Genomic DNA, 71,910 nt, shown 5'->3' on the forward strand with positions numbered 1-71,910 from the left:
GGGTCATTTCAAAGTGCCCTGCCCCACTGCTTATCTATCCATATAGGGTCAGTTTCAGCTACGTGGCCCCAAACGGGCGCCTGACATTGTGGCACGTCTCCTTCCTGTGCCCATGGGTGGTGTACATGATTCTGACATTTAATTGCTAAAGTCTTAGTTTCTTCACCATGGCTAAAGCAGCTGTATACCAGCAAAGGATGCTACTTTTCTCAGTAGGGCCCCCTACAGCTGAGGACCACATGCCCTCCCCTCAGAGGTGTGGGATATTCGGGTTTGGGGTTGTGACAAGTGAGAGAAGAGGTGTTACTGGCACCAAGGGAGTAGAGGCCAGGGAGGCCAAACATCCTACAGCCCGCAGGTGACTCTAACCCAGAGAAAGAATGACCCAGCCCAAATGTCCGCCATGTCAAGATTGAGAATCCTTGGTATAGAGAAAGGCAAAATGGATGTTGGGGCAGTTAGCAAAGTCCTATATGCGATCCCCCTGCAGCAAGTGTCTGTGAAAATCTACAGTAAGTCAGTGCTGCTTAGGAGATCGTTCTGCTCGTTCTGTGAGTTGTCACTCAAGTATACATCAAATACAGGTACCTGCTTTGTGCAAAGTACTGTGGTTATTGAGGACAGGGAGATGCAACACTGTGGGTTCATCCTTCAGGATTTGCAGGCGGGTGGGGAGGGTGATCGGGCAGTGATAAGGAGGATGTTTGTGAAATGAAGTTGGAACAGCAGAGTGTCTGCTTGGTGAGTCAGCGTAACACAGACAGTGGACAGTTGAACGAAGAGTGACTGGGAATATGTCAGGCTGCAAAGGTCTGAGAAAGGCATCCCAAGCAAGGGCGAAGGGTTGTTACCCCGTGTCAGGATAGAAATACTGTGTGTAAAAATGTGGCAGAATAAGAGGGCTTCCCTATAGGACTAGCAAGTGTCTTGATGTTTTAGAAAACAATTTACGAAGCTGAAAATGTAGCAAGTGCTTCACTGTTCAGGACACCAAGTGCCACAAAGCACCCTAATTCAGTTCTTATGCAGCGGGAAGCCTTTGCAATATTCTGAGCGCATGGGCATAGCTCCGCACGGCTCTTTCTAGCAGTTATTAGCACTAATGTGAATGAAGATTTGGAGGGATTTAAATAAGAAACGGGGAGACCTGTAAAGAGACTAATGCAATATCTAAGTGAGAAAAAAAATGTATATATATATAACAAAGTCCTTTTTCTTGTGAAGTCATAGGCTTCATAACTTGTGATTCTTCAAGTTTCAGATGAGTTCCTGAATGAAGTTTTCTAGAATATAATCTGCGTATATAAATATGCACATCTCTAGTCCATAATAAGATACTTTCTCCAAATATCACCCACATATTGTGACAATAAAACCGTCCAAACTTGCACGCTGCTTCAAACTTTATTATCTGTAATGATGTCTCTTCTGCTTATTAATATTTATGAGTTGGCTTCTCTTGGTGGATTTTCAGAGCATTGTCTCTTCCACACAGCACATAAAAACCTGATCTCGCCAGATGACCTTTCAGAGTAAATTTTTATTCTTATGATAATGTAACGCATTCTTATTTCTATCGTACATTTAATTCTAGAATAATATAATCTCTCAAAGTTACCATTTGTGCTACAGAAGTCTTTAAAAAATGTCATATGAAATTTCTTTTCTTGTTTTTCAAAGTCATACTGTTGTTTTCTATTATGGAACACAATTACATACACAAAGACATTGTCCCCAGAGATGGTTTTACTTAATGAGAACTACAGTGTTTATTTATGTTAACTGAGCTTTCCAGATAGATATCTGACCCACTCAATTTGTACATCAGTGATTTTAGTCCTAGTGAGGTATTATAATGCAAACTAGGTTTTAAGCTAGAATTTTTAATAAAAATAGGAATAATCATATGATACCACGAAATAAGCATATTTTGGATGGAGACAGCCTGGCTATCACTAAGTAATTTACATTTTAACAGTAAGAAAATTCTTATCAAATATGAATTAATCCCCCCAAACTTATAGGGTTGGATTTTGGGGCTTTTTTTAATGCCTACAATAGGCATAAATTAAGTATTCAACTCAGTATTTATCAGGATAATATATTAGGAGGCTTTAGAATGCTTTATTTTATTAATATTATTTTGTGTGTGTGGTGCTGGGGAGTGAACCGAGGGTCTTGTATGTGCAAGGCAAGAGCTCTACCACTGAGCCCCAGCCCCAGCCCTAGAGGGCTTTATCTCTATACACATCATCTTGTTAGTACTCTCAAGAGCCCCTAGGGGTGGGTGTCAGGTTCCAATTCCCTAGGCTGGGAAATGGGCTCAGAAAGGCTGCATGACCTGCCTAAGGTCATTCGTCTAACCAGCAGGGGGCCAGGCACTGAAACACCAAGATCTGCTGTTTGCCCAGCTTTCTTAGGAATACCTAGTATGCCTACCTAAAATGTGGTATCTGCCCTTCAGCTAAGAGATGAAGTGTATGCAGGAGCTAGTGATGTCAATTGCTTTTTAGCAAATAATAAAATCAGTAAAGACAGTGAAGTCAGAGAAAGAAGCTATTCTTACTAAGTGACGAGTTGTAGCTACTTAGTAGTATCATATTAAAGCATACTACATGTAATAAAATGTACTCTGCTTATTTTCTGTTCTTTAAATATTATATGGCCAGGGACCATGGTACACACCTGTAATAACAACTATTTAGGAAGATGAAGCAGGAGAATCACAAGTTTAAGGACAGCCTGGGTAACATAGCAAGACCCCATCTCAAAAATAAACAAACAACATGATCTATCTATCTATCATCTATCTATCTATCTGTCTATCTATCTATCTACCTATCTATCTAATCTTTCTCCTTTGCAATATGCACGAAACAATAATAACTCAATTTTCCAAAGAGGCAGAGTTCAAATACTGTCCTTCAAAGAAAGGTTGGAAATGTAAATACACAAGTGACAGAATATATATAAGAAAGATCAGTGCACTAGGTACCATGGTGAACACACATAATCCCAGCACTCAGGAGGCTGAGGCAGGAGGATGGTTGCAGGTTGGAGGTCAGCCTGGGCTACATAGTAAACTGAAGGCCATCCTGAACTATACAGTGAAACTGCATCAAAAGAAAAAAAAGATAAATGCTTCAGGTAAAGTATAGAATTTTTACCATCTTTAATTTTTCTTTTGCATGGACAGTTTGAGCCTCAGTTCTAGAAAGAAGTCTTCAAATGAAGAGGAGGCATTAAAGGATATGAAAGTTGATGTCTCCATAGCGCCAGGGCAGAGACCATTGTTCTTGGCCTGTGTTCCTCGAGGCAAGTCCTTTGACTTGCTCAGTTATGTGTTTATTTTCATATCTATCTCTTCCATTAATCTGCTAACTGCTGGAGAGTTTTGTATTCCCAGTACTGCCTGCAGCAGAGCAGGTGTACATATACTGGTGAAACGTGTTGAGAGGAACCTGGAACTTGACAAACTCCATTAAAATCTAAGCCCCAGGATGACCTAACTTGCCAGGGTAATTTTTAGCCACTAGGAATAATGAGAAGTATGCTATTTATTAAATGTTTTGTATTACAAGTAGATTTTTGAGTTGTTGGTTTGATGGCAACTTTTTTTCCCCTTAGAGCCAAGGGCATGGGAATTAATAACCCACTGGGTAGACTTAGTGGCTGAAATGTTTTGTAACACCAGAGAAATGTGCGCATTGCTTTAGCCTTATCTCTTACCCCAGCTCCTCTCGAACTATGTCATCTTAGTCACAAGAAACTAGCAAAACACAACTGCTTAACCTAACTGACATTGCTTACCTTATCCTCAGCAGGAGGCTAATTACTAGTGATACAGAGGTGAATAAGAAACATCTATGGAGCTGTCTCTGTGGACCAGGTAGCATAACAGTCACTGGGGATGGACTGCTTGGCTCCTGTTCTCATAAAAGTTATGTAGTATTCCATACTCCAGGGAGAAGGAGGGATATGAATTGTGATAGGTGTGATAGAAATGAATGTGGGGAAAGAAAGCAACTAACTAGCCCAGTGCACACCTATAATCCTGTCTGCTCAGGAGGCTGAGGCGTTCGAAGCGAGCCAGGGCAACTTGAAACCCTGCCTCAAAAATTAAGTTAAAAAGGCTCATGATGTAGCTCAGCGGTAGAGCTGTTGCCTAGCATGAGGCCCCGGGTTCAACCCCCAGTGCCCCCACCTCCACCCCACGACTAATTCTGCTTCACTATGATAGGGAAAGCTCCAAAGAAAGGGAAAATTTAAATTTGGCCTTGGAACCTGGTCTTCCCCTAATAAGGATCCTGCATTGTATTTCAGAGGAAGAAGTATGAAGACATAAAAAAGTGTGTCTCCCTTGTTAGGCGGGTGTCAGAATGTTCTTAGCTGATGATAACAGAAAATCGAACTCAACGTGAAATTCAGAAATAAGGAGGGGGCGAGCTCAAATGAGAAACCCAAGGAAAGATGGCGGCAGAGTTGTTTAATTCAGGGCTCAGCAACCATCAGCAACTTAGCTCACTCTCACCTTTCTGCTGTTGTCCTCGGTGCAGTGATTTTAACTCGAGGCGTGTCCTCTGCAGGGTCTTCCAGTGGCCTCAGCCACTGTAGGCATTGCGTCCTCACCCGACAGTGATCAAAGGGGACGAGAGGGGAGATGATCGCTTCCTGGATCCCCAAGCATGGAAACCTCTCTTAGGAGCTTCCTGTAGACTCCCTTTCAGTCTCCTTGGCTGGAGGCATGGGATCCCTGACTATTCCAACCCAGACAGATCAGGGCCTGAGACCAACAGTGGCTGCACCCTGGCTTGGAGCTCAGATCCGCCTCTACCCTGGCATCTGGCTGTGGGTGCGGTAGGGACAGTAGATGTACAATATTGTCAGCTTTAGGATCCTGGAAGTGCTGGTATCATTACTTCATAGGCAAACCATTAGGGTGATGAGTTCAGCATGAAGGCAGAGCCCAAGGCAGATGCAACCTTGAGTGCAGACCGTGTCAGGGGCTTCTATTAACCCCTACGCCATCAGAAGGTGTCATTTCCAGAGTATGTTCAAGAAACATCGTTTTGGGAAAACTGTGTCATTTTAAACAAGAAGCTCAGTCTACCTGGGGACCATCAATTATAATAAATAATATAAAAATAAAGCACCAGGAAATGTGTCTTGTGTAATATGCATCCTTGTATATAACACACACTCACACATATTAATAAAGTTCTGCTGTGTTTTTGTTTTTAATTAAGGGTAGGAAGTTAAGAAATAGGAGACACATTTAAGACAAGTTGAAGCAGGACAGTGCTGATTCTATCAAATGGTTATTCTGTGACAGACCATGACCATTGAATAATGAATTCATCAACCACAGAACTCTTTGTAAAAAGGAAAAGAAATAAGAAACAGGAGCAGAAACAGAAATTGTAATTTTTTTTATGAGTCCCAACTTTTATATGGCAAAGTCCTTGTAGTTGAGTTAGAAAATAGCCCCCTCTTGTGACCAAAAATCAGCTAATTGCTGTAAGAGCAAAAATAAGCAAATGTTAATCCTGTGGGAAGAAAGAGGAAGCGGGAAAACGGGAAAAGGCTGCCCCCTTCAGGATGATATTGTTGTTACACTTCTTGTATTAGAAACCTCTGGGTCCCAAACATGAAAGCATTCCCTTTGTCATGCTGGTGTGTTTGATTCTGACTGCTGGCTCTGATTCCCAAGGCATATTTACATTTGATCTCTTATGTAGGAAAATCATTTTTTAAAAACTTCTGTTACGTGATTTCTACATTTGCTCTGTATTTATTCTTGACTTATATAACAGGCACAAGATGAAAGTCATTAACATTTTAACCTGATTTTTGACAAACATTATCAATTATAATAAGATAGCTAATGGAGGTAACCTTTCTGGAGGATGACTTGGGATTTAGAAATACAAATGAAGTAGGAAATTAGGTAATTAAACATCATTGAACAGTTTCAAATCAGCTGCCTTGAATATTTTCTCCAAAGCTCATGTACTATTTAAAGTTATGGCATAGCCATAAATCATTATTTTGGATAACTACAACTGATTGTAGAAAGCATCAGTTTCTTTAGACAACTGATTGTTGGAAGAAAATATAAAGATTACTAGGTCTGAGAATAAAAACGAAATCTTTGTAAGACAAAACAGATCTTAGTTTACCTTTAAAATCCAGAAAAACACTGAGGCAAATTGCTGGTCAGCCAATTTGTTTTCATCTCCTGCACTATGCAGAATGACTTTTTAAAAAAAAGTCAGGATAACTTTGTAAAGACAAAAGTACACAAATTTAATCTAAGACTAAAATGAACTGAGATTAAGATGAACTAATTTGTTAATTCAATCCATTTGAATAACGCTTATGATTATTAGCTCTAGTGTTTGTTGGGGACTCTCTCTATATTATTGTAGTTAATGTTGTTATTATATAATTCACATCACAGATGAAACAACTAAAGTTTAAAAAGTTTAAGTAATATGGTCAAAGCCAAGTCATAGAAAAAGATTTCAAACTCAGAGACAACTCACAGTCACTTTCAAAACAAAATGTTTATCATGTGTTTTCAGTACATGACATTTACATTCACTTGGGGAATTGATACGCATATATGCCCTATCTTCATCATTTTTGATCCCCATTCCTAGCCCTCTGCCCTTTCTCTTTTCCTTGGCCCCCTCCTCATCTCCAAAACGTCTGATTTTATTTTTGCTCCTTAATTTATTCATTTTTCTTTAATTTATTCATATTTTGAGTTTCCCATATAACAGAGATAGTGCAATATGTAACTTTCTGTGTCTGACTTATGTCACTTATTATAGTCTCAAGCTCCCCACATCCTCACCATTGTTTTGTGGAAGCCAGGACCGGCAGTATCCCCAGACTCAAATACTGCAAACCTCTGCTCTTTGAGTTGCACCTAATTTGGTCAGAGGGACTGAGCGTGCTCGGTGATGGCTGGATGCAGGGCACTTTTCCACACGATGTCATCCCACGTTGTTCAACAAAGACTTGGGTGTTCAGAAAACCCACTAGGGTCAATTAAAGAAGCTAAAGTCAAAGCAGGAGAGAGTGGGTCTGTTGAGAAGAGAAAGGATTCAATCTGGGATGATCCCTCAGGCTCTTCTAAAGATGAGCATGTAGGATTTCTTATAAATTCTCTTTCAGTTAAGTTTAAAGTTAGATGATAGTTGCAGTCTGTTTTTCTGTTTGTTTTTTTTTTTTTTTTTTTTTTTTTTTTTTTTTTTTTGGTCTTTTTGAGACAGGGTCTCGCTACGCAGTTCAGGCTGACCCTGAGCTCACTTTGTAGCCCAGGCTGACCTCAAACTAGCAATCTCCTGCCTCAGCCTCCCAAGTGCTAGGGTGACAGGTGTGTGCTACTGCGCCCAGCTTGATAATTGTGCTCTCAAGCATCCAGAATCAGATTTTAATTCTGGCTTGGTTCAGCCAATCTCTTTGCTTTTAGGTCTGGTTGGGGAAGGAATAGAGCAGTTTGTTTTTATCCGGACCAGTCATGGGAGACTCATCCTCCTCTCAGTCCATCCACAAGTCCCAGCACAGGCTTGTTTCCCTGGTTCCCCAGCCCGAGGCTCTTCTGCAGTAGAGCCCTGCACATAACAGGCTCAGTGAGTGGAGGAAGTGACACAAAGATGTCTTCAGTTGTGAAGAGGAGTAAGCTACATCGAGGGGGATACTCCAAGTGGACAGAACAGCGTGTACAGGAGTTGTAAGAAGCCAGAGACAAGGCTGCACGACAGAAGCGCAGTTTAGTCAAAGGCTGTCAGGCCTATTTTGAGTGCTGTTCCACCTGTCATTAGCTGTATGCTCAGGCGAGTTCTATACTGCACTCTGTACACCCACGGTGGGCGTTAGAAAGGTGGAAGAATTGCAGGAGAGTACTCAGAAGAGTGCTTAATATATAATGAGTGTTCAGTGAACACAAACCCCTATGCGCTGCCGTCGTGGGTGGTGAGACAGGCCAGGGGCAACTTAAAAAGAAAAGTTAAAACTTTACTCCAAAATTTATGGAGGACCGTTAAAGGTTTGTATGCAGTGGGGTGGGGTGGGCTGGGGGAGCCACTTGAAGTTTAGAAAGGCCGTCTGGGTGTCTAGAGAGGGTGCATTGAACAGGAACAGGCTGAAGGCAGGAAGACCAGGGAGGAGGCGATGACAGGCACCCCGACGGAAAGAGACGGGAGCTTGAACTAAGTCAGTGCCAGGAGCCGTGGAGAGGAGAGGGGTAACGAGCAAGGTGAGCGGGTAGAATCTTCAAGACTGGGCACCTGACCTCAGCGGCCAGTTCTGCACAAGTGGGTGGAGAAGGACACCAGTCCCTGAGCAGGGGATGCTGGGAAGAGTGGGTTCAGAGGCAGAGGAGGGTTTGGTTCCGTAGTTAGTGTCTTTGATTTGGACACACAGAATTTAGAGAAAGAGCTAAGTACTGAAGCCCAATAGAGTAATTGGGCAGGCAGGTGCAGTACAGCAGTCAGACATCGGAACCCTTTGATTAAATAAAAAAGCCTGGAGTATTTATTAAACAGTGCTGCTTATACAGCTGGACCAAGAAACAACTCTCTTTTGGTATCTAAGATGCCATTACAGAGACTAATATCATAAAGACAAAACCCCGTGTAGAAGACGGTGAAGTTCTGGTGGGTGACTCAAGAGTGTTATCACACACCGTCTGACGGTCATGGCTGAAACAGACACTGCTGAAATCAAAGACATACAGTTCACGGCTAGGCTGTATTTTGAGGATTTTGTTAACTGTTTTCCTTTACAGTGTTTGTCTTTGGCCAAGGCATATAATTTGCAGTCATTCGCTGAAGGTGTGCATCCCAGGGTTAGGACTAATATGGATGTATGTGTAATATGTTTTTAGTTTTATATTTTGCAGTCACTTGAAAATTGTACTCTAACTCTGCAATTTTTCAACGTTTCTGCCTAGGTATCTCTGATGAATATATAACACCCATGTTTAGTTTTTATAAAAGTGTTGGAGAATTGAAAATGACCCAAGAAGAGTATGCCCTGCTTACAGCAATTGTCATCCTTTCTCCAGGTAATTTCAGTGCTATATTTTCATTTTTATGTTGTTTTTCTCCATAGAGTAATAATATTGCTCATTAGAGAAAATCTGGCAAACAGAAACAAAGAAAGGGTAAAATGGCCTAAAATTACTCCATTTGAGTTGAACCACTGTTAACATGTTAGCGAACATCTCAGACTCCTTCTAAACATTACCTTTGGCGTTCAGCAGATGCACAGTGGGTGCCTTGCACGTACTAAGCCTGGGTCCTGACACTGGGAGGACGTAGGACACAGCTCGCAAGGAGTTCATATCCTAGTAGGGTGGGGAGGGCTGGGGATTTAGCTCAGCGGCAAAAGCGCCTGCCTGGCAAGCGCAAGGTCGTGAGTTCGGTTCCCGGTACTGGAGAAAAACAAAAACAAAAACAAAAACAAAAACAAAAACAAAAACAAAAAAATCCTAGTAGGGTGGGGAGATAATAAATGAAAACACAAAAATTTTCAAAAGATGCCAAATGCTCCAAAAATATAATGATAAGAAAATAAGGGAGAATGTCTTTAGTAGTGGCTGGGGAAGGCTTGTCTAAGTGGTGGACATAAATGAGCTTACATATAACATAACAGAGAGCACACAATGTCTTGTTAAAAACTTTATATTTCTTCAAAAGTCTTTACAAGTCATTAAAAATTATATTGGAAAAACACGCTTGTAATGCATATAGGTGTGTGTGTGCAAATTAATTCATAGAGTTGAACACTACTTGTATGTTTTAAGTGCACATTTGTAAACATCATTTCGAAAAAGTCAACATTGCCATAATTATGCCAAGTTAATGCTTTTCCACTTTTTTGTCACTTTATTTAAAACTGTGAAACAGACAGACAATACATAAAGGACAGAGAGGCGGTAGAGAAGCTTCAGGAACCTCTGCTGGATGTGCTCCAGAAGTTGTGCAAGATTCATCAGCCTGAGAACCCTCAGCATTTCGCCTGTCTCCTGGGTCGCCTGACGGAGCTGCGGACATTCAACCACCACCATGCTGAGATGCTGATGTCTTGGAGAGTGAATGACCACAAGTTCACCCCGCTTCTGTGTGAAATCTGGGACGTGCAATGAGGGGCCCCGCGGAGGAGGCCGAGCGCCTGGGTCCCCTTGTAACATAAACCTGAAGAAGGACTTTGCTTTATTTTGTTTGTACCTGGTGTCACTTAACAATCCTGATAAAATTTACGTAGTAATTATGTAACTTCTACAGTTGTAAATACAGGAGTCGATAGAATTACTTTCTCTATATTATGCTTTCCAAGGCTTCAGGGAATCCTATATTCTAACTGGCATCCCCTGTTTGCCTAATTAAATTGATGCTTCAGTTGTAGCTGTCATACCTGCAAAAACCTCATTTTGCTCTTCATCTTACCGCACCGCATATATTTTATTAAAAGAGTTGTGTTCAGTTTTGGTGCTAAACTGAGCATGAGGGCAACAGGCTTTTCTTTGGGGACAAACTTTGACAAATACTTCTTTAAGTGATGAAAGACATCCTATGAAGCCTGGGGGGTGGGGATGATCACACAAAGATAAACACCACACAGTGCCACTTTCTCATCCCTGAGAGGCCATGGTAAATGTAATATCCATTCACTCATAATGCCCCAGTGATCATTTCATTTGCTTTGAAATGCAAAGAGAACAGCATGCACAGAAGTTAAAGAATTTCACATAAAATGTTCCCACAAGCAATCTCTATCTCCTTAGTTGGGGTTTTGGGGCAGATCCACAAGGTGAGAGTGTGCAGATAACTAGAATGATATGAGAGGGTGGGGATATAGCTCAGTGGCACAGCACCTTCCTGGCAAGCACAAGGTCCTGGGTTCAATTCCCGCTACCAACCCCCCCAAAAAACAACAACAAAAAAGAGTGGTATGAAAGTCCCTCATCTCTCTTAAAAATGCTCATTATGGCTTCAGTGCATACAATTACTTATTTTTTTAAAATTTAAGGAATTTTTTTATTTTAAAGAATAAAAAATTAGCAAAATAACAACATAAACTAAACAAAACAAAAACTAAAAATGGCATAGAGTTTCAAAATAAAATGATAGGAATTAACAGTGTTTTTTTTTTTTTTAACAAACAGACATCCATTTACAAAATAGCATAAGAACAATACAAGCAATACTGAATTACAGACAAAGTGGTAGGAGATTAACAATGGTTGTTGTATTACATACTGATATCTTCTAAGTGGTTTCATTACATATTGTTATCTTCAGAGAAGTTGCTCAGATTACCAGATGTAAGAATGCAAGACTGATCAAACCATTTAAGAGAATAAAAAATAATAAAAAACACTGGAAATGATGCAGAGCTTCACTAAACAAGATGGTAGGAATTCACCAATGGTCATTATGTTGCATATTGTTGTCTTCAAATTGGTTATTCAGATTCCCAGCTATAAGCATGCAAAACTGGTCAAGAAAAAAAATTTAAGCATTAACTCTTCCTTTCCATAAACAATTAGACATCAGCAGTAAAGTTATCCCAGCTATCCTTTTATATACACATATATATATACATTTCCCCCTTTGTTCTTTCTTCATTTTTAAATTTATTTTGTTTTGCTATTTGAAGATACTTCCACAGCTGGGTGCACAGCTGATGAATGCGTCCTCCAAAGCGGGAATGAGTTCATTTCCTTCCTCCATTGTTCTGGGGCTGCATTCTTCTCCCCATCATCCTTTGGCAAAGACAATAAAACACCTTCTGTAAGTAATGGGCCTAAATCTCCCTTTCTCCTGGAGTCAGCTGAAAAGGGGCTTGCTTAGCAAGCAGAGTTGCAGTGGTGTGTGTGTGTGTGTGTGTGAGAGAGAGAGAGTGTGAGTGTGTGAGTGTGTGTGCTTGTAGTAAAACTCTAAACAAAGCTAGATTTCTAAAAATAATTAGCCACTGGAAAAAGGCGTGACTTGAGGCTAGCATCCCTTGGATTCTAATTGGTAGAAAACAATGGCTTGAGCCCCCTCCCCCGCAGGAGTCTTTGGGGAAACTCCTGGGAGATACAAAGATGATAAGGACCCAGAAACTGCTGGGAAGAGATCTGAAGGGGTGAGGAGGAAAATGCTGCGGGCTTACTCAGGATCCAGTAATATCTCATGGAGGAGGTGGCACCCCCTGGGCTTCCACAGGCCTGGGGTTCAAGCTGAAGGAGGGGCAGAGCAGAAAGAGAAAGGCTGGAGTTGGCTGCCCCTAAAGACCGGAGTGATCGGGAGGGAGGCAGGGTGCACATTGCTTCTCTAAGCTTTGGCTTCACCAATGTAAAGATGAAGACACCAGTGTTCACTAAAGGGATTTAGTCCGTTAATGCAAAGTAGATGGGAATGTGCAGGCCCAGGAAAGGAGATTTGAAACAGCAGAAATGTCTGCATGTCTGAAAGGGAAGCTCCAGTTTGGAGGAACCCACAGTGGTTTGGTGTCTCCAGACCGCGAGCTCTCTACAGGGACATGGTGGGAACTGACAAGCCAGTGCAGACGGAACTAGAAGTTTCTTCCTGTAGATCTGGACTCACTCATGTGGTTAAGACCTTGTAGAAGCAAACAGTAATGCCTACCATCTGGAAAAATCATTGTGATACTATGAAAAATACATATTTGGACCTTGTTTCCAGCCCCTGACACAGAGCTTAGGAACCTTTGGAAGTCCTGAGTGATTGGAGCATATTCTGGTATTTGTAAGAAGATCCCTTTCACCATAACTAAATTTATGCTACTAAGGGGACTCCGGATGAGGCTACTTGCTAGAGAAACAACCATGTGACGAAAGGGTTGGAATTTTTGGTCCCAAACCCCAACCTCCAGGGAGGGGAGAAAGGCTAGAGATTGAGTTGAATCACCAAAGGCCAATGACATAATAAATCAGGCCTAAGTTACGGGCTCTCCATTAAACTCTCCCTAACAGTGGGATTTGGAAAACTGGGCTGGTGAACATACAGAGGTGGCCATCCAGGAGAGGGTGTGTGGCTCCGTTCCCCACCCCTTTGTGCTTTGCCCTGAGTACTGCACCCTTTTGAATAAACTGGCATAGTGTTTTCCCCATTTCTGGGCACCATTCTAGCAGTAATCTAGAAGATTACTGAACTTGAAGATAGGGTTGTAGGTGCCCCCAATTTATACCCGACTGGTCAGGCCAGAAGTGTAAGTGTTAACCTGGGAGTTGTGACTAGGAACTAAAATGAGGACAATCTTGTTGGACTGACCCCATGGGACCTCTGTTTAATCTGGGGACTAAGTGTCAGGATTGAATTGAATCGAAAGACAGCTGGTTGGCATCAGAACTAGTTGTTGATCAGTGCAGAGAAGAACCCCACACATTTGGTGTCGGACATATTATGAGCAGAAACAGATCAGTAACGGTTTTTATTTTTGTGAGACTTTAAGAAACATCTAAAGAGTAAGAGTAAAAGCATAGTAAAAATCTGAAATCAGATGTATCCATGAGGAAATATGGTAGAATCTGGCTTTAAGGCAAGAAAATGCCTATCACTGATAGGAGTATCCCTGAAGCACATTTGCCACTAATTAGCTATGAGGCCCCTCCCGCAACCACAGAAAACCTCATATCTCGTTCAAATCTCTATCACCCTCAGTCTCCTCCTTCACAGAGTGTGGACAACATGCTATTTCCAGCTAATGGGGGTGGTGGGAAGCTCAAGTATTATTTCGAAACCAACTCATGAGGCAGCACACGCCAATACTAGGCACTCAGTAGATGGCGGCTATTATTGTTTTTTAAAAAATAGAACTGACTTCCATAAGCTGGCGTTGCTGGGTTTGATCCCTAAGAAGCTCAGGAGTTTTGATGCAGTGAAGTGAGGTGGTGACTGGAGCCTGCTTTGTGCAACTGACGATGCAGTAAAGGAAACAAGAAATACGGACTTAAGAATGAAGCATAAATTATAAGTCCTAGGACAGAAGGGTTCGCGTCTTTGAGATGCCCTTTTATGGACCGTCACTTGAATATCTCTTTCTAAAATGAAAATCTGGTTGTGTGATTTCTTCCTGCTTCATGCTTTCCCATTGACTTCACTTCTTGGCAGAGCAGTTGGCGAGCGGGACCCTTCATCGATCCTCCTCCAGCCCCGTCCTTCCCCCTCCTAGAATCTAAAATGCACTTCCCAGAGTTTGTGTTCTCTTAAACCAAGCGGGAAAGGAAGGATGGGGAGAAGAAGGGCAAATAAGGCGTTTCTTGCTCTCTGCATTTTCTCCTTCCGTCGCAGAGGCGCACAATGAGGGCAGCGACCATCCGGCTCACTGTGCCAGCTATGCCAGGAGTGAGAAACCCGGCTCCCCGCAGCCCGTCTTAGGCTTATCACTCCGTCTTAGCGTTCTGCACCAACACAAACAAATTGCGCTGTTGGGCAATCCGGGGACAAGGCGCCATCAGATTCAGAGTGGGATGGAGTCCCTCTTCCTGGTTCCTGGTCGGCACCGCTAACGCACCGGTCAGCCGTCTGGTCTATTCTGTAAGGGCTCAATCTCATTACTAAGGCTGCACTCTCAGGACCTAATCATTCCCAAAGTCTCACATCCTAAAACCACTGCCTTGGGGGTCAGGATCTCAACAAATGAATTTTACGGAAATACAGACATTTAGGTCACCTTGCACCCTGAAAGGTGCGGCCTGCGCTGTTCTTTCTCTTCACTGGATCTAGCTGCAAGAGCGTCCTCTCGTGGTGGTGGTGTTTTAGTTCATACAAGCATCTCACAGGATCTCTTTTATTAATAAATCCAAATACTAGAAGTGAGTAACTGTTTTTTTTTTTTTTAATAACTGTTCATGGAGTTTTGTCTTTTTCCTTTGTTGTTGAAAATTAGAAATCAATTTCATTCTTTGATTCTATTTCTTTTCTTTTTTTGGTCTTTTTGAGACAGGGTATCACCATGCAATTCAGGTTGGCCTTGAGCTCACTTTGTAGCCCAGGCTGGTCTCGAACTCGCAACGATCCCTCTGCTTCAGCCTCCCAAGTGCTGGAATTATTGGTGTGCACCACTACGCCTGGCTTCATTCTTTGATTCTAAAGCAGACTTTTGCTTTCCCCTAGATTTTTACAAAATTATGATTTTTTTTTCCCATCATGAAAAGAATATAACAAATTGTCGTATATTACACTGGGGTGTTAGCTGACAGTAGTGGGTATCTGTTACTTTTTTAGAATCCACTGCCTGTATTTTGGGTAAGAGTACTCAAATTTCCTTAGACGCCTAGTCCCCTGCTCTTCGCTTGTGTTTTGGGTAGTTGATTCCACTTCCAGCTCCAGGGCTAGAACTATGTATGACTCAGCTCTAGCTAATCAGGGAGTCACAGATCTTGGTGATTGGTTTAGGATCGGGCACATGACCCATGAAAGAAAATAAGACATTTCCCTTGAGATACTTTTAGGAGACAGCAGTGTGTGTGTGTGTGTGTGTGTGTGTGTGTATCACAGTATTGTTCCAAATTCTTCCCCCTCTCCCTGTAAGAGAAGTATCAAGAATAAGTGTGTCTGTGTGGCTTGCTTCGGGCAATGGAATGTGGACGGAAGGTGATGCGTGCCACTGAGACCTGGGGCCCTGGGAAACGTTGCATATTTCTGCTTGCTGCTTTGCACTTCTGCCAGGAGACGCACATGCCCTAGAGTCCAAGGATGAGGGAGAGAGGGGCACACATACATGCAACCCACAGCTTGAAGCATAAACCCTCCCTGCCCTACCATAGGTTAGCTTGCAGATTCCCAAGTGAGATACATCAGTGTTTATTCTAGAAGCCGCTGACAGCTTGGAAGTCACAGTGAAAACCTCACTGTGTTCGGATCGTCTCCGTTCTTGTGGGGAGGGAGAGCTGCCCCTCCCAGGCTGCATGTTACAGGGCCAGGGCCAGCGTCAGTCAGTGGAAGGCGCTAGTGCAGGACTGGAGAATGGGCAGAGAGGAAAAGCGGGGTGTGCACCCCTCTCCCCGTCGATCGCATCTCCTTCCTGGCTCCTAACCCTCCCGGGCAGGGCAGGTCGTGCCTTAGACCGCATGGCCCTGGCTTCTGAGCTCCCTGGGACCGCCAGACTCTGGAATTGAGTGATTTCCTCCTGTTGCTAATTTCTGGGCTGTCTCATCTGCCCCCGTTTATCATCTCAGCTCTTTCATTTCCTTTAAAAACAAGTTCATGTTTAGTTCTTTCTTTGTGACGCCCCTGCAGTGCTTTGTGTTTTCTAATCTGAGCCAAATTCTGCAGAGTTGTTCACTTTGGGGTTAGACCTGAGCTGAGAGAAGGGAGAGCGGAGCTTCTAGAAACCATCTTGTAGCCAGAGGGATCTGAGGGGTAAGCCAACATAAAGGGAGAAGTCAGCCGAGGCTGGATTCTGGTGATGCTACTTGAAATCTTGGGTCACATTTTGCCTGAGATTAGAGCCAAGATGTCCTCTCTCTGTCCCTCTCTTTTTTCTTTCTCTTCAATGAATTGGAGGATTGTATTTTCTACCACGTGTAACTAACGTGATGGGAACTAGAATGGTACTCAGACACACCAATATGGATAGCACAGTTTATGCGGGAGCTGGGCTCCAGCTCCTGTGTTCAGACTTGAGACCACATCTCGTAGATGAGGTGGAGGAAAGGGGTCTGTGTCTCGGTGGGGTCATTCACGCTATGTGCTCAGATATTTACGGCTTTGTCCAGGTACAGGCTGTACGGCTTCCCACGGCTCTGGTATTATCATAGTCTTAGTGGTTTAAAACAACAGACACCCATTCTTGCACAGTTCCAGGGGCCAAAAGTTTAAAACCAAGTTGTCATCAAGGCCACGCTCCATCCAAAGGCTCTGGGAAAGAATCTCCCCTTACCTCTCCCAGCTTCTGAGGGCTCTGAGCAGTTTTGGCTTGTGAATGCATAACTCTAACTCTACCCACCTTCACATGGTCTCACTCTCTCCCTCCCTCTCTCTGTTTGTAGACGCACATGCATCCTTTTGTGTCTCTTTTTGTGGTACTGGGGATTGAGCCCAGGGCCTTCACACTGAGCTATTTCCCTAATTATTTATTAACTTATTTATTTATTATTTATACATTGTGAGACAAGATTTCCCTAAATCACTAAGTTGCCCAAATGAGGCTAAAACTTGTGATCCTCCTGCCTCAGCCTCCCAAAGTGCCAGGATTATAAGTGTGGGCCACCATGCCCAGTCTTTTATGTCTTATAAAGAACTTTCAGTGGATTTGAAACCACTCCAATCCAGTATGGTCTCATCTCAATCCTTGTCTTATTATACCTGCAAAAATGAACAGTATTTCCAAATAAGATCATATTCTGAGGTTCCAGATGGACCTGGATTTTGTGGGGATGCTAACCCACTTCACAGATGTCACACAACATTTTAGTATTAACCCCAACCATTGTTATTTCATATTGTTGAATTACTTCTACTATTTGTTAATACAAATCAGTAGCAGTTCCTCAAGACAGTTTAGTTTCGTTTTTAGTGTAGTTGGCTCTCAGTAGATTATCAGCTGAATGTGCAGTTTAATTATGAATAAGCTAGGGTCTCTATTACCCAGAGATTTCAGCCAGTACTTTGATACAAGGCACAGTCCATAGGCTGACAGTCAATAATGTCAAAGCACTAAAAACATTTACAAAACAAGAAGAACAGCAACAACAAAAATGTAGGGCAAAAGATCTAAGAAATCAATCAAAAGCAAAACAAAAAAAAAATTCATCAAATAACTACAGTGTGCTCTAAGCAGCAGAAGTATTCTTGGACTGCTGTGGAAAGGCCAAGTCATATTGTAATATCCAAAGGCTATGCTTTTCCGAGATCCTTCAGTGTCTAGAGAGCTTTTTAATTAGGTGGATTATCATTCATAATGTGACCTTTTAAAATTTAGACTTCCAAACTTGGTGCTTTCTTAAGGTAGGGCACATATTCACGACTCGGAAGTCAGACTCCTTAGATTTTGTAATCTGACGAGTTTTGCTTTGCACGTTACACAGATGCCAGTCTCAACCAAAGACCTTACAAACTGGTGAGTCTTGCTTTGCATGTTACACTGATGCCAATTTCAACAAAAGAGAGACACTCTACAGCACGGCTATTAACCCAACCGCCAATTAGAAAGCATACACATGAAAGTAGATTGCAGCTTATTAGCGGCAACCCTCAATTAGTAATTGCAGTGTTCAAATCAAGGTGGGCGAGATGGTCATGGTGGTTAGCGAAAGGCAGGGCATGGGGAATTAACATAAAAGTAAGGCTGGGAACACACAAGGAGAGCTTTATGCATATGTACAATAAAATAGCTATCAACAAGACTCAAGAAATCCATCGGCAAACTCAGTCATTCATTTAACCAGTGGAGAAAATGGTCTTAAATAGGAGAGATTTGCTAAATTTCCTGACGCTGTGTTATCTTGTCCTAGATAGTTGTTTGTTTGAATATTTATTTATTTTTGTGGTACTACAAATTGAAACCAGGACCTGAACTACTTCCTCAGCCCTTTCAATTTATTTGCTTGTCTGTTTTTAAATTTTGAGAGGGTCTTGCTAAGTTGCCCAGGCTGGGCTCCAACTTGTATCCTTCTGCATAAGCCTCCTAGAGTGGTGGGTTTCAGACGGGAGCCACCGTGCCTGGCTTGTCCTACATTTTAATAACCAAATAGGCAATGAGAAGAAAGAGAAAGTGACCGCAGAGGTATCTTGGTGGCAAGGTTTCAGTAAATGATTTAAAACAGTAAGTGATGTGTGTTTGTGTATGTGCATAGGGGCATGTGTTTGTACATATCCTCAGATAGCATGGTTTCAATTTTTAAAATGGTATTCAAGTATAGGCACAAGAATGCACGTAAAAAAATTAAAGGAACCACCAACAACCAATGACTCATCAAACAAGACCTGTACAACACAATTTGATTATTCTTGAGGCTCTGTAGAGCAGGGTATATATTGTGATGTTAGGTTCAACAAATCCAAGGTAAAGTCTCAATCAACTCAGTTGAAAATCTGTCTTTGTGAGCTGGTATATGAACTGTCCTTTAGTTTTGAACCTCATCTTTTTTTGTTCTTGTTTGTTTGGTACCAGCAATAGAACTCAGGATCTTATACTTGCAGGCAGGTGTGCCCCACTGAGCTAAATCCTTTGCCCTGTCCTTTAGTTTTAAAGAGAAAGTTTGCTATGAACAGGTCCTGTGAATATTTGTCTGTAGCAGTCATAGGCCATGGGCCATAAAGATTTCTGGGGCTTCAGTAAAAACAGGTGTAACTACTGTCCGGCTTCTGGCTCAATTACCTCTTGTACGTCAACTTCGAGAGACCATCTCCTGTCACCCATCTCAGGGGTCCCTGGTGCTTAGGACAGAGCTTGATGCAGAAGTCAGTATTTGACAAAAACTGTTAAACTGATTTTTCAAATCCATACCTTCTGCCTAGACCAATTTAGACAGTTTTAGACCTAACTTTCCCACTATCTTCTAAACATCTCTACTTACATGTGTCTTTCATTCAACATAAGTGCACCCTAAATCAAAGTGTACGACTCCCCCAGAGCTTGTTCCCCTGTATTCCTTTTTTTTTGGTACCGGGAATCGAACTCAGGACCTTGCGTGTGCCAGGCAGGCGCTTGTGCCACTGAGCTACGTCCCCGGCCCTCCCATGTATTCCTTAAATCCTCGCTACCACAAAATAACCCAGGCCACATAAGCCAGCCTCTTCCATAGCTCCAGGTACGCCTCCCTTACCAGCCCTTCTGAGTGTCTCTAGGTAATTGCCATCTTTAAACTCTTGAAATTGCCACCTGTCTTACTCCCGTCTTCAAAAACCTTTGAAAATGATTTTCCCCCTAAAATGCAAATGCATTCATACAGTTTCCTCCTTATAATGATTCCACTTGTCTGCTGGACAGAATCTACGTCCCTCAGCACCTACATGGCCTGTCACGCAGGCCCACACCGCTAGACCCATCTGTCTCCCCATCCTCAAATTTTACGTGTTCAAAACTACCGTTCTCAGATCGTTTCCGGGCCCCACATCTAAACCTGGCATTTGTTGGAGTCCCGCTGCCTGGAAAGCTCCCCTTAGTCACGATTACCCCTCCCTTCTGGGAGATTCTTACTGGTCCTTTAAAATTCAGCTCCGACCGCCGCCCCAAGACTTGGGTTCAGCGTTCACCACCTGCTGAGCGCTCTGAAGCCGAGCCGGGTGTCTTCATCTTTGCGTTTTCAGCCAGCAACACTGCAGCATGTTTTTTGCAGACTGAAGAAAACAATAAATGCTGAGAGAGAGCCCATGGTTTCAGCTCAGTGCCCACGCTTTAGGGAAGGAGAACTGGGGACAGGAGAGGTGACGTGACTCCATCAAGGACCGGACAGACAGGAAGGTGGGGCCCTGGAGTGCAAGGCAGACCCTCTGCTTTAGGCAGCGCAAGGCCCTCAAGGAACAAGCCACAGGGAGCCCTACACGGGGAGCCCTAGCGCAGCTCTTCGGTTACACTGTAACACGGGCATTGTTACATTGTTGCACTGGCAGACACTGCGCTTTTTTTCAACGCGGGAAGACAGCAGGGCTTAGCTGAGGTCGGTTAGCGTTTCCTCCCCTGCCTCTGGGGTTCCCAAAGGAAGAGCCCGCATCCTCTTTCAGCTTCGAGGGTGACCAGAACCGCAGGGCTCCAGGAAAGGCCTCTCCCTGGAAGATTTCTGCTTAGGACCCCCACCCTGCTGGGCTAGTTTCTGTCTCTGGAAACCCTGGCGCCAGGGGTGGCTTTAAGGTTGGGAGCGGCTCTTAACAAATGGAATTAAAACTGGAGAAAGCCCCTTCAACTTTGCTCCGCCGCCTTCCAGGGTGCCCGAGGCCCAGAGACCAGTTTCATTCAACTTTTTCTGCCCCGCGGGACAAATAGCAGGGTCGTCCGGGGGATCGGATGAGAGCACTCGCGACGCTACTAAACCACTTCGCCTTTCTGCGAAAAGAGGGGGCTGGGGCCGGGCGTGGTGGCGCACACCTGGAACCCCAGCACTGCGGAGGCTGAAGCAGGAGGATTGCAAGTAAGCACCCTGTCTCAAAACAGAAAATGGGGTGGGGATGTATCTCAGTGCGGAGATCCTGGGTTCAAGCCTCAGTACTGAAAAAAATGAAAGAAGAAAAGGAAAGAAAAGAGGGGTTCAGTCACCCCGGTTGGGACACGCCTGGCTGACTCAGTTGCGCGCGCTGGTCCCGTGCTCCTCGGGGCCCGGGGGCGGGGCCTAAGACCACGCCCCCGGGCTTTGATAGGTCCCTTCGAAAGAGGCGGCGGCGCTCCGCTGCGAACCCTGGGACCCTGGCGGCCCCGCGGCGGTTGGCGGGGGCGTGTCGGCCGGCACAGATTGAGGGAGAAGTGGCCGTCCCGCGCCCGCGCCGGTGAGTACTTCCCCGGCGGCCCTCTTATCTTCTCACCAACTTCCCCTCGCCTTCTCGGGTGTCTCGCGACTCAGAGCGCGGGCTGCGAAGCCCCTGGGGGTCTGCGGAGCCCAAGTGGTTCCGCGGGGGTTCGGAGCCGGGGATCTGAGGGGCTCCGCTATTGGCTGGCTGCGAAAGGCGCGTGCTCTGATTGGCTGCCGACGCTGTCACGGTGAAGCGGTGCCCACCTCTGCCCCGGGCGACCCACAGGTGTGCGGGGCGCGGCAGGTGCGCGAGCCGGGGGCAGAGGTGGGAGCCCGCGCGCCCCGCTTTACCTCGGAGGCGGGATCGGGCCTGATCGCAGGGCCCTCATCCCTAGCGCCTGGCACAGGGCTCACATGAATCCTCGCGATTGCCCCCGAAAGAGGAGTTGACGCCGTCGTCTCGCCCTTGGCGAGGCTCAGCCTCCGCCGCATTCGTACCCTCCGGCCCCCACAGGGCTCAGCTGTCCCGCGGGACGGGACCGAGGGCTTTCCTGCAGACCTTGCGCAAGCCCGTCCCACCCACACCCTCAGCTCCGCGCACCGCCCCGGGGGAGGCTTGCGGGCGGGGTGGGTGCGACTGCTGTGGGAGGCCGAGGGAGGCGTGGGCCAGCGGGCGTCCCGTGCGGCCACCCGGTTGCTTCCTCGGCTTTTCGCATCCGGAGACCGAGTCTGCCCAAGGTGGAGCGCGCGGGGCACGAGTGGGCGGGGCAGCCGGGCCAGGCTTTGGAACCGGGAGACGCGGGTTTTTTTGCAAGCCTGGTCTAGGTGAGAGCCTGGGTTTTTGCTTCGCACGAGTGCAAAGCATTAATAACTACTTTCTCACAAGATAAGCAGGGTTGTCAACGGCTGACTACCCCTTCTGACATGCAGGGAGGTGGGAGTGGTGATTTTCAGCGCCTTCGATTCGAGGTGGACAACGGGCGGGCAGCAGTGCACGCGGGCATGTGACTCATCGGTTTGCAGAACTCAGTAAAACTAACTGACGTTCAGCAGTAGGTGTCTGCTGCTTTGAAATTATTAAGTTAAAAGTAGTATTTCTTTTGAGAAATACTAAGAGAGTTGTTAGGCGTGTAGGATCTGACATTAGACTTTACTAGGTGTGTGACCTTAGGCAAATCATTTAATCTTTCTAAGCCTAAATTTCCTAATCTGTAAAAGGAGATAATGGTAATAATAGTTCCTACTCTATTGATGTGAAGGTCATTGTGAGGATTAAAGGAAATAAATATAGCTAGCACGGTACCTGACACATAGGTTTTATTATTTGTGTGCTGTTTAACTTGGATTAGAAGCTATCCACAAGAATGCGGAGAAGCAGAAGGTGAAGGCTGTGCTTGAGATAGTGATGTTTATCATGCATTGATTCATTCAGGTGAAGCACCTAAAATCATAACTGAAACATAATAAGGACTTGTGTTGCTATTTATGAAACATTATTACCTAGAATGTACCAGGCGCGGTATTCCAGGCACTTCACTTGTATTACTGTTTAGTACTCCTGCACTCTAGTTGGTTTTATTTCCATTTTGGTTGAGACAAAGTCTCACTATGTAGTGCAGGCTGGCCCTGAGCTTACTATGTAGCTGGTAGTGATCCTCCTGCCTCAGCCTCCCAAGTGCTGGGATTATAGGCGGGTGCCACCATACCCAGCTTCTTTTTACAGATATGGGGACTAACACTGGGAGAAGGGAAAGAATTTATGAAGTCCACTAAAAATTCCATGCTGACTACCTCACTCCAAGCAGCATTCAGGCTCTTTCCTGTATCTACTTTTGCTTTATATTTCTAACCTTAGACTACTCTCTTGGGCTAGGTTGTGTGTATGGTCCAGTTCACTTCTGCTGAGGGAGAGGGCTTATTATCAATAGTTCATTAATTTAAAAAGTAATGAGAAGTAACTTTAATAAGAGAATAATGTCAACAGCATGCATGCTATTAGTAAAAAACCACATGAGTCCAATAATATGTGGAAATCAGAAGTACTGTTCCCTAATTTAAGGTTCCTCAGTTTTTGTTTATTCACAGTTTTTGCTACAAAGGCACTTTTTAATATCTCAGTATGTTAGAAGATAAGGGGAAACTTTCACTTGGTTCAGTAATTTTTTTCAAGCTATTGATGAAGAATCACGTTAATATATGCAATGTATATTTCCCTTACAGTAATGTGTGCATGTATTTTGCTTAGTGTTTATTGCTTTCCATGCTTTGATTAGGTATGCCTTTGCGCCCTAAGAAGCCATGTGATGTACATTGGATGGAGAGAGCAGGAAGGTGGAATCTGTCATCCAGTTCATCTCCTGTTTAGTTTCTTAATGTTTAATTAGAATTGTTATAAAGAAATGCCTCAAAAGTAATGATTAGAATATATAGACAATAATTACAATTGTATTTCTTTAGTGTTTCACCTAAAATCTCAAGCTGTATTCTCAATTTATTACATTGTTAAGAATAGGGTATATTGTTTAATAGGAAGTTACTATCTAATTCATAAATGAGTAACAAACTTCGAAAGAACTGGAACGTGGCAGCCGCACTAAGTATATCTGTGCTGTGGACAGCATCGGAGGAATCCGTGGCATTCAGCCTCAGTGGTTTGCTGGGTGCTGCTGACATGCTGGCTGACAGCGGTTTCTAACTGCTATCACACATCAGTTCACCATAGGACAGCGCGCTATTGCCTACGGGGAAGGGCTTACTTTATATAAAGTGTTAAACATAATGTCCTTCTTTTCCCTTGATATATGATTTATTTACACACATACACGCGCTTGCACACGTGCACACATGCTCCCACACCTACTTTTTCAAGTGCTGGGGATTGAATCCAAGACTTCACGTATGCTAGTAAGCGCTCTACCCTGGAGCTACACCCTTATCCTGGATTTGTTTGTATTTTTGATTCTAAAAATGAAATAGGTTGTTGGAAAAAAATTAACAATGTTCAAAATCTTTTTTTAATGCACACATAATTTAAAAAAACTCTGCGATCTCAGTAACATTGTATCCACTGTTCTATTGGCTGCTTTGGTTCACATAACATAATAGACGTCTTTTCATATCAGGGGAGGTGGCTCTGTCGTACTGTTCTGAGTGGCTTAGTGAGTCCAGTGTATGAGCGTCCAGTACACCAGTTGAGCAGTTTTCTCTTAATGGATATTAAACATTATTCTCACCTTTCTTTATGTGAGTGTACTGTATGTTTTCTATATTTCTCATTTTTAGTTTAATATATATATATGCAAACTGATTTAAGTTTGTTTTAAAATTTGTGTCCCACGAAATTTTATGACAAATTAAAAATTCCATCTAATATAAAGCTAAGTTATTCAGATTGAATCACTGCCAGATGTTGCAAGCGGTCAGAACCCTGGCCCCTTACAACAGCTGTTCTCTTGGTGCTTCTGCTGTACGCCGGCCTCAGCTGTTTTTGGTTTTTGATATTTTTCGTAGTCCTGTCTTACACAAGGCTGCTCATGTGACTTGCTAGTACCTTGCCCAGTAATCACTGGACATATTTTACTTTGGACATACTGAGGAAGAGGCAAAATCATGTCTCAGGCCAGTTCGTGTAAATAATGACGATGATGTGCTAATTATAAATGGCAATACCCAAATGTCTTCCATCTGATCATGGTTTACTAGTGACTGTTTTCAATGCTTTCTCTGTTCAGAGCCTGTGCAAAGAGGCATAGAACTCTTCTCTCTCTCTCTGGTCGATTCCTACCATTCTTCAAGTTCATGCTTTCCCTCCAGCAAATGATTTCCTTCGATTTAAGTCTGAAGTAGGTGCCTGCCTTTTTCTCTTTTGGGGACTGTTCCTTCTTTCAAATCAGCGGCAGTGATTTAGCATTATGCATTCATTTGTGTCTCTGCTATTTTTAGCCTTCTCAACTGGTGCATCGTTTGCAGGGGCCGTGCGTGGTGTCACCGGTGCGGCCGGGTTCAGGGGAAGGCACGAATAAACGCTGCCGAATCAGTGTTTCCCACGTGAAAATGGGTACAGCGTGAGCAGTGGCAGAGCCCAGCAATGAGGCTGCCTGGAGCAAGGGCCTGTGTCCGAAAATTCCTGAAGACTAATTCTAGCTAAGAGAATCTTAAGTATGAGTTCTGAGTGCTGATTATGATGTGGGTATTTGAAGACTTTTATCTTCACTGTATTTATTTTTATATCAGCAAAAGGAACTCTGTAAATTATATTTAATGTCTGAGTATTTTTAATTTGATAAATTACAATAAATGAGCTATAATTATGGCTGGTGATAGAACTATAAGAACTCATTTATTAAGTGCTAGTTATATGTCAGGTACTGTGTATCATCTCTAATTTTTACAGTGGCCATATAAGTGAGGTGGGAATATCCCATTCTTCAGATGAGCACACTGTGGCTCTGGGAGGTTAACTACTTCAAGGTCATTAATTAGATGTGTACCAGATGTGTCTGATACCTTCCACCACCCCAGGGTTGTTTTTAGGGCAAGTTATGTTAGTTCACATTTAAAAATATATGAAACATATTTGGTATGTATATAGCATTTCTATTTTCTCTGTTAGGCAATTAGAAAATATTTGTCATAATTTTTTTGTTTTTTTTTGGGACAGGTTCTCCTTATGTAAGTCAGGTTGGTCTTGAACTCACTCTGTAGACCAAGCTGTCCTCAAACTCATGGGGACACTCCTGTCTCAGCCTACTGAGTGCTGGGATTACAGGTGTGCATCACCATGCCCAGTGGTGGCATACTCAAAATTTTAAAGCTGAGAGTTTAAAAAAATTTTAAAAAATCAGCAAAGTTACTTTTTTCCAACTGTTTTTCTAAATGAAACATTATAAATGTTATTTTTTGACACATGGACAGGCAGACAGTCCTGTATAAAAATACCTGTGTTCTCACCACTTACCATGGTATAAAATATTTCTGGTTCCATCGAAAGAGCCCCTCTGCATTTCTCCCAAGTCTGCTCTTCCTCTGCCTTGGCAGTCACGACTGTCCCGGCTCTGGTCTCTATCCTACCCTTGCAGCTCTGTGTCTTGCCAGTACTGGTGGCTGAGTGGTGAACGGATGTGCAAATCAGTGGCAACTCATGTTATATTTTTCCTGAAGAAACTTACTTTGCTTCTGTGCTTGTTTGCTACTCTTCCGGATTGAACGATTGTATCAGAATGAGCCATGATACTTTGAATTCTCTCCATCACATTTGATGATGTGGAAGAGGGATGAAAATGTGGTTGCTCTTTCTGCTACACCAGCGTCAGAGCCTGCAGCCGTGAGACCGAGGCTCAGCGCCACAGGTTGGCTTTTTCACGGTCTAAGCCAAATTACAAAAAAAGCCTCACTGTAAATAATCACTGTGTTATTTACAGTGACACTGATGGACACTTTTTAGGATCAGTAGGGTAGGCCCAAGTCCTGGCCAAGTTTCAGGTGGACACACGCACGTTCTGGCATTTCCCGCAGATGTGTATGGCATTCTTACGATCTATGCAGAGGCTTATCTGATGAGCGATCCCAGTGGAGTTAGAGTGTAGGTGAATTTGGAGTTCTTCCTCCAGCCGCTCCTTTGGCTGGTAAAGAGTCAAAGTAGACTTTTCCAAAGAGGGAGAAAGACAAAAGCAAAAATAAAGCCCCCAAAAGCTGCCAATTAAGATGATTAAGATGTAACTCTAAAAATGAAGTGTTAATGATTCAGTCTAATTGGTTTATATGGAAAAAATTAAGGTTGAGACTTTTAGGCAAAGACAGAAATGATGAAAATAGGCTAAAAAAAAAAAAAGAGTGAAAAGCAAGACCTATGGTCATGGTGCAGACCAGGGGCTGGGAATAACCAGGAAGCTACTCTTGTGATTAAATGCCTGCGATGCAAAGATGATTTAGAAAGAGAATAGTGAATGACTAGAAAATATAACGAGTAAACTGATCCTTAATATCTGAACATACTCACTGAGTAACTGATGATTAACTAATACGTTGACTATTTATATAACTTTTCCAGTAAAGACACATATACATGTACTTAATGTATGAAGATATAGTAAAGTATAATTTATCTGAGTGTTCTTTAATAAAATAATCTGGATGCTTATATTTTTGTCATTTTAAAAGTAGTTCTTTCTATTGCACAAGAATGACTCAAAACTATACATAAGACTTTTGCCAAAGTTCCAGTACCTGAATATTGTTCACAAATTCTTCATTTAGTTCATAAAACTAATTTTGTTGAGTTGTCTGTAAGAAGTGCAACTACTGAACATTCTTGCGATGGCGCCTTTGTGAATGTGTCACTGTTCTGGATTTGCACACGCCTTATAATTTGGGCTTGCTTTTGTTCTGGGCTGGCAGTTCCAACTGTTAAAGCTCTTGTCTGGTGCTGAGGAACTCCATTTTCCTAGCGGCAGCCTCTTTGCTGCATTTTTAAAAAATGGACTCGGAAGCTTCTTACTGTGGATCTTTGTTGGGGACAAAGGATTATTTATGCTAAAGGAAAATGTATTCCCCACTGAATTGGCTCGTGGGAAGCATAACAAGCTCGTTAGTAATGCTCACTTGTACTTTGGCCTTTCGCTCTGAGAGAGAGAGGGAAAAATGACATCAAAAAGGACATTCTGTTGTCTTTTGCCTTCCTGCAAAGAAAATGTGACATAATGTTAGGCCTGTCAGTTAGGTTCAGCTCAGGTTCAACTGCGGTAACGGGAGAAATGGTCCTGAGGGAGCGTGGGTGCACGTTAGCGCTGTGCGTGAGGCGTGTCTGATAGGACTTGGAGGAGAAAGAACTTCTCCTTGGAAACTGATGGCATTTTAGCCTTATAAATGGGTCAGTGGCGCAGCACCTGCCTGGCAAGCGCAAGGTCATGAGTTCAACTCCCAGTACCAAAAACCAAAACAAGAAGTCCAAATAAGGTTACTCATCTCTATGAAGATGAGATGAAAGATGCTTGAATTTCAGCTTCAGTTTTATGATATTTATGTTTACGTAATGTTTATATCATGTTTACAGAGGAAAATAGAATTCCAGGAAACTATCACCTGGGCTAAGCTTAATTGTTAGTTTTATCTTACTAGCCAGGTACTTCAAGAATTGCTTTGATACCAGTGATAGAAACAATGTATTAAAGTGTGTTTAAGGATTTCCTCTTTCAAATGGGAAATCCCCTTAATCAAACTATCCTAACTTGAAGACAATACGTTAGGTTCTCTGTCACACAAAGAGCAAAGCACATCCTAAATCTTGTAATTTGGGGGCACCGGGGAGTAGGAAAACTTCATTGTCTGCTCGTTAATATATTGTTTCTTTTTCAGAATAGCAGTTTTATCTTTATATAGATGACCATGCAGCCTGCAATTCAAGTAAGTATTTTTCTTGGAAAAATATGTATTTACATTATGTATTAATATAATTAGTAGAGTACTACAACTATCACCAAATGTTTTTATTGCATTAGTATTTTTAAATATCACATTTTAATAACGGTACTATATTTCAACTCTCTACTTCTGAAAATATTTTATTTCTAGGCTTGTGTATGTGTTGATGATTTGAAAGAATTAGAAATATCTTAGGTTGGTGGGTGTATCTTATTGCACCACCTTGAAAAATATTGAAGTATTTTGTAGTTTTCCTCTCAATACTATTGAGTATGTATTTGCAATTAAAAGAGCTTTCAGTGAAAATAAATGTACGTTTTTGTTTTTATTTTAGATAATTGTGCATGTGCTCTGTGAATGCCCGTGCGTGAATAGGCATTAAAATTAGAAATTTGAAAGAGGGAAGTTTTTATTTTAGGGTGAGGGATGAGATGAGCCAGAATAATATTATACTTGAGTGATTCCAGAGTTGGTGTTTGCTATGTTATTCTCCAATCTCCCTCTTTTCTTTCTTTTGATATAAATAGAACATGATTAGATTTTTAAAGATAAAAGTCACGTTAAATATCTGTGCCTAGAAAGATGCAAGCAGCAGAAAATAAAATGCATTCGAAAGAATGTAGGAGTCAGATTTCAGTTCTGCCCCTGTGAGATCTGGGCAAATTATTCTACCTCTTTGAGCCCCTGCTTTCTCACCAGTAGGGGCAGTCCTCGTTGTCCTATGTTCGATGACCTGTACTGAGGACCTCCCGGAATGCACATTGCCTAGATGGCACCTCAGAACCGTGGCTGTACTGATGGCACACCAGAATTATCCAGCTGTAAAACTGAATCTCGAGCTTGTGTCATGAAAGCCTGTTCTTTTATTTTCCCTTTTCATTCTTTTTCTTTTTTTTTAATTAAGAAAGATAACAATAGATGAAGGCCTAGAGAAGAGAGTTCATTTGTGAAATGGCTAAGAATAACTGTGCTGCGTGTGGTGGTTTTCACCTGTAATTCCAGCACTTGGGAGGCCAAGGCAGGAAGATTGCCATGAGCTCTAGGACAGCTTAGTCTATGTAGTAAGCTCAAGGCCAGCCTGAACTACATAGCAAGACCCTGTCTAGGAAAAAATAAAATAAAAGAATAACTCTGAGGATAACTCTCCTTACACAGCGTCCTATTCAGTGCCACTATCTATACCCATCTGCTCTACTAACAGAGTCCTTTTGAGACCTAGGGGTTTAGGATAGTTTCCCAAAGGCCTTGTTCCTCACCTTCATATGTTTAGAATTCCTTTCACTCAAAGCTGTCTTTGATTTGAGTTTTTCTATCTATTCTGTCTTTCTTCCTGCCTCGACAATTCATTCGTTTCCTGTCAGTTATTTTCTTGATTCCTTACAAAGTGCTTTTCTTACTGCCATGTTGCATACTGACCATGTTTTTCTGATTTCTGCATGAAGGGTCATTGATGTTCTCTTGATTTTTTTCACACTTTCATCTTACGGGTCCGTGAAGTCTTCCCTGATCTAGCTTGTACAGATCCATCTGTATTAATTCGTCTCCCACAGTTTCACTCTTGATGTTTCTCATGGAGGTTTTTGCGCTTCTCCCTCATGTGAGAACTTCCAGAGATTTTCATCTCTTTCTTTGCTAACTATATTAGACAGCTAGTTATGTATAAATGCCTTGTGAGAGGAGACATTCAGTAAATAGCCAGTATCAACTGATCTCTTATTAATTCAATACATTAAATGTCCTATGCTCTTCCTCTATGTCCTTTATTCTGATTAAGAAAGAAACACAAGTCTCACAGTCAATGAACAATAACAGTTCACCATCTCTTTTGGTTTATAGTCCTCTTGGAGAATCCGGTAAAAGCTTTGAACTCTGTTTCTGAGGAGGGCTCATGTGTACATAGGCGTACAATTTAACCTAAACATAAGCGAGCTCTGTAGATTGGCTGTAGGTTAAGAATTTCTGCACTATGACAGCTCTCAGCTGTCAGTTTTTGTTGTGAACATCTAACTTTTAACATTAATATGCTTCTGAGTAGTCCAAGATGTTACTAAATCGTCTGCTTACAATAAGAGGAAATGCAACACATCTTCTTTTCTCTCCTGTGGCAAAAAGTGAGCATGACTTCTGTTAACGTCACTCTCTCCGGGGCACCATCAACTTTTTTCATACCACCCTTCTAAATCATGCTCATCTTTTGTGTGTGTGTTCCAGTAAAACTTTACTTATAAAAATAAGCAGTGGGCCAGATTTGGTCACAGATGTAGTTTACAAACCCCACACTGAAGACTAATTCAGGCTTGTGTATCCCTGACTCAGAACTGCATCTGGGCAGTTCCGGTAGCAAGATTTCCAAAATGGTGGCCCACTCTTGATGAAGTTCCAAGCAAACCAAAGAACAGTTTTTTCTTGCAGTGACTCGATCACTGAACGATTGTGTCTATTAGGGCTAAATGAAAAATAGTGTATTCACGTATGAAAAATGGTTAGGTTATAGGTACAGAAAAGCATACTTTTTTCCACCTGTGACATGCCTTGTTGGGAACTGGGGGGTTACAAGGGCTGGGGATTTGTTGACAAACACCTGTGCCTGCTTTGCCTGGATTTCGCTCGGGCAGCTGACTGAAGGACAAGCAGCACATTGGGTGGGCTATAACATACGACTGATGGTACGATACACCTTGACTGTAATGGTAGAGTCACTTGCTAATGTCTATTACTTAATTACACAACAGGTATTTTTCACTCAATACTGTGTGCTGAGAGCATTATATTGAGTTCTAGGATTACTCGAAATAAGAAATGCTTATGAAGGGAGGAATTAGTAAATCTTTTGCTCTCCCTTTGAAATCAGTTTGAGAGAATTCTGGGAAATACATAGCATTTTCTCTTCTTCCTGGATGTTTATAGAATTCTCATGTATTTAGGAATTCATTCCCCAGTCTCTGCCCATGATTCCTGAAATAACATTCCTCAGATTACTTACTTTTCACTTTGTCTTTGGGTAGTTTTATTAGATTTCCTGCCTCCTGCATATTCTTGTGTTCATTTTCTTGCTTGGGCTTTGGGACTTCTTTTTTAAAAGCATGTTTATTTTTTATCATAGGAGATTGAAAGCAGATTCTTTTTTTTTTTCTCCCAAGTTTGTTTGGGTTACATAAGTATTGCTTTGGCTTTCGATTTGGTATAATAAGACTTGCCTCATGGGAACCTTAATAAATTGTAAGGGAAAATATTTTATATTTAAAAGTCAACAGACCTGCAGGGTAGTTGTTAAGTACACAGAAGTTTGTTTGCTTGACCGCTTAAGAGTAAGTGGCCAGTCTAAGCCCACTGGAGTACTTTAGTATATATTTCTTGAAAACAAGGACATCTTCCTATAGACACAGTGAAATAATCAGAATCAAGATGTTAACATCAGCAAGTATCTAAACTAAGCGTTTGCTTCTAGTTCATATATCATTTCCGTGAGCTGTCTCAGTTTTGTACACAGGTACGTAATGTGTGGTTTATACTTCATTATTGAAATACTGATGTGGATTACGATAACTATCAGCAAAGCTTGTATTCATTCAGTTGATTGGTGTTTTCTTCAGGTATGGTTTGGAGAAGATCTGCCTCTAAGTCCACGGAGCCCTCTGACCCCCAGACATGGACCGGGATTGGCTGATGTCTGCCAGTATGACGAATGGATAGCTGTGAGGCATGAAGCCACTCTGCTGCCTATGCAAGAAGATCTGTCCATCTGGTTGTCTGGTTTGTTAGGTAAGGCTTGCCCAGATACCCCCAATTCTAGCCTCTTATTCAACACATTTTTCTGTTTGTCAAAGAAGTGATTGTTCTAGATGCCTGGGATACTCTAGTGAATGAAATTTTCAAAGTCCTTGTTCTTACCAAGCTTGCATTCTGTCTCATTGGGGAGATACTCTGATTCACCCAAAACTTTGGGTCTGGGATAGTAGAAAATTTGAAATTTAACTGAAAAGGTCAGTAACTTTCAATAATCATTTCATTGTTAACATTAAAATCTTTTTAAAGAAGTATGTAGGTTTGTGGCCGGGTGGGGTGGTGCATGCCTGTAATCCCAGCACTTGGGATGCTGAGGCAGGAGGATTTCTGTGAGTTTGAGGCCAGCCTGAGCTACATAGCTAGACCCTGTCTCAAAACAAAATGAAATGAAACAAAATGAAACAAGTACTTAGGTCTAAATTGGCTTTGTTTTGTTTTGTTTTTACTGTTCCCCGTATGCTAGTCCCCTTACTCTGGTGTGAGCTGTGAGATTCTGAGAGGCAGTCAGGTGACACTGAGCAGGAGATGTCAGGTTAGAGAACGTCTGGCATCGTGTTTGTTTTCCTCCACTAGAGAGCATGGTGAATGCCCCGAACTTTCTTCCCAGAAAATATCACTCTAAATACAGCATTCCATATAGCATTGGAAGGGTTTAGTGAGCATAACATCCTAAAGGTAATTTATGGACCTCTCAAGGTAAGTAAACACACATGAAACACTCACTGTAGTTGTCTGGTATCAGTTTGGTAACTTTTAAAGTTTACTACATAATAATGTTTTCAAAGAAGACATTTTAGAGGCAGAAAGTTGCCATTCTCTGCTGATTTGTATCGGTTTTTCAATTTTAAATTATGACACAATCCATCTTTTAAAAAAAGTTTTATTAGTCCATGCTAGCAGTGCATGATTGCACCCTCCTCGGTCCACACAGCAGGGCTTCGCTCTTCCCATGCCCCTCCCTCCTCCTCCTGCTGCACTTCCCCTCCCCCGCATCTCTTTTTTATTTAATTTTATTTATCCCCATTGTCTATCCTTTATTTTGCTCGCTATTTATGATTTGGGTTTCTCATTATGAGAAACCATATAATATTTAAGCTGTGCGTCTGATTTATTTCACTTAACATTACGTTCTCCAGATGCATCCATTTCCCTACAGGTGACTCCAGTTTCTCCTTCTTTAAGGCATAGCAGTACTCCATGGTGTGTAAATAACACAATTTCTTTATCTGTTCATCTGTAGATGGATGCATAGGCCGCTTCTAAGACTGAGCTATTATGAACTGTGCTTCTGTAAACGTATCACTGTAGCATGTATCACAGTAATGTTTTAAAAACTCTTTGGGGAAGATACCTAGGAGGGGAATAGCTGGGTCAAATGGAATCTTTTGTTTTTTTTTTTTGAAAAATCTCCGTCCTGATTTCCATAGTGCTTGTAGTAGTTTACATTCCCACCAGTGAAGAAGGATTCCTTTATCACCAGAGACTCGCCAGCACGTTGTTATCTGACCCTCTGATGGGAGCCGTTCTTTCTGGAGTAAGAGGGAATCTCAGTGTTGTTTTAGTTTGCATTTTTCTAATGGCCAGAGATGTTGAAACATTTTCTCATGGAGTATTTATTGGTCACTTGTATTTCTTCTTTTGAGAAGTGTTTGTTCATTTCAGATGACCATTTTTGGGTGGGTCTTTCATTCTGGGGAGAAGTCTAACTTTTTCGAGTTCCTTATGTAGTCTAGATATTAGTCCTCTGTCCAGGAATAGCGTGTCTCTTTACTCTGTTGGTTGTTTCCTTCGTTAGGCAGAAGTTTTAAAATTTGACAAGGTCCCGCTTGTTGATTCTCAGTGTTAGCTCTTCTGCCGAAAAAGTCCTTCCTCAGTCTATGTCTCCAGAGTTTTACCCCTTTTATCTTCCAGCAGGTTAAATGTTTCTGTTTGATGTTTAGATCTTTGATCCATTTGATGCTAGTTTAGTAGATGGCAGGAGATATGAGCTAGATGTAGTCTCCTTTCTGCACTTGGAAGGCCAGTTTTCCAGCACCATTTGTTAAGAGGCTGTCTTTCCTCCAGTGTACATTTTTGGCCCCATTTTCAAAGGTGAGATAGGCAAAGTGCTTGGAGTTGTTTCTGCTTCTTTTATTCTGTTCCATTCATCCACATCTTTTTTTTTTAATGCCAGAACGGTGCTATTTTTACCACTGGGGCTTTATAATATAACTTGAAGTTCAGAACTGTAATTCTTCCTGCTTTTGTTGCTCAGGATTGCTTTGGCTATTTTAGGTGCAGTCTGTTTTTTTTTTTTTTTTTTTTTTTGAGACAGGGTCTCGCTATGCAGGTCAGGCTGGCCTTGGGCTCACTTTGTAGCCCAGGCTGGTCTTGAACTCTCAATGATCCTCCTGCCTCAGCCTCCCAAGTGCAGTGCTGGGATTACAGGCATGCGCCACCACACCTGGCTAGGTGTACTCTGGATCCATATAAATTTCATTTTATTTTCATTTCTGTATTTTTTCAGTACCAGCAATTGAACTCAGGACCTTGAGCTTGCTGGGCAGGTGCTGTACTGCTGAGCTATATCTCTGGCCCTGGATCCATGTGAATTTTAGAATTATTTTCTCTAGTTCTGTAAAGAATGCTATTGGTATTTTGATTGAGATTATGTTAAATCTGTGTATCAGTTTTGGAAATATGGCCATTTCGACTATATTGGTTCTGCCTATCCAGGAACAGTATTTGGATTGTTTCCAAGTTCTAGCTATTACAAATGGTGCTGCTGTAAACATGGGTGCACATATATTGCAGTGGTATGATGTTTTTAATTCTTCTGGGAAGATACCCAGTAGGGGAATAGCTGGGTCAAATGCAACATATTCATGGGCTCTAGTTCTTTGCTGAACTGGTCATTCATGTTTTGTATTATTTTGTCTAGCTCAGCTAGCTTTTTGTTGGTGTCTTTGGTAAGTTCCTTGATTATTTCATTTATTACTGCCATTATCTGTCCAGTTATATTTTCTGTGAGTGTGCTGAACACCTCATTGATGTGTTTTTCAATCCCTCTGCCATCTTTTTTTTTGAGACAGGGTCTCCCTCTGTAGTTCAGGCTGGCCTTGAACTCACTGTGTAGCCCAGGTTGACTTCCAACTCTCAGCAGTCTTTGCCTCAGCATCCCAAGTGCTGGGACTACAGGCGTGCATCACTGCGCCTGGCACCTCTGTTATCCTTTCAAACAGTTTGGCTGTGTGGCTTCTGCTTTCATCCCATTTAAAGCACCATGGATTAGCTTTGGGTAGTTGGTAGATTTGGGAAGCACTTTGTTACCATCTTTTCTCATGTTTCTATTGTTGTTTGCTTGTTTATTTTGTTTTGTGCTTATCTTGTAGCCACTTGTAGCAGGCAGACTTTGTTGCTAGTATGGAGATCTCTTTTAGTCTGTTTTTCAGTGATGCACTCAGGGCATGGCTAAGATAGTCCTTTGTCTCACAAGATCCAATCAGCTCCATTATGGGGGCGGGTGGCAGATGCATTGTAATTGAGCCAGCACCCAGTTCTCTGGGAATGGACCACAGGTATGTCACAAAAATAATCCTGCTATTGGGATACTGAGAAAACCTATTAATAGCAACATGTATGTGACCCTGGCATTATCAAGTAAATCAGCAGCGGTAATGTTGCCCAAGACTAACTGGATACTAACATACTGTAAGAACCAATAACATTATCCTTACCCTTAGAAATTGTCTTGGTTACTTTCCTTTCATTGCTGGGACAAAATACCTGACACCCAAAATTAAGGAAGGAAAGGTTTATTTCGCTTACATTTTGTGGAGGTTTCAGTCCATACTTGGCAGGTTACAAGGCAGAGTGGCACATGGCAGAGGGCTACCGCTCATGGCCGCAGAACACAGCAGAGCAACAAGCACAAAAGGGAGGAATGGCGGCAAGCAGCCTCTTCCTGTCCCTTACATATGCAAACTATCCACCCCAGGGTGGGGGTAGCTCTCACACCCATAATCAGTCAAACTCTAAAGGCCTGCCCCATGACTGCATGAGGCTTTGGGGGGACACCCAGACACAAACCATAACAGAGATCTACTGTCATAACATAAACTCTTAAACCAAATATTGACATACAGCAAACATTTGTCTATGTCAAAAATGACATAACTATACCTCCACTAATGATAGCAAAGAATTCATCAATAGTAACATAGCGTTAACTATCTAAAGAGTAACAAAGCTTAATGGTTATACTAGTAAAGAGATAAGGTTTTAGGAATGGAAGAATGCAAAAAAAAATTTGAAAAAATTAAACAGTGGGAGATGAGATAGAAGAAAGACAAATGATCCTATTACAAAGTCAAAGATATTTATAGAACTGGATAAAGGTAACAGGAAAAAAAGAGAAATAGAAGATAAAAGAAAAGGGAAATAATGTGGAGAATAAAAAATAGAAAAAATAAAAAGGAAAAAGAACAAAAAAAGAAAATGAGTCCTGCATGAAGAGGGGAAAATTTCCATTACTCCGTTAATTAATTAATTAGTGCAGCGGGATCTGGGATGACCAGTTGTTCATGGGGAACAAAGGGCAGCGAGGCAGCCAGAACTTAGTGTTTAACCCGCATAGTAGAAAGAGGGCTTTCCTCCTAGGGCCCGCAGTTTTGGAGTCCAGTAAGTCCGGTCTTCTCTGCCTGGCCTTCCGGCCTGAGGTCCTTTGTTTGCCCAGGCTGTCGCAGTGTCCACACTGGGACGCATCCTCGCTCTTGCCTCTGGGGCGGAGGCAGGCGGCAGACTCAGGTCTGCACTGCTGTGGGCAGCAGGGCCAGTGCTCGGGCCTCCACGGGCGGACGCTTGGGACCCGGCCTGGCTGGTCCCTGCGGTGTGGGCCGTGACCTGCAGCTGCTCTGGGGCCTGCGTCCAGCCTGTCCCCGCTGCCTGCCGAGGCTGTCTCTCACTCAGTCACAGCCACAGCCCTGAAGTGAAGCTGTTTTCCAGTTGTTCTGGGTCCCGGATTTCAGTGATCAGCCCCTCTGAGACAGCGCCTGCCGGAGCGCTCTGGTGGGTTCTGAGTCTGGGTCCGTGTCCCCGTCCCGTCCCTGTCCCCATCCCTGCCGGCTGCGCGGAGAGGAAGGTGCGGGCCGAGGCGGGCTCCGGCTCCGCTCCCTGCTCTCTCCAGCGTCTCCGTAGCTTCTCCTTTCCCCACCGGTGCCCTCCCGATTCCCGGAGATCCGATTCCCGGAGATCCGTTTCCCTTTTTGCTTCCACAAGTCGTTTTCCAGGGTCTGAACTATGATCTCCCAGGGGCTGGATTTTCTACCGGTCACCACTTCTGTGTTTTCTTTCTCTGAAGATCCGTCTTATTTATAAAGACTCTTTCTTGCGTGTGTAAGAATTATTAATACATAGTGAATTTATTTCATTTTCAGTGAAATAAAACAAATGTGAATCTCTTTTTCTGTATTTCTCCTAGTTTTCTTTCACTTAACTTGATATTATTCTTGTGGTACTGGGAATCGAACTCATGACCTTGCGCTTGCCAGGCAGGCGCTTATGCCACTGAGCTATATCCCCAGCCCGATGTTACTCATTTTAACAACACTATCCTCAAAGGGGATATTTGGAGTCTCATCTGATATTTGTCTACCTTTTCAGCTATAGTCTGATTCTCGTCATTCAAATTTAACTGTTTTATCTGAATTTACTGTTCTAGATTTTAACTTTGAAATAATGTTTCAGGTTTTGAGATAAAAGCAGAAAGATTACTGGATGAACTTGATAATGGAGTACTGTTATGTCAGCTGATCGATGTTCTTCAAAACATGGTGAAAGCATGCAGTTCTGAAGAAGCAGGGGTAAGGACTTGACAGCAGCGATGTTACATTCTGTTCAAAGTAATCTGTTCACGTGCATTTCTTACCGTTTCAGCAAGCTCTAAACTTCCCTCCCACAACTGGCTACGACACCTTGAACTGTTGATCTAATCTTCTGAGCATCTGAAATACTGTTATTCATAAAATGGAAATGCTAACATTTAACTTGTAGAATGTATTTGTGTTTACTGATATTAGATGAGGTACTGGGCGTGGTGGCACACGCCTGAAACCCCAGCACTCGGGAGAAGCTGAGGCAGGAGGATCGTTGTGAGTTCGAGACCAGCCCGGGCTACAAAGTGAGCTCAAGGCCAGTCTGAACTGCATGGAGAGACCTTGTCTCAGAAAGGCAAAATAAAAGAAAGAAATTAGGTGAGGTGATGTATAGATGGTACTCAGTACAGAGCTTGACAAATTCGATATGCAGTAGCTTCCTCTTCTTACAAGCAGTCGTAGTACTTTCCTTACAGGCCTGGCAAGGGCTGCGAGCTTGCGACAGTCCCTGACACTCAGGTATCAGCTATTATTATTTTCCATATATTGTCGTGGTGGCAAATCTATCCATGTTAACTAAATTAATAATTTTTAAAGCTAATTTCCCTCCACTGACCCTTAAGCCATGATTTAAAGTAGATCAAAGTTTCTTTCTTTTTATCAAATGTGGATGTTTTCAAGAGTTTGGGATCTTGCTGAGTGTGGTGGTGCATACTTATAATCCTAGCTACTTAGGAGGCTGAGGCAGGAGTATTGCAAGTTCAAGGCTAACCTCGGCAACTTGGAGAGACATTGATCAAAAAATAAAATTAACAAATAAATAAAAACTGCTGGGGATATAGCTCAGTAGTAGAGTGTTTGTCTAGCTTGTGAGAGTTATTAGTTTTAATCCTAGTACCATAAAGAAAAAAAAGTGTCTGGAGCCTGGCCCCTGACAGACTATTACTGGAATCATTCTAGATGTCTATAAGATACATCTACTCTCACTGTCCTGTGTACGTACATACATATATACACATATACACACATGTATAAACATACATTTATATGTACATACATATATATTTGTATATATAAAAACATTAAAAATAAAATAGATTCCTTGATACATAATTCTCTACTCTTGAAAATTTAAGGAAATCATAAATTTGCACATATGATAGTACAAAAAGTTAGGGACAACCTAATATTCATTAATAAAGAAGTTTCAAAAAATTAGTTATTGTACCTAATCATGTATAGGTACAAATTCTCTATGATGAATGTGATCGTTCTGTAAATCTAAAATATACCAATAAAATCTGATTGAAAAAAAATTATGGTACCTAGATACACTGGGATATCATACAGTTATAGAAGTGATGATTTAAGTCTATTTTTAACCCTAAAAGATGCCTACAACCTATCATTAAGTATGCTTGTGCACAGACACAGAAAATCAAATTGCAGCAGAGCGTGTTTATGGGATGCTGTAGGCATGTGCGTAGCTCTGCAGAGAGATATGTTATGTAGGTGAGAAGATTTCAGTTCATACTTCTCATGTTTGTATTTTGCTACATTGTTTAATTTTGGGGTAATGACAATGTTTTCTGTATTTAATTCAGAAACCTCATAGGCTGTTTTAATTGTAGAAAATAATAGCAACAGGAATATGTACAAGGAGCTGTAGTAGTGGGGGTCTCCAGGGAGAGAGGAACTAAGGGGTAGAAGTGGAAAAAGCCTTATTGTACCTGCTGCATTAAAAAGAATCATATTCATGGGTGGAATTTTCAGTCAAAAATTTTAAACAATTACTGCTCCCATCTGAGACTCAGCAGGATTAGCTAAATACTCCTGCGCCAGATAGTTTAAAAAAAGGAATCTATGGAACTTAGGCCGTCAGTTTTCAAAGAATTAAGAATGGCTAACTACTTCCTTATTTGATAATTTCCTCAAGAAATCAGAACTGTCTGTATGAATCTGTATATAAGGAAGTAAGCAAACTGGAGTATGTCTGTTACCCATGAATGTAGCAATAATTTTGTTTGTCTTGAACTATGTGAGCAGAGATACACCCTTGTGATGTGCTCTGGAATGATCAAGCTATCATTTTTATCTTATGAAGATTCCTGTGTGATTTTAAAAAGCAGGAGCTTCTGGAGCCGTGATCCTGTTGCTAATTTTGACAAATTGCTTTCCTGGGAATCATTTTCTGCAATATACTTAAAGTAAAATAAAAGTCATTTTGGAAGATATCTGTTTCCCCCTAAAGTTGCATACTTCTTAGTTATATTCAGTGTGTTTAGGATTTACTTTGTAATACTGCAATGAATATCTAATAAAAGCATCCTTGAGGTGTGTTAAGCGGTTATCTTTTCTTTTCCAGAATTTTCCACTGAGGAAAGTGCCTTGTAAGAAAGATGCCACATCAGGTTCGTTCTTTGCCAGAGACAACACTGCAAACTTCCTTCACTGGTGCAGAGACATTGGGGTAGACGCGACGTACCTCTTTGAATCGGAAGGTTTAGGTAAGTTGTTGCTGTTGTTGCTCTTGTTGCTTTTTGTGTTTATTAGGATGTTATTGGTATCCTTTACTTCTAATATTTCTCTTCAAATAAATGATTCAAAATTTCATATCTCAGTTTCTCAGAAAAATGTGTACTTTAATTATATGGGAAACAATTGAAGATCAGATACTAAATCAGATATATTAAGCTTTTCATTTATGGTGATATCCAGAATGCCCTAAAAATATTTCATTTGCTAAATGGGTTGGCTAGAGGAAGGTTCTGGACTAGTGCTTTACTAATTAATGTTTTCATCTGGATTTACTCTACCAAGTCCAAATTACTAGTAAGATCTCTTTAATCAATAATTATAGAAATAACAAGGCCAAATGATGTGTATTTACGGTGTTTAGATTTACCTTGTAAACAATAGCTACTAACTTGATTATCTAAATGGATTTATATTTTTGACAATTCATTTTGAAAAGTTACACTCTCCTGAAGAATTATTGACTTATTTTTTTACTTCCTTGAAGTCAACAGAGTCATCTGTCTTGTGACTAAAGTGATAGCTTTCTGATGGCTTTAGCATATACGTATATATTTCAAAACATGTATGTGTATATGCACATATATGTGTGTGCATAAACACACAGATGCACGGAATTTATCATGCTGTGATCCCAAGGGATTGTGGGAATCCACCCTGGGAGAGAGGAGTGTACTGCTGCTGTTGTTTACACTTGCTGATTTGCAGTAATAATAACAAGCAAACAGACTTTCAGTTGGTTTTATTATAGGTATTAAATTCTCTGCTGAGGGGTTGCTTTTCTATGCCTCGGTTTGCATGGCTTTGAACCCAGGTCTGCGGATCATTACTGACAGGGGCATGCCCAGCTTCTAGGGATCAAGGGGAAGACAAACACTTTGAATGTTCTAGGTCCTAGTTACTCTTTTTGAAAGGATGTAAGATTGCCATTGATTTCTATTATCAGTAAATGACATCTTCCAACTGTCTTGAAGGTCCGTGCAGGACTAAATAAAGCACTGTCAATATCTGTAATTCATTTCTAGGTATTGAGCTGATGTGCTAATGTTTGTTCCCTTAAAGGTTTAGGAGATGAGCCTCTTATTTATTTGTTTACCTTTTGCTAGAAGCTTTGGGCAATTTTAAGAAGCTAATATACTCTTTTAAGGTACTTCTTTTAAGTGTTTAGAAAAACAAGTTTTAAAAATTTCAGGATACATTCATTTATTAGTATGAACTAAACTCACATATAGACCTTTTTATTGCTTTAAAAGATAATACTTTGTACTTGGGTATAAGAAATGCTATTCATAAAGAACAGCCGCCATTTCTATTGGAGGAACCGTTGTACGTGCAGTTCATCACACTCTGCACATTGTTGGATTCGGATTCAGAAATTTCCTGCTGCTCCTGACTAGCAGCCAGACATAAAGGTGGATGTTTCATGACTATCTTGATAGGTACAGTTAGAGTGAATTCTATGGCCAGGCCTATTTTCTTTTTTTCTTAACAGAGTCTCTTTATGTGTATGATTTCTTTTAGAATTAATTTTATTTTTAAAAATTGTTTTACAATATACATAACAAAATTAACCATCTTAATCATTTTAAGTGTATTAAGTGTCATAGCATTTTTATGCTTCACATATGGTAAAATTAATAATTTAAAAACTGACAGTTGAGGTTATTTAGTATATTCACTGTTTGTAGGATTGTCACTAATCCAATTCCAGAATGTTTCTATCATCCCGAAAGAGAGCCACACCTGCGGCCAGTTAGTCCCAAATACTCTCTTCCACATGCAGCCACTAGTGTGCTTTCTATGAGTTTGCATATTTTAGATATTTCACAAGTAGAATGGTTCAGTGTGTGATCTTTTGTGTCTGGATCCTTTCACTTAGCATACCATCACACACGTTTGTGTACATAACAGTATTTCATTTTTTTATGACTGAATAATATTCTACTGTCCAGACAATACTACATTTAAAAAATATATCCATTTATCAGCTGATGGACATTTGGATTGGTTTTACTTTTTCAGCTATTATGTGTTAATGCTGCTGTAAACGTTTGTGTGCAGGCTTTTCAGTGAACATATGTTTTTAATTCTCTCACGTACATACCTACGAGTGGAATGGCTGGGTCGTGTGGTAAGCTGATGTTTATCTTTTTTAGGAGGCATCAAAGTATTTTCACAGTGTCTGAACCACTTCTTTTCATGTGCACAAGTGTGCCAGCTTCTGCACGTCCTTGCCACACTTGTTCCCGTCGTCAGTCCTTTCCCGTGCCTGTCTTCTTTGTAACTGTCAGGTGTGGTATGAGCGGTGTCTCACTGTGGTATTTATTGGTCTGCACTTCCTTACTGACATTCAATGGCTTTTCATTCGCTTAGTGACCATTAAAGTATCTTCTTTGAAAACGTCTATTTGAAACCTTTGCTCGTTTTTTCTCTTTTAGTTGGGTCATTTATCTTTTTGTTGGCATGCAAGAGTTCTTTATAGATTCCAGACACTTGGCCCTTATTAGATATGATTTGCAAATATTTTTTTCTTGTCTTTGTGTGTGTTACCTTTGTGTGTGTATGTGTGTTACCTTTTTGATACTACTTTAGTATACAAAGTTTAAAATTTTAAAGACTGATTCATCTATATATATTTCTTTTGTTTGCTTGTACTTCTGGTCTCATCTCTAAAAGCCACTGTCTAACTAAAGTCCTAGAGATTTTTGGCTATGTTTCCTTAATGGTTTGATCAATCTTGCATTCTTACGTCTGGTAATCTGAGCAACTTCGCTGAAGATCACAATATGTAATACAACAACCACTGTTAATTCCTATCATTTTGTTCTGAAGCCCTGTGTCATTTTTATTGTTTTTGCTTTGTTTTGTTTTTGTTTATGTTGTTGGTATTTTGCTATTGTTCTTTTTTAAATTACTCTCTTTAAAATAAAAAAAGTTTCTATAGTTTTAGCTCTGAACATTTAGATCTTGGACTTACTTTTAGTTAATTTTTGATGTGGCGTGAAGTAAAGGTTCAAATTCATGCTTTGCGTGTAGGCATCCAGTTGTCCCAATGCCATGTGTTGAACAGACTGCTCATTCTTTTCCCACTGAAAGGTCTTGGCATCTTTGTTGAAAGTAACTGAATATAAAAATCTAGATTTATTTCCAAATGCTCAATTGCACCCAGTTGTTCCATACATATGCCTGGTCTCATGTCTGATTTTTGTGGCTCATAATAAGATTTGAAATTAGAAAGTGTGAGTCTTCCAACTTTGTTTCTTTTTCAATATTGATTCTACTATGTTGTGCCCATTGCAATTCTATGTTAATGACTGCTGGAATTTGATAGGGAGTGCATTGAATGTCTAGGTCAACATGGGGAATGTTTTTATCTTACTGATATTTTCTTCTAATCCATGAACAGTGGTTGTTTTGCTCTTCATATCATCTTTAATTTCTTTCAGTAATATTTTGTTAGTTTTGTCTTAAAAGTATTGTATTTTTTGTTTAAATTTATTTTTAAGTATTTTATTCTTTTTGAAGCTGTTTCAAGTGGGATTTTTCTTAATTTTATTTTTAGATTTTTCATTTCTAGTATAGACAACTAAGTTTTATGTATGAAGGTACCCTGCAACTTTGCTGAACTTGTTTATTAGCCATAATAGTCTCTTAGATTCTTTAAGATTTTCTATACATAGGATGATGTCATCTGTGAATAGAAGTAGTTTTCCTTCTTCCTTTCCAGTGTGGATGCTTTTTATTTTCCTGGTCTAAATACTGGAGCTAGAACCGCCAGTACAATGCTAAAAAGAAGTGGGGAGAATGGACATCCTGTCTTTTCCCTCATCTTGGGGGAAAGATTTTCAGGATTTTACCTTTAAGAATGATAATAGGTATGGATTTTTCATAGACCCCTTTTATGTGATTGAGAAATTTTCTTCTATTTGTGGTTTATGGAGTTTTCTTTTTTTGATTCAGGAAACAACACTAGATTTTGTCATTCTCTTGTGAGTTTTTTTCTCCTTTATTCTATTAATGGTGTATTACATTGGTTGATTTCATATGTTGAAATCACTTTGCATTCCTGGCATAAATCCCATTTCATAATGGTGCTTAAACCTTTTTACATGTTGCTGGATTTTGTTTGTCCATATGTTGTTGAGGGTTTTTGTGTCTTTTTTCAAAAGGAATGTTGTTTCTTAGTTTTTTATGATGTCTTTGTGGAACTTTTGACTTTGGTATCAGGGTAATGCTGGCCTCATCAAATCAGTTAGAAAGTGTTCTCTTCTGTTTTCATAAAGTTGGGGAGACAAATTAGCACATAGTCAAAGATAGTTTAGAATAAAATTGAGGTGGCAGCTGGGCATGGTGGCACATGCCTGTATTCCCAGCTCTTGGGAGGCTGAGGCACGAAGATCACCATGAGTTCAAGGCTAGCCTGGGCTGTGCAGTGAATACAAAGCCAGCCTAAACTACATAATGAGACCCTGTCTCAAAAAAAAAAATTGAGGTGATATATTTGTTCTAATAGTATCTCATTGAGAAATCTGAAACATAAATAATTTAGGGTTACTACACTATTAGTTTTTTAATCTAACATTATAAAAAGTAAGGGTCTATAACAGCTACTCATCTTCTTGTTAACTAGTTCTTTTTAAAGTAGTTTATAGAAGATAACAATATACAAAGGAAGCGTAAAAGTCTTTTACAAGTCTTCTCCAAACAAGTAAGCCTGATGTGTTCATTATTTTCTTTTACTCTCCTACATGCCAAAAACACATTTCCCTGTTTAATTTTGCTCCTTAAAACATGAGATCTTATTTTCCACAGTTTTACACAAGGATCCAAGGCAAGTGTACCTTTGTCTTCTTGAAATTGGCCGAATTGTGTCAAGGTATGTATTCTGCAACATTTCAGAATGTCAAAGTCATAGACATTTTTAAGCTACTTTATTTTATCTTATTTATTTATTCTTTTGGTACTGGAAATCGAACTTAGGACTTTGCGCTTACCAGGCAGGTACTTGTGCCACTGAGCTATATCCCCGGCCCTAAGCTACTTAATTTTAGGTTAGAATACTACCTTCTAAAAAACAATGAAATTAACTTAAATGAAGTAACTTAATTTCTTATATTGGCTTTCTTTTTTGTCTGTGTTTTCCTTGTTCTATTAGCGTGAGCATGTCAGTATTGGTTTTCTCCATATACCTTTCTTTCATTTAATATTAAATTATAAATTGGACACTTAAAAACTTTAAGAATAGAGTGAAAGGGAAAAATCTTAAAGCAGCTCGGGACAAGCAAGGCTTGTGAACGCAGAAAGTGTGATTAGAAAGCGGAAGCTTTGCGTCTCTCACACTTGCTTCAGCTGCGTCTACTCCTCTGCTGACTTTGCCTTTCAGGACTCCACAAAGGCACAGTACCAGGAGCACCCGGTAACCCAAGCCCGTGCTGCGCTGTGCAGGTTGGGATCTGGGTTTTTGCCTCTCTGGGAGGCCTTAGAAATTGTTTCCAGATGTCCCAGTGAAATTAGTAGAACAGATCATAGAGACTTTGCTCTAAAAATAAGATTTCATCTGTCTTGGTACCCTGAATGATCATATTTCCTGATTTGTTTTCAGATACGGAGTTGAGCCACCAGTATTAGTAAAACTTGAGAAAGAAATTGAGTTAGAAGAGACTTTGCTTAACACCTCTGGGCCTGAGGAGTCCCTCAGCATTCCAAAGTCGTGCTGTCGGCATGAAGAGCTGCACGAGGCTGTAAGTACCTGCCACGCTGTCTTTTGGCTCCTCATACCTGAGCTCTCCTAGACTTACGCGCTTCTACATTGCTACGCATGGTGCTATGTTTAAAAGAAAGTGTCTCTTACTCAGACTGTGAGCACTTAGGGTAATGGATGCTTGTGTGTGAGGGGCGATGGTTGTGGACTTGAGCAGTGGGGGGCAGATGGGCTGGAGCCTTCATGAGGGATATTATGGGCCACAAGACTCCCCTGCTTGCTTTCTTTTATCCTCCCAAGAATAAACCATTACTAGTAAACCTTTAGAAAGTATTGCTTTGTTTTGTTGAATGTAATAAATATCTATAATAAAACTTCAGATAACCTCGCAAGACAAATTAAGAATATATCAGCCTGAACAACCCTGACCCAAATATATTTACCTACATTATTTTATTAATACATTTGATGTCTGTAAATATAATAGTGGAAGCAGAAATAATCAGTAGGTAGAAAAATAAAATTTTATATAACCTTAATGATTTTTTTTTTTTGTCTTTTTGAAACAGCGTTTCACTATGCTGTTCAGGCTGGCCTTGAACTCATTTTGTAGCCTAGCCTGGCCTCAAACTCACAGTAGTCTTCCTGCCTCAGCCTCCTGAGTTCTGGGATTACAGACATGTGCCACCATTCCCAGCTAAAATAACAATTAAATAAAAGGAAATGTCTGGAAAATGTTTTTATTAAATGGAAAATACAATGTATTATTTCCCCCTTCTAAACAGATGATATAGAATTTGATGATAAAAACATTTCTTGGTAGGCAAATGGACAAGGACTGTGTTCACGCAAGAGGAAAGTACAATGTTAAAACCTACGGATGGTCACAGAAAGTATGAAAAACCATTTGCCTCATCGGCCACTTGAATCGGCCGTTAAATTTTGGTGAAACAGTACTTAGGGATGGTGAATGAGTTAAACTTTTGAAAGCAAACTAAAAAAGAGATACCAAGAGCCACTGAAATATTTCTTTTTCATATTTTTGTAATTGAAAATGTGAAAAAGTAACATAAATGGAAGTGTTTATTGCCCTATTGTTTTTATGGGTGAAAAATCATATGCAATATGAAAAGACCCCGATAGGGCCGTGGGTAGTAAAGTAGGATTCAGTGTCTTAGCAGAATAATCGCTTTCTGTGATCATTATGGCAGCTCTGTAGCAGTAAGAAAAATGCTTATTTTGTGAAAATATGCATATATAGGTTAAATGTACACAAACAGGGAGGATGAAAATGGAAATGACAGGTAGTAACGTAATTCCATGTACATGATTTTAATTTCTTTAGCTATTCCTTCTAGTTACATCGTTAACATGCAATGAATAAAAGCGGAAACAAACGTTCCTTATCCATAGCTCTTATTTCTTTCAGGCTCATTGCCTTGTTTACGTTACAGGCTAGTGTTGGTTGTACTGCTCTGTATAAGTGGTTATTTGGGTATTTTAAATAAGGAAAAGAGTGACTTCTCAGATTTGCATTCTTGTTATGAAAACTAAAAATGAATATATTCCTTTAGACAGGTATCTGCTGTATAGTTACATTCAGTGTCCACCTATAAATACATGATCAACAGATAGCTTGGCGTCATGTTTAATATGTAGAACAACTGTTACCTAATTCATCTTAAGGTTCTGTTAAGAAGTATACAACTGGGGGCTGGGGATTTAGCTCAGCGGCAAAGCGCCTGCCTGGCAAGCGCAAGGTCATGAGTTCGGTTCCCGGTACCGGAGAAACCCCCCCCCCCCAAAAAAAAACCCAACAAGAAGTATACAACTGAAATTCTGTATACTGAAGAAATTTTTACAGACAGAAGGTAGTGACTAAAAGGAATGTCTATTTTCAAATTACTTATTTAGCTTATATATAAACATCATTTAACAGTTGTAGACTCTACATGATTTTACTTTTTAAACCATTTGAAGTGTATAGTATGTGTATGAGTATACATGTGTGTGCACATATATGTAGGCTATGAACAAGAAGAGCTTTACTATACAAAGTCAGTTCTATTTGTGAGTACATTATCTTGTTAAATGAACAATATAGGGAAATAGATTATAGACCCTTCTCGTCAGACATCCACAATTGTCTATTCATTTTGGGTAGATTATTAAGGCCATCAAATAAATGCTAAATTGGGCATTTTTGAAGAGACTCTTTTTTCCACATGTCTAAGTTTAATTAAATAATTTTGTTTCGACTTAGTCTGTGTGACAGTAGTTGAGAAAAATATTCATGATCTTGCTTTTTCAAAAATACAATTTTAGGGAAAAGTCAAATAGTTTCTATAATGGCTGATATGTGAATTTTTCCAAATAACAATAGTTCAAAAAATATGCTCATTTTATCCCTTTATTATGATTTCTATGTTAAAAATATAGTCAAATTCCTTTTTTATTTACTATAGTCCTACCACGTGTTTATTTTTTAACTTATTCCTGAGGTAGAAAAGTAGGGTTTCTCCTGACTCCCTTCTCTTCGGGAGGCTCTTGGGACAGAGCCAACACTTGGGCAAACACTTTTTCAAGTTCAAATCTTAAAGAATTTTACCTCGTCATGGATGAATGTATATGAATGCGTCGCTGCCGGTGTTAACAATAACTTGGACCAAATCTAGATGTCCCGACCCCCACAGTATCAGTAAAGGAATTTCCCAGTCTTGATCTGACTGGCCAGACTTTGACCTGACACAACTGTTATTAACTCAGGGCTTCAGCGAAGTCAAGCAGTGATCTCGTGTGTTCCCTAAACTCAGCTGATACATTTCGAGTTGACTCCCCTGTCAGTGGGCGTGCGTGCACCGTAGGCCCAACTGCGCTTGGGTGGAGAGCCAGGGGCCTGACTTCCTCACTGCTGGGTTGGTGCTAGGTTAGCAGTGTTTTATCTCTGTATTCCTTAACAAGTGAAGAAGAAGAAATATAAAACAGCTGAATTGCCTTTGAATTTTCATCTTTGAGATTTATTTTCCTCACTATCAAATAACTTCACATTTTAACTTTAAACAAAGTATTTTTTGTAACAAGCACCAAATTTTGCTGTTTATTTTAAATCTTAGGTTAAGCACATTGCCGAAGACCCTCCTTGCAGTTGTTCTCACCGATTTTCTATTGAGTACTTATCTGAAGGACGCTACCGGCTCGGGGATAAAATACTCTTTATAAGGGTGAGTCCACTCTTCCCAGCCGGAGCGCACACAGCTCTTGTCTGTGACCAAGCTGTCGGGACTGGTGTTATTGCTTTAAGTGCTTCTTTTTGCCCCCTTTTGCTAAAAAATGGGAACAGAAGGTGCTATTACAGGAAAATTTCACTGTACAGCAGAAATACGGAGTGCGTGGTTCCGTGAGTACATTGTGAGCTTAGGTGAATCTCTGTAACGGTGAATAAATAGCTTGAAAACAGCTGAGACTGTTCCCACACTGAATGTCATTGGAGAAAGAGTCTGTGTACGCTCAGGGAACTTCGTTGTTAGAATTGTCTAAAAGGGAGTAATTTTTCATCATCACCGTCAGAAGAAAAGCAAAACAGAACGCCTAGTAAGTATAAATAGCCATCTTAAGAAAACAAAAGGGGAACACTACCGCTTATAACGATACACGCTTCAGCCTTGAGCGTAAGGTCTTTCTCCTGCGGTCTCAGCGTCGGACTGGGCTCCAGGAAACTGCATATATGCGCACTGCCCGCCTCTGTCCACTCGGCCCATTTGCTCCTGAGGAGGTTGAAGTTTCACCCGCTCAGCATTATTTCTCCTTGGGATACCTGTGCTAAGTTTTCTTCACTCATCCACATTTTCTTCTAGTTCCTGTTTCATCGTTAGGTTGCCATGCCCCATCCAGCTCACGTGAAACACCGCACTGAGTTCTCTCCTTCCCCTAACTCCCTCTTTGAGGCAGTGTGACGTAGGGATGGTGCCGAGAGCGAGACTGGGAGTCCCCTTCGCGACCGGGCTGTGGCCCAGCCGAGGGGACGCCCGAGGTCACGGCCCGAGGTCAGCCGGACTCCATGACAGCGCCACTGTGGCTGGGAGCAGCCGTTGTATTGAAGGCCAGGTCCAGAGTCCTAAAGCTCTGAGCCGTAGCTTTCTTGTCTGCAGGGAAGGACTATAATAAATTCTACCAAAGGGTTTTAAAGCTTAAATTGTTACAATATATGAGAAAATAAGTTGCAAAATATAACTTAGTTTAGTTATTTTTCTTTTCTTTTCTTTTCTTTTTTTTTGGTTTTTCTCCAGTACCAGGAACCGAACTCACGACCTTGCGCTTACCAGGCAGGCACTTTGCCGCTGAGCTAAATCCCCAGCCCTATTTTTATTTTCTTCCTCGATTACTTTTACCTTTGTTAGGAGGCGTTTTCCCCATTTCTTCTCCTCTGCCTCCCCTTCCTTCTCTTTTCCTTCCTGTAATGGTCCCACTTCCCTGAACAATGTAGCACTTGCAATTTTGTGTATTACTAGCTTGCATTTTTGGGGTGTAAAGATTTTCATTACAAATTGGAGGACAGCTGTGGCTCATCACATAACGGAATACTTAGTACGTATATGAATACAAGAAAGAGACTGTTATTTTGTCACAAAGGTGTTGGCAAATACCCGAGTTTCACCGGTCAGACATCACAGAGTGAGACTGCCGTGACCGTAACTGTCCATCTCCTTGTTTACTGATTTGTTCTTCCTTTCTCTGGCGGACAGATGCTGCATGGAAAGCATGTGATGGTCCGCGTTGGTGGAGGCTGGGACACTCTTCAGGGATTTTTGCTTAAATACGATCCCTGTCGAATACTACAGTTTGCTACACTGGAACAAAAAATTCTAGCATTTCAGAAAGGAGTTTCTAATGAAAGCGTCCCCGACTCCCCCGCCAGAACACCTCAGCCTCCTGAAATGAACCCCCTGTCAGCCGTGGACAAGTTTCAGAGACAGAGTGTGAAGCCTGGGGCTCCGGCTGGTGTCCCGAGGGGGAAGGAAAAGCAGGTGCGCGCGCCAGGTGCCTGGCTGCCGGCAGCTGCCCTCAGAGGGAACGCAGGCTCCGCATCTGTTCATCCTGAATTTCCAGATTCTCCAGCCGCGCCCTCTCATCCCAAGCTCAAGTCTTCCAAGGGCGCAACGAGGAAGCCACCTGCTGCTTCCAACCATGTATCGTCCTCCCCTGCTCCTTTAAAAGCAGTAGGCAAAGCCACGAGTTCACTCGCTGTGTCAAGAACCAGCCCTAGTACGTCTGAGGCCTTGAGAAAGTGTGGCACAGCCTCCAGGACTCCTAAGCCCAAGGCTGCCCTGACCCAGAAGGCAGGAGCTCTGCCTGCGTCTACACTCCCACCAAGTAAATGTTCTAGAGAACCAGAACCCAGGCGCTTGAAACACAGTCCTAGTTCTTGCAGGCACGATGCACCTGTAGGTTCATCGTCCAAGTGCCCGAAGGTACCTAAAGCAAATCTGTGCAGAAGGCCTAAGTCTCCTCTCCAGTCCCCTGCAAAAATGACGAAAGCGAGCTCTCAAACTACAGTCCCTGGTCCAGGAACACAGTCGTCGGACGGAGCCCCACAGGCAGGGGTGACCCCAGCCCAGAAACCCAAATCGGCCTTGAATTTAAAACAGCCGCTTTCAGTATCCTCAGCTTATCCTGCTAAAGCTGCGCAGGAACTGAAGGACAAGAATACAGTTTCAGTTGCCAAAAAGCCGCCTCAGAATAAGAGCAGCTGCCCGAAGACAGGCCCCAGCTCCTCCAAGTCTCCCGGCCGCACCCCTCTGTCCATCGTGAGTGTTCCTCAGGCTTCTGCCAAAACACAGACTGCGCCAGCGTCCGCACAGACGGCAGCGAAGGGCCAGCATGCAGCGAGAGGGCCTCCAAAGAGTGGCAGAGCCCCAGCGGCACCCAGGAAGCCTCCCTCTTCTGTGGGAGCAGAGAGCGGGGAGAAGAAACTTACCTCGAAGAAGAAGGAAGATGGGGACCACTATTTTGTTATGACTGGGAGCAAAAAACCTAGAAAGTGAATACTTACGTGTCATTCTAAGACACGAGGGGAAAGGAGCAGACTATGCTAGCTTCGCATGTTCAGAGTTTGTCCTGTTTGCTCAAATACGGGCAGACGCTGAGAACAGCCAGGGGAGGCTGGAGGCTGGGCAGCAGTAGAGGCTGGGAGGAGGGAGGGTGCCTCAGAATTCAGTCTGAAGTCTCCGGAAGATGCCCTCGGAGGCGAGATTCTTATTATTTAACAGGCATGTCTGTGATTTCAGTGCAGAGCATGTTCGTTAACGTCTGCCCTTTAAGGGAATGCAGAAGTCAAATAACACTACTGGAATCAGATCTGTACTTGCTATATTTTTTAATAGGTATTAAGTATGGAGGTTATACACCTGCTAATAGTAACAGTGGTGCTCTTAATATTAGTTGCATTTTAGTGAAAAACAAAAGCAATGGTTTGACGCTTGTCCTACAAAAAGCAACTAATTTGATGTCCTGATCAGGATTGCCCGGTCCAGCGATACTGTGTACCAGGGGCTGCTGCTCATTAGCTTGATGTCACTGGGTTCCGTAGAATTCTTATTAAGTCTTTAAGTTTTCCAAATCAGGAGGAACTGATTTTTTAAAACCTGGCTTATATTAATAATGGTAATATTTTGTTTCCAAGATTTTTGGTAACAAATTAATTTATAGAAACATAAGCTGAAATTTAGTAAAAAATAAAATAAGATTTTCATATATTATCTGTAAAAATTTAGACACCTTACACTTTTTAGATGGATTTTGTGCAATGTGACAGGGAAAACTCAGTAGCTTTTCACAAAATAAAATATTTTAATTAATTTTCTATGAAAGCAGATACGAATTTTTACATTAAAATAATGTTTCAATATCAGAATTATGTTTTAACAATTTTACAATTAAGATATAAAAGGAACTTATAGAAATTCTATTGTTTTTTTGAATTATATAATACCCATTTTAGTTAGATGCTTTCAGTTCTGATAATTTTCTTTGATAAAGTCATGCTGCCTCCGTTTCCCCATGGCCAGTAGATGGTATGTGCGCATCCCAGCCCTGTGTGGGATTCTCACAAAACACATCCGGGTCATATAACAGCTGTATAGACTCCACCCATCCAAGAGGACACTTGTAAATAATTTATTTAAGGGACCAGGATTATTTAAATATTATTAATGTACTTTGAGAAGTTTAAGAGTGTTTTGAATAACTTCACAGTGTTATCACTTATGACAAGTTGTGTATTCAATATTGAGATTTGTGTTTTAAACTCAAATGTGTTTTCTAAAGGAGAATAACAGTTTACACAAATGTACAAAGAGCATTTTAAGCTAGTTGCTAATATTCAGTTAAAATCAAAGACATAGGTTAGTTTTTGGTGTAATCAACGCATTTCTTAAATCAGATAGCCATCAGATATTTGGTTTGGTTCCTATATTGTTTTGGACATTGAGAGAATATTTACATCTTTGGGAATAAAGTCAGTGTACAAGAAATAAGTAGGAGCTTTACTTTTTTAGTAATCAGAAATATTTCATGCACTGTTTAAGGAGGATGAAGTTTACCTTCATGGAGTTTATTCTAAAATCAAGCAACATTTCTATATTAATATTTTTTTAGAACTTAAAAGAAACAAAAATGATATTGTAGCCAGCCTATGGGTTCAAGTAGGTTTTATATGTAAACACTAATTTTTGTGCTGTGAGCAATCAGAAATAGGTAGCCACAGGTACCTAGCACAAATTCCAGACTTAATTTGAAAAGTTGGAAATGAACTTAATGAACTATTCTTTAGGAAGAGGGAATTTCTCCAGTTATATTCATATGGGATGAATGTTTATTTATATATAGCTTACCTTTATACCTTACTTTATACAGGTTTTATATGAATAAACAATACCTGAAAGATAATTTCCTCAAATATATTTTGACATTCTCCTAAAGTGCTAGTGTTTTTAATCATTTCCACAATTTTTAAAATAGATTTTACATTGTTGAAGTTGGAATGGAATTTCACTTCTTAATTGTGCAGATTTTATAAGTTCTTTTTTATATTTACTAAAACAGGTATTAAATTACTGAAGTGCCTCGAAGAAGAAATATGTTTTCTTAAAAATGGAGGTTTTGTTTTTTGTATTTTGCTGTAATTTGTTAATGTGACTAATACATAGATCTTCAGAGAAAAAGGAAATGTAGATTGTCTTTACACGGTTCAGGCTTCCGGTAGATTTTTAAGGCTCAAGTCTTCAAAATAGCTTGATAAATTAAATGACTTTGACCTTACCTCTCCATACTGAGTTTACAATTCTTAATAGCAAAGGAATTTTTAAAGGAAAAAATGTTGTTTCTTCTCCAGCCTCTTCATCTCAAACTGCTTTAAAATCTATCACTTTTTAAAAGCCTTCAATAGCAGGTTGTTATGATATGGTCTAACATCCTGGCTTCCAAGCTGAGTCTACTTGAATCCACATTTGTGTATTATTCTTTACTTGTGCCAGCAATATTTGTATCCAATTTTAACTTACATTTTCTCAAGTATTAAAATTTAAATATAAACCAAGTTCTCAATTTGTTTTTTATTTTGTTTTTTGTTTTTTCTTTCTTTTTTTCTTTTTTTTTTTTTGGTGCATTTCTAGGACATTCTGATCACCTGACTCGTGGTGAGTTGCATAAAGGAGATGGTTTTAATTTTTTTTTTATTTAAAATGCCCTTTTATATTTGTAGAATTTATTTTGCTTCTAGGAGATTAGAAAGTGTTGACATTAAGAAACGGTATTTTGTTCCGCAAATTACCCTATCTTCCTAAAGTTCCGGAAAGACTGGACTCAAATTTAATAATCTTTGAGGTAAAGAAATCATTTATTAAAATTAAATTCTCTAGGTCACTAATCCTATAATCACATTTCAATTTATACTCAGATGCAGTGAGAATATTCTGGAAATACTTGTTCTTTCTCCTATAGTGATGACCAGAGCAGTTATAAAAGGCAGTTGATTCAGTATGTATCTCCTGTGATGTTTTCAAAATAGAAAAACACAATTTGGCTTAATCTTTTCTGGATGTAAACTTTTAAAACATTTATGAAATTTTGAAGAACATTAGGAAAATATTAAAGCATTTTTTGGTAAGTCTGAAAATACAAGAACACAAATTTTATTAAATTAAGCTATTTTGTAATAAACATTTTGTTCTTACAGAAAAATACAGTAAGATTTGGTCTTGAAGAAACAATATATTCAAAGATTTATCTACAAGGATGTCAGTCAGCATATTAATATTGGTATAGTTATAAGAATACCATAAAGCCATTTAAAACCATGTACACATTTACTTACCTTAAAAGCAGTACAAATGGTGGTGATGAATGTTTTTGGAGACTGCAATGATAATATATAATAATTTTAAATTTTCTACATTTGGGCAAGAATGGTACAGTACCTGTTATAGGTCTATGAGCTTAATAAATGTTATCTACTATAAGTAAACTCATAACTAGTCTTTTAGTGCTTTATATGCTACATTTCATTGAAAATCACCACTTAAATTATTTCACCAATTACTGTCTAGGAAAGAACAAACAAGATGGAATGAATAGAAGATGGTTGTGACCATTGAGGGCCTCTAGAGCCAGCTGTGGCAGTGGTGAAATGCATTTGCATCCCCTCAAATCGCCCTCTAATTCCTGCTGAGTGTGGAGGGCGCCTCTGCAGGTGGGAAGAGAGATGAGACCCTCACTGTGTTCAGGATCCTGGGATTTAAGTGGCACTTTGCAAGTTATAAAACACTTTCAGTTGCGTGACACCCAATATTCCCCAAAATTCTACAAGCTAGGTCTTTGTTAGACTCTAAGAACTAGAAAGACAGGAATTATATGTTTTGCTTATTACTGGGTTCCCAAGGTCTAAACCAATGTCTAGCACGTAACAGGCATTCTGTAACTAGTTGTTAATAGATAAATGAATGAACTCACTTTTTACAGATGAGGAAACAAAAGCTCCAGTAAGTTTAGTTACTCAGTAGATAAAAAAATACCTACTGGAATTAACTGAAAAAATATATACCTTACTTTATAAATTATTGAATTGCTCTTTATGTTAATGTGACTCAGAAAATAAGATTTATGTGGAGTCTTTAAACAATCTGAAATATCACCTGCTTTTTCATTATTTCTTAGAAAAATCTTAATCTTATTTTTCATTACCTTTTATTAAATATTGTAGGTGTGAAGATTTAGAGATTAGTATATTCTTAAGTTCTGAGTTTGGTTAACAGTTATAGAATGCCCATGTTTAAAGCACTGTTTTTGGAACACTGAATTATTGATTCAATCTTCAAGACAATAAAATAAAGGTGCTCTGTAAATATTTAGTGGATAAAAGAATAAGAAAAAAATCTAGCACAAAGTACATACAGCAGAATTAAAATAACTTCTGATAGTGCAGTGAAAATAGCTGTTGTAAAAGGTAGTGTAGGGAGCCTTAGAACCCTAGAACCTACTTTCTAAATGCATTTGAAATTAAGTGACTGTCCTCTGCTTCAGAGGGTTTGTAGGTTTTTTCCAGAAGTAACAAATACATTTAAATTTCTCTCACACAGACTTGAAAATATGAGACGAGGTTGTTATGTGGGTTCCGTCAGTAATTCACTGTACCATGGTGTGTGCAAGAGCCCAGTATCTGTAGGAGAATAGGCCAGACTGTGCTGTGTATTGGAAGAGGAGTGGAATGTGACATTTGAAATTTTATTTTAAGCCCAAGCATTGAAAGAAAATGAAGACATTTGTCTTCAAACTGAGATTTTTCAGTAGTTTCCATTTACTTTAAGCATCAGCAAAAGTATTTTTGAAGTTCATGAAGCCTCAGGACTCCTTACAGATTAAAAAAGAAATAACCCGACTGAAACTTACAGTCTCAGGGGAAAATAGTTTGGAGTCTTTGGGTATCCCAGAATGAGGTGAGAGCCAGGCGCTGTTGCTTTGACTTTATGCACGCCTTCCTGACCCTGGCTCACAGGTACCCTTCACGTTTCAGCTTAAATATCACTTGCTCAGAAGGTTCAGGTCCCCACGCCTGTACTGGCTGCCTCCAGTACGCTTTCTTCCCACCTACTTTTTCTTATCATCGCACTGCATCTAATGCTGGAATTTCCCATTTACTTATCTCATCTTTCACCGCCTTAGAGTGGGAACTCTGTTCCACTTAATTCACCACCGCATCTCCTGCGTTCAGCACAGTGCCTAAGTGTGGAAGATAAGAGCGAAGGACATACCTGCTCACTCTTAGAAATAAACCTTCAAGAACGTGAACTAATAGCTTCATTTTGTTGACTCACCTACAGTCCAAGGATTTATTTTTCCTTGAGAAAATGTCACGGCCGAATTTGAACTAAGCAAACGTGACCTGCTTATTTTTGGAGAGGAGAGGAGAGAAAAAGAGGACAGTAATAAGAAATCTTGGAACTATAGATTTCTTTGGTTCCATGAACACTTACCAGAGACGTTGCCTTTTTTACAGAAGAAAATGGTTTTGATTGTAATACTTCATATTCGGCTTGTGAGAGAGGCTCCATAGAGCAAAACATACTGGTAGGGTTTCAATCTAAAATGCCCCCAAAGTCTCCTGTGTTTGGAGGTGGGGCTTTTGGAGGGTGATTGGACCATGGGGTGCTGCACTCATGAGTAGATTCACCACTGAGGAGTTCAGAGCTGAGCGTGCTGTTGGGAGGTGGGGCCTGGTGGGAGGAGGTGGGTCACTGGGGGGTGTGACCTGGGAGGTGGAGTCTTGTCCCTGGCTCCTCCCTTCTCTACTTCCTGACCACCATAGGTTGAGCGGCTCTGCTCCACCACGCCCTTCTGCCAGGCCTGTTCTGCCTTGGAGCCAGCCGGCCATGGACTGAACCGTCTGAAACCACGTTCCTTAAATTGTGGGTGTCGGTTGTTTTGTCAGCTGCAAAGTGACTCCTACATGACTGCAAAGTGACTTAGATTAGCAAGTCTAATTCCACCCTCACATGAACAGGAGAGGGAGCTCAGGCCCTTGGTCTGTTAATTTTAATTCTTTAAAACTGAACTTGGAGAAGCAAAAGAGTCAAAATAGTAGAGGTAGTTGTGGTTATGTGCTTCATAGGTGCTCAGCGTTTTGGGTCTAGCACAGCAGAGTCCTTGGATTATCTGTACTTAAGATTGCTTCTAAAGCAATTTAATTGGCCACAGTGCATAAACGCCAACTTATTCCTTTGCCCATTTAGCAAACACATTTTTCTGAGTGAGTACTTGACAGCATCCGTTCAGACACTGGGGATATATTGGTAAGACTAATCACAGTTCTCGAGGAGATTACAATCTTTATTCCAGTGGTTTAAGGACAAAAGTGTGGTATTTTTTTAGAGTGTAGTTGGAGTATATTTTACTCCTGGGGTGAAATACATCTGTGAGAGCCGCTTGTGTTTTTCTCTTATTGCTTCAGAATGGGAGTCTATTTAAAAAAGAATAGAAAAGCTATGGTTTTTATTGTATCTCAGCCTCAAAACGAGAGTCATTTACACTAAGGAGTATTACTCAGGGAGTACAACAATGAGAGTCAAGTCCTGCACAGGTGATTGAAGCAGAAAGGAACTTGTGCTTCCTCTGGGTAAGTCATTGCCTTAAAAATCAAGAAACACATCTCTGACAAAAGATGTTTCCCTAACTCTGTAAAATACTTCCTGTGACAATAGGGATCAAGGCCTCCATCCTTGCCACTGTGTTGCACCTCAGTCTTCTCGAGGACATCACAAGAGATTGAATCTCAAGGCAGCACCCCTATGGTAGGCTGGTCTCTCTAGGCTTGGCATTCGGAGGAATGGTGTGCCCTGTGATGTGACCTCTCCATGTCTTTTCCTCCTGCTCCAGGAAATGACAGAGGAAACAAGTCTTGTAAAACATACCACAAACAACACTGCTGAGTCTTTGCACCTGCCTGGGGCACCTGGAGCCCAATGGTCCAGTGGTTCCAAAAGACATCTTGGGAAAACCCAATAGTTTTATTTCAGCTCTTTTGGTTTCAAAAGCAGAGGTTAATTTCAGCTTCCTGTAATAGTGGCCTGTGTCATGGATACACACAGCCAAAGGGACAGCAGGACCCTGCCCATTCTGCCAACAGCTCGGAAATCTGTGGAGAGCGAGTCCCATGGAGGGACAAAGAGTTGCTCAGAAACGCCACTCCCCCGTCCCCAGCTCCTCTTGGCACTCTGCTCTGAACACACACTTGCTGGCCTCCAAGTTTCTGCTTTGTGTGTTTTCTTGCACTAAAAAAAAAAAAATAAAAACCAAGGCAAACAAAGAAACAAAAAAAATTACCTGACATCACTTGCTAGTGATATCAAAATTAAGCAAGAACCTAATTGGCTTATTTCCATTGTTCTTTTTAGAGGAACCGCTCTTTGTGATAAGCCAGCCCCTGCACAGGTTACAGTTAACCGATGACTTGGCTGCCCTCAGATCACGGACTCATCCTTAGAGAATTTGCGTGTGAATAAATAGGCCACAGGTAGGCCATGACTGTCTCAGCACGAGGAATAGCATGATTCCTTTGTGTTAGCAGAAGCTGCAGCCGGGCATTTTTATCTTCAAAACCTGGACATGGTTGCTTTGTACAGTACTCTTAGAAAACAAGTCCAGAATGTTACGCAATTGCTCTGAGCTATGTAAGGAGGTCTTCTGCATCAAAGAACCATCAATACCCAGCACTGACCTTTTAGGTCATTGAGACCAGTGTGATAGAGATGTGTCCCTTGGGTGCTTCCAAATCCAGACCTGAACTTTCAGTGGTTAGAAATTCTCAGATGCATGGATATTATTGAGGATGAGTATTTATAATGTCCAAATCAGCAAGATTGTGTTTTATTCCTGGATCCTGGGGAATCACTTACCCTCCATGAATGGGCCCACACTGGGATTTCCCAAATTCCTTTTCTGAAGGAAAGGAGATAAAATGTTCTAAACCCTCCCTGCTATGGTTTGCATTTGAAATGTGCTGTTCAGGCTTATGTTAAAGTCTTGGTCATCGAAGGGGATGTTGGGGTTCCAGCCCCTTCCTCTACTTCGCTTTGCTTCCTGGGTTCTATGAGGTGAGCAGGACACTTCTACCACAGCAGCAGGGCCAAGTAACCATGGACTGAAACCTCCAAAACCAGGAGCCAAAATAAACTTCTCCTTCTTTTAAATTGACTCATCTTGATTATTTGTTACAGTGACAGAAAACTGACTGACATACTCACACTTCCCAATTTTTAGAAGTGCCAGTCCAATTTCTACACCACAGTGTCAAAAATAGCTATGATTTAATCATCCCATGAAACTGTCAGTCCTACAGTTTATGTCAGTTTACAACAATGGATTGATTAACTTTCCCTGGTGGTAGTGAGAGATTTTGAAATTTGGTCCCAGTATGACTTTCAGCGAATCCTTGAAAGTGCTCAAGGGCGATTTCATGTTCTGAGTCTTTGTTTTTTCCTGCTAAGTGCCTCTGAGATGAAATGGCACAACTGTTCAAGACAAATGAAGATTGATTTTTATTTAATGGCTCTAGCTTTGAAGCTGGTAGAGATGTTAAATATATTCACTGCTCACCTAGCCTGTTTACCTCCTTGTGCAGAGACTGGCTGCTCCTTACGTACTTCGTCACTGTTCAGGCAACTGTGAAAATAAGCCAGGGACAGCTTTCCCCACCATTCTTTGGAGTTTCTTCCTGCACTTGAGGGAGTTCAGAAATCACCCTTGGTCGAATTCAGTTTGTGCCAGACACTGTTCTCAGTACTTCACGCACAGTAACTCACTTAATTTTTACAATTCAATGAGGTCCCATACTTTGGATGAAGAAACTGAGGTACTCAGAAGCAGTATCTTCTCTTTCCCTGTATGACTTAAATGTTGGTGTCCTCTCAAAATTTATGTTGGAATTAAATCCTAGGTGTTTTAAAAGGTCTTAAAAGGCAAAGCCTTATGGAAGCAGTTAAGCTATTGGGGCTCCAGCCGCATCAATGTGCCCTTAGAAGAGAGCTGGAGGGCAGGAGGTCATCCTTTCTGCCACGTGGGGACACATCACTCCTCCTCCCCGCAGGGCATAGTAACAGGACGCCAGACACTGGATGTTCTGCCACTTTGATCTTGGACTTCCTGGCTGCCAGAACTGTGAGAAGAAAATTTATATTTGAATGAACTATTCAGTCTGTGGTATTTGGCAATCACAGCACCCCTGGGCTAAGACGCTGTGCTCACTGGGGAAGGCCTGACAAAAAATCTTCTCGCCTTTGATTATGAGCTACTCCAGAAGTCAAAGAGAAGAGAGCCAAGTGGCAGGGTCGGCTGTGCTCTGCTCACCCCCTGGGCATGACTGGGCTGACAATGCCCGACACACTGGCTCATAGGTAGGTGTGCTGGCTGCCTGCCGGTGTGCACGGTGGTCATTAGCCTTTTAGTTTCCCCCGAACTGAGACCCACCAAATCATGCGTTTTTTTAAAAAAAATTACTTATTTATTATTATGTTTTTTTTTATGTATGTGGTGCTGGGGATCGAACCCAGGGTCTTGTGCATGCAAGGCAAGAGCTCTACCACTGAGCCACATCCCCAGCCGCCCAAATCATGCTCTTACATCTTCAGTTTCTCTTTTCCTAGTTTTCTTCCTTGATTCCTCAAGCATACTCAATCTCTCATCACTCTTACCATCTTCTTCCCCATTCCTTCACTGTAGTAACTTAGGGGTTACCTGGCCGGGCTTTGCTGCAGAAACAGGAAGAGTTTCCATGGCTAATGGCTTGCACCAGATGTGTGGCAGGGTCGGCTGTGCTCTGCTCACCACTGCTCTTTAGGGACCCAGGCTGATCAAGGCGACATCTCCACAAACGCTCCAGCCGTAACCTTGGCGGGAAGCAGGCAGTATGGGAAGGGCCGGCTCCTCCTTTCTGCCACAGTTCTGATTTTTTTCTGGATTCTCTCTCATCCTGCCCTCGTGTTTTCTGGCTTGACTTCCTCCTCTGCCCTGTTCACGTGGCTCTTCCCTGAGGGCCATTCCTTGGCTCTCTTCTCTTTGAACAAATATTCTCTCTTTTGACCGTTTCTTCCTAATGTGGTTTCCAGGACTCGACATGCAAATGGCTTCTCGATCTTCCTGTGCAGCCCACTCTCCCTGAGCCCCAGTTCCACTGGTCAGAGCTGTCAGCCTTTATTACTACTTTAAAATCTCTTACCTAGTAAGGACTTTTCCATCTCCACAAAATACGTATTTCCTCCTGACTTCTCTGTTTCTAGTCACATCTCCTTCCCTACCACAGAGTGAAACTGAGAATGTTTTAGAGTGTGTCTCAAACCCACCCTCCTCTTTCTGTGACTGCCAAGGACCACGGCTTTCCTGTTCTCTTCCTGAAGACAACAGCTTCCTAAGAGCTTTCCCACTGCATTCTGGGTAAGCACTCGAGCACTGAGCTACATCTCCGTGTCCTACAACAGATCCTTGATCATACTTTCAACTTCTCTCCATGACTCAAAGCTGCGCATTGCACAACTCAAGGGGGTGCCGTTCACAATCTATCCTACGTGAAGGGCACCTCTGGAGTCGTGTGGTGCAGTAGGCCTGCAGGCCCCGTCGAAATGACCTTCCACGCTATGCCCATCGCAATGTGCCTGCAGCTCAGCTTGAAGCCTAACACACCTCTGCTCAAAAATCTGCCTTGGTTTCTCATTTTAATCTGAGCCAGGGCCACATTGCCTTGGCTCTATTTTCCCACCGATCGCAACGGAAGTCGCCCTCCCTCTCTGGGATTTCCGCAGCTCTGCTGTACCAGGTAGCACATTCTGTGCTGCTGTACAGTGATCTAAGAACGCACCTTCTCCATGAATGAGAAGTTACTTCTTACTCGAGGGAATAAATTCATGAATACCTATCTGTTGCAACTGATGGCAAATGAGGTCAAAGTGGGTTAAGTTTAAAAAGAGAATGCTGTTGATGAGAACTACAGTGTGTGCATCCTGCCCTCTCAGGCATAGCTGGATGCTGAACTCAACTCAGAACTCTGGGACCACACACACACACACACACACACACACACCCCATCTTTCCACTTCAGGAAGCTGAAACCGCAGCAGGCCTGTCTGGCGAGAGCTGGAGCCAAGGGAGAGATGCTGCCGCTGCCAGAGATGCTGCCTACAGCCGCGAGGAGGAGAAACACTCCTGCTTCTCCCTTTCCCTTCCTCTACCGGCCCACTGGGGCTTTCCCCTGGCTGAGCTGAGTCTGCAAAACTCAGCCTGCAGGGCTCAGAGCAGAGGAGGGGAAGGGAGAGGGAAGGGTCTGTGAGCCACTGGCAACCACAACCGAAACTGATCAGCCCAAGAGGTTTGTCCACACCACAGGGGCTGGAGGTGTGGCTCAGGGCAGAGTGCGTCCCTAGCTGGAGTGAGGCCTGGGTTCAATTCCCCTCCATTGTTACACTAAAGTCACACAGCTGTCAGTGGTGGAGTTTGGTCTTGAACTTGTAGCTGGAGCTCTAATTCTGCCAGCACATGCTACAAGGTGGCACAAAAGAGCATTCTGGCTGGGAGGAAGTATCTCTGAGCGGAGGCACACACGATGCTCTGGGATATGTACAGAAGTGTAAGTCCCCTTGGGCTGCAGTGAGTGGTGCTAGCTGGGGAACAGAGGGGAACAGGAGTCCTCACAGGGGAAAACCTAAGGGCCCGACTAAAGAGTCTGGCTTCCATCCAGGAAGCAAAACGGAAGTTGTGGAAAGAAAAGAAAGAGTTATGGTAATGTAGCCATAGCTATAAAAGTGTCAAAACAGGAAGGAAATGTTTGGCCTCCAAGACATAAAGTGAAATAATACTAAAGAATAAAAATTAAAGACGTCATATAACAGTGATACATGAATGACCATGTTTATAGCATAACTCATGACAGCTAAATCTTAGAAGCAGATGAGTAAAGAAAATGTGGTATTTATACCCCATGGAGCCCTGCTCTGCCATAAAAAAGAAAAAACGTGAGTCATTGGTAGGAAAATGGATGAGCCTTGAGACCGTAGGGTTAAATGAAATAAATCAGACACAAAAGTAAAAATATCACATGGTTAAAACCCACAGTATATATAAAAAGCAAAAGAAAAGATAGATAATAGGAAACAGGGAAATGGATCTTTTGAAAAGGGAAAAGGACCAAGGGATGAAGGGAGGGGGTGGTGAGGAGGGGGAGAGGGTACAAAAAGTATTCAGAGAGTTATGCACAAGTTCCAGTTATCCACGATGAGTGTGATCATTCTGTACTGCAGGCATGTAGTAATAAAAAATTAAAATGAAAAGCAAATGTAGTACATGGGGTCTGTCCCATAATTTCTGTATGGTTGCCTCCTCTGACACTGATAACAGAAATCAGGAATGAACGTTTCTCCTTCATTCTCCGGATGATGTGCTGTGTGCCGGGTACCAAGCTGCCGGTTAGAAGACGTGGGCAGCAGTGATTTACTAGGCTTTTCTAATGCTTCCCTGGCCTTTGAGGTTGTCGGAGAGCGCCCTCGGCAGTGACCTTTGGCTGAAAGGAGACCGCGATGGCCGGAAAGCTCTGTACTCACTTTGCGGTCACAAGTCACAAGGTCATATCCTCTGGTTGGCTTTATTTGAAGTTGAATGGCTTGACCTCACTTAGCAAATGATATTGATGGGATGTGCCCCAAAAAAGAAGTGCTGGCAGGGAGGAAAATGCGGCAGGTGAGGACAGGAGACGGAGAGGTATTGGCTCCTTCATGGGGACAAGAATTGATCGGGCTCCAAGCTCCTTGATGCTTCTGTTCTTGTAAATCACAAACCGAGGACATTTGCCACTTCATGTCACGGCTGTTTCCAGCAACCAGGTGCACTAACTAAATGCCTGACCGTGAGCCACAAGCATGCCACAGGGGACACTGTGTATCCCAGTAGCTGGGTATCTCCAGATGGCTAGCTACAACTTTTATTCAATGAGCAGTGAGCTAATAAATATGAACCCCAAGGTTGTTGGAAATTTAGTCCATGCCCTTCTCTCAAACACAACTCATTCACTCATTCATCAAACATTTATCAAGGATTTACTGTCTTCCATGAATTCCAAAAAAGGTCACGAATCGTCTACATTGCACTCAGCTTTGCATGATGGTGAACTCAATAGGCATAGGCTGGCCCCTCGTGGAGCTTTCGGCCCACTGGAGATTGTGCTGTCGGGTGGCTCGCTCTTGAGAGGGAGGACTGACTGGTCGTAAGCAGGACTGCGAACACAGTGCAATACACAGATGAAAGGTTCGCTGGGAATGAGCTATGGCCTCTTGGAGTAGCCTCCAAAGGTTTCCCAAGGAGCCAATGCAGTAGCCTCAAGAATGTCATCAGTTTCGAGACATTTTGGGAATTGCCCGTGAAATGCCGTAGGAGGACAGCGGGAGGCTGAGGGGTGGGGAGGTGCAGCAGGAATCACTATTGAGGAGGTCGAGCTCTTTGGATGTGGGAGGAGGTGGTCAGAGCCAGGTCTTGCGGAGCCTGGTGAGCTGCAGATGTGGTTTTGGTTTGCCGAAAACTGTCTCCAAGTGAGGGGACTCCGGGAGGTACTAAAGACTCAGGATCTGTGTAACTTGGTCATTCTTTGGATGTGTGTGTGTGTGTGTGTGTGTGTGTGTGTGTGAGAGAGAGAGAGAGAGAGAGAGAGAGAGAGAGGCAGAAACAGAGAGAGAGAGACAGAGAGACAGACAGACACAGAGGTGCCCAGGAGGTCCCCAAGCTTCTGGCTGTTTCCCGCGGCCTCTCTTTGACTCCTGGCTTGTCACACTAAATACATTCTGCAGGCCACAGCAGGCCTGTCTCCTATGATGGATGTTTTACCACGCTGTTTCCTTGCTCAAGATTTTGAGTCCATGTTCCTCACATCACAAGTGCGGATGTCTGAGGTCCCTTCCCACGCCCTTCACTAGGGCTCCTCCAAAGTTCCCGTTTGAACCTCCCTCTCCCGTGAGCACGCCTCTTCTTGCTGTGGCCCGCATTCCACCTCGTCCACCTCAGGACCCCAGCCAGCTATCTTAAGAGCACTGTCTCCGGGGCCTCAGAGCCTCATCCTCATGAGCCTTCTCTGGCCACTGCATGCTACCCGGCCCCTGAGTCTTCTTCTGCTGGAGCTTGGAGCTAAGCATGAGATGCAAGAACATGACAACATGGTGGGGGTTTGTCTTTTAGTTCACTGCAGTACTCATGTACCTGGACTGGCGCGTGGAAGATTGTACACACCTGACAAGTATTTGTTTAATGAGTGGGTGGAGGGATGGATGATGACTCTTAGGTCCTCTCCACAGACTTAAAGAAAAATGATCAAGAATAGGACATTTAGTAAATCTGATCATTCATTTGGTCAACAAGCATGTCATGAGTGAAGCCTGTGACAAGTTAGCGTCTTGGTCTTCAACAATAATTAGACCAGCAGTCCACCCTCAGGGAGTTCACAGAATGAGATCATCCTACAGAATCAAAGACCGGTGAATGTTTACGTATTGACAGTAGGGACAGTACAAGCAGTGATTAAAAAAAAAACAGAGAAAAAGAATTTCTTATTCCTTACATTTCAACATTTAAAAAGTCTCATAATCCCAGCCTTGGTGAGGAAGGGGAACAAAAGCAGCCCTCACACACGGCTAGTGGGAAGGAAAATTGGAAAGTCATTTCACAGTGCAGTGTAGTTCCCATTAACAGAGAAGCTATGCACATAACAGCTATGGGCAGTCTGGCAACGCCAGTCCTACACAGAGAAGCCCCTAGATGTGCGCATACAGAGACACATACACGCTGCTAATTACAGCCTTGTTGGAAATGAACAGCTAGAAACAACCAGTATGTTCCATCAGTAGCAGAATGGATAAATAAATTATTTTGTATCCAAACAATGGAATCTTCTGGAGCTGTTGAAATGAATGAATTTGGGCTATAATTATCCACATGATTCAATCCCACAAATGTATTGAGCTAAAAAAGGATCAAGTTGTAGAATGATAATGCAGCACGGTCCCATTGATATAAAACTTAAAAACAGAAATTAATACACTGCTATTTATAGATGGATACCTATGTAGCAAAATATAAAATATGCCTGGATACAGTGATCAGCCACCCTACTTTGCCTGGGCATTACCTTGTATGAGCAGGGAAGGTCCTGTGTCCTAGCATGGCCCTCAGTTCCAGCTCAACCAAGAGGACAGATGGATCACTTTACTTGCAAAGGATAAAAACTTGAGTTTAGCATCATGGCTGCTTCTTGAAAGAAGGAAGGAAAGGGACTTGGGTAACAGTGCTCCAGGTATAAATGAGCTGAACTGGTAATGTCTTAGTTCTTTTCTTTTTTTTAAAAAAATACTTTATTGGAAGTGTTTTGATAAAAGGTACTTCCAGAAAACAAAATAAACGTAAGTGAACCTTTTCTACTTAACACAGTGCCATAAAATTTCCAGCCAACTTTTTTGCCCAGTGAGTTGACAACTGTTCACACAGATTAACACAGGAATATGTAGCTCCTAGGATCTGCCCAACGTCAGACAGGAGACATCCTTTGTCAGCAAAATCAGCAGCAACTGAGGAAGGGCTTGGTCTCCATGGGTCACAGCCTGCCAATGAAACAGCAGGAACGCTACCTAGGCATTTTAGGGACCCCAACAGTTGGGGAAGGGCAGTCATCTATCCATAGCTGAACAGATCATGGAGAAAAGATAATCGTTTGACCTTGGACTATAATCTAAACACCAGCAAGAACAGCAGTTGCCTCATTTGAGATGTTCCTGTACAAATTCCTCTTTCAGCTCTCACTAACATTTCTTCTGGGTCCTAATAACACTGCAGAGTCTAAGACTGCGGGAAAACACAGATACACACACAAACACACACACACGCATCAACAATGGTGGTCCTTGGACTGCCTGACAATGCTGTGTGTCTCCCTAGGCGAGGTCCCTGAAGTTCCAAGTGGTAACCAGCAAGGGGATGGGTCCAGAGCATGCGGGGGTCCTGGAGTGGCTGGAAAATAAACCATGGTTCCACCACTTTCTGACTGTGTGACTTTGGGTCACTCACCACATCCCAATTCCTCAACTATAAAGTGAGGTGACACTTCTCCTAAAGTAGATACGAGGACTAGGAAAATACTTCCAAAGCATTAAATGAAATGCTTGGAAAGGATGCTAAGAGTTTAACGAATGGTTAATTTAATCAATCAAATTTAGTCAATCAAACTCAAAATAATGACTCTAAGGGGTAGAACAGAATACATACATATTTCAATACCATGCAAATTATTTTAAACTGTAATGCAGGATTAAAATAAACCTAGTGAGGAAAGATGAGAGGAACGAAATTCACATTCCTACCAAACCATCTGTAGAAATGTTAAAATTAGAACATTCTTGTGACAGAGAATTGTCATGTTCGTTGAACTAAATTGTGAAAAAAAAATGCTTGGGTTCTGTTTAATGTAACAATTCCTATGAGAGTAATTAAAATCTGAAGCTCAGTTTCTTTTTTTGGAAATAATGTTGGCTTAGAATGAGCTCTAATTGTCCCTATTTACACACTGACAGCAGAGTGCCCATCTTGCGTAGACAGCTCTGTAATTAGCTCCATTCAAGAGCAAAGCGGTGACCATCTTTCAGCTGCTTTCTGGCTTCTGAGCTGAGGAGGCAAAGGAGAGGGTTTTGGCTGTCTCGAAAAATGGGATTTAAATCTGCCACAAGCTGCCAATTGCCTGCTGATAATTGCACAGTTTGTTATAACTGATTTATACAGGCCCAGGAAAGAATGAAGACAATCTCCTAGCTAAGACTGTCAAATGAATAATCGGTGATACATGAAATTTTTCATCTTTGGTACTTTAATGACCACATATACAATAAACTGGTAACGCTGAGTTATTTTCCATACAGTGTACAAACCAGCTGATTACTTTGGTGATATCTTTAATAATTTTTATAGATTTCTCTTGCCTGAATTGTCACTATGGTCTGCTTCACAGTCAGTGTTCTGCACTTTTCTGATGGAGAATTTTCAATCAATCAATCAACCAACCAATCAATAAAATTTAAAATAGTGGAATTGCAACTTGTAAAATAATATATGTAAAGGTTAAAATTGTGCAAGTAGGTCCACAAAACTTTTAAGTACAGTTCCACCAACACATTTCAAAAAGAACGCATAGACTGAATTACTGTCTCTTCTTCTCCCTCTGTTACATATGCACACACAACACGTGTGTGTGTGCATGTGTATTTACATGCACAAGCATATACACTCAGCTCAGAGGAAATGGAATGATTCTATTTTGGTACATTGCATGCAAATAATTTATTTTGCTTTTTACACTCAATCTAGAAGTGGTTGTATTATATGAATTGATTCCATCTATATTTATTGTGATTGTTGATGTATTTGAACTATCTACCATCTTATTCTGTGTTTCTATTTTCATACTTTATCTTTGCTTCTTTTTCTCTTTTCCTGCCTTTGTTCTCACTGCCCTCCCTTTCTTCATTTTACCAGCTTGCAAATATTCTGCTTTAATTGTTTTAATGGTTGTTAAAATTTTGGCACACAAAGAAAATGCAACTCTCAAACAAAACAAAGAATTTAGCCTGTTTACCTTTTAACTGCATCCACCACCATCTTTCATGTTATTATTATCAAAAGTTTTATCCCTCTTGTTTTTAAGTAGAAAAAATGTTATTTCTAGCTAGTAATTATTCCTATTTTACACTCAATAATTGTATTCCTCTCTTCCTCACAGATTTGTCTTTCTTCTTCTTTTAGTAATTCTGTCAAGGGAAGACTTTCAGATAATAAACTAGCATAGCCTTTGTGTAAAAACATCTATTCCATCTTCCCTCTCCCTTTTTCTTTTTGTTTTTTTTTCCAGTACCGGGAATTGAACTCATGACCTTGCACTTGCCAGGCAGGCACTGTGCTGCTGAGCTAAATCCCCAGCCCCTCCCTCTCCTTTTTACAAATTGTCCTTATCTTTGTCAGTAAGAAATACCATGTAATATGATACAAAGTCCATGTAAGTTAAAGGCTGTCTGCGTTGGGTATAGAATTTTAGCTTGAGCGCGGACTTCCTGTGATGGTTTTAGCGATAGCGCTTTCTTCCACTTGCTTCTGCTGACTGGACATGCTTCATCAGTCTGGTTGCCACTCTGTAGTTTCCTTCTGGGTGCTTTAAGAATTTTTCTCTTTTTCCTTGATGTTCTACTATTTGGCTTCTAAAAGGTGTCTAAGAGTAAAAAACATCTAAATTTTCCTGCTTTTGTCTGATGCACTCGTTTTCTTTAAAGACTCATGTTGCTGGGCATGGTGCTGCATACCTGTAATCCCAGCACTCAGGAGGCTGAGGCAGGGGGATTGCTCTGAGTTCAGGGCCAGCCTGGGCTACATAGTGAGACCTTGTCTCAAAAAAATAAAACAGGCTCATGTCACAGCATTACCGTCTGATTTTCACATCACTTTATTTCTTCTCCGGTTTTCTGTCACTTTCTCTCTCTGCTATTTTGGGTGATGCCTTCAGTTTCAATCATTAATATTTTTCTAATTGAATCCAGCCAAATGAATTTATGCTTTTTTAAAAAAAATATCTATGACTCCTTTTTTGTTTTCCAGGGTTTTTATTAGCATGTTATCATTATTCTTGATTATAGCTTCCACTCTTGGGTAATGTTTCCATTAGCTTTCTCAAGCTTTCACACACTTCAGTCTCCTGGGGATTTCTTTTTTTTTCTTTTATATTTGGTACCAGGAGTCGAACTCATGACCTCAGCCTTGCCAGGCAAGCGCTTATGCTGCTGAGCTATATCTGGCCCTCCTGGGGATATCTGTGTTTTTATTTCCTGAGGTACAAACTGTGCTGTCTGTGGGGTTTGTTGGATGTGGCTCGGATGTGGATCACCTTACAAGTTACTGCATTTCATCCTCACTCATTACTACAGACGACTCTTCGTGTACCACGGACCCATGATTTTCACCACTACTATAAATATTTAAGTTTAAAGATACACAGCCTATCGCTTTGATGCATAATGGATGGAAATAGAAGGCTCTTACTTCTCTCTTATGATCAGAAATTAATTTATTTGATTTTTTTAAATCTGAGAGGAAAAAAAAAGCAGACA

At 41.4% G+C, this 71,910-nt stretch overlaps 2 protein-coding genes across 8 annotated transcripts in view; both read left to right on the forward strand.

The window, feature by feature from the left end:
- Nr1h4 (nuclear receptor subfamily 1, group H, member 4) overlaps positions 1 to 10,425 on the forward strand; it is a 75,899-nt gene extending 65,474 nt beyond the window's left edge. For all 5 annotated transcript variants that reach the window (XM_005374535.2, XM_005374537.2, XM_005374536.2 and 2 more), the window contains 2 exons: positions 8,963 to 9,076; positions 9,921 to 10,425. In XM_005374535.2, coding sequence (XP_005374592.1) covers positions 8,963 to 9,076; positions 9,921 to 10,159 — 353 coding nt within the window. In that variant the 3' untranslated portion in view covers positions 10,160 to 10,425. The remainder of the gene's footprint in view (positions 1 to 8,962; positions 9,077 to 9,920) is intronic.
- Positions 10,426 to 21,345: 10,920 nt separating this feature from the next.
- Positions 21,346 to 53,056, forward strand: Gas2l3 (growth arrest-specific 2 like 3). Of its 3 annotated transcripts, none has more exons than XM_005374538.2 (9): positions 21,346 to 21,446; positions 28,763 to 28,810; positions 32,422 to 32,590; positions 38,339 to 38,454; positions 40,832 to 40,973; positions 45,814 to 45,877; positions 46,604 to 46,742; positions 49,816 to 49,923; positions 51,445 to 53,056. In XM_005374538.2, the coding sequence occupies exons 2-9, from the start codon at positions 28,787 to 28,789 to the stop codon at positions 52,741 to 52,743; spliced, it is 2,061 nt and encodes a 686-aa protein (XP_005374595.1). In that variant the 5' UTR covers positions 21,346 to 21,446; positions 28,763 to 28,786; the 3' UTR covers positions 52,744 to 53,056. The 3 variants fall into 3 exon arrangements, with proteins under 3 accessions (XP_005374595.1, XP_013374104.1, XP_013374108.1); XM_013518650.1 differs by lacking the exon at positions 21,346 to 21,446 and adding an exon at positions 21,469 to 21,695; XM_013518654.1 differs by lacking the exon at positions 21,346 to 21,446 and adding an exon at positions 22,162 to 22,234.
- Positions 53,057 to 71,910: the final 18,854 nt, after the last annotated feature.

This window comes from Chinchilla lanigera, unplaced genomic scaffold, assembly GCF_000276665.1.
Source record: "Chinchilla lanigera isolate Chin_1 unplaced genomic scaffold, ChiLan1.0 scaffold00004, whole genome shotgun sequence".
Lineage (NCBI taxonomy): Eukaryota > Metazoa > Chordata > Mammalia > Rodentia > Chinchillidae > Chinchilla > Chinchilla lanigera.

Excerpts from the sequence above, each read along its gene's own strand:
- Gas2l3 (XM_005374538.2), top strand. The coding sequence starts at position 28,787 with ATGACCATGCAGCCTGCAATTCAA. Across the intron at positions 32,591-38,338 it reads CTGGTTGTCTGGTTTGTTAG|GTTTTGAGATAAAAGCAGAA; the intron begins GTAAGGCTTGCC and ends ATAATGTTTCAG. Across the intron at positions 46,743-49,815 it reads ATGAAGAGCTGCACGAGGCT|GTTAAGCACATTGCCGAAGA; the intron begins GTAAGTACCTGC and ends TTTAAATCTTAG.